This window comes from Suncus etruscus, chromosome 5, assembly GCF_024139225.1.
Source record: "Suncus etruscus isolate mSunEtr1 chromosome 5, mSunEtr1.pri.cur, whole genome shotgun sequence".
NCBI lineage: Eukaryota > Metazoa > Chordata > Mammalia > Eulipotyphla > Soricidae > Suncus > Suncus etruscus.
The window spans coordinates 101,266,902-101,338,990 of NC_064852.1; the positions used below are offsets into that span (position 1 = coordinate 101,266,902).

The window sequence follows — 72,089 nt, forward strand, 5'->3', positions numbered from 1 at the left end:
GGAAATATATAAATATCGAGAGTGAAGCTATTTTAAAATTTCTAGACCATGTACTGCAAACTGTGGCCTGATTTGTAAACGTAATCTCAATAGAACAATAGAATGCTATACATCTGCAATTGCTTTTTTTTTTTTTTTTTTGGATTTTGGGTCACACCTGGCAGCGCTCAGGGGTTATTCCTGGCTCTACACTCAGAAATTGCTCCTGGCAGGCTCGTGACCATCCTTCTGCATGCAAAGCAAACGCCCTACCTCCATGCTATCTCTCCGGCCTTTGCAACTGCTTTTGAGCCACCAAAATGGCATTGAGTGGTTGTAATGGAGATCTGCAAGTGAAAAGTTACTCTTTGACTCTTCACACAAAATTTGCTGACACTTTTTCTCAGTAGTAATAGGAGTTAAGAGATGGAGAATGAGTATTTGATTTGTTGTTGATAAACCTTTGTAAAGGTGAATGCAAAGTGGTAGTAATTGAACTAGCAACTGTATTCCCTTATCCTCCCTTCCCCCCAGTCCCTGTCTTCTAATGTTCTGCACCTTCAAAGCAAGAGTAAATAGGTAACCTACATGTCTACTAATCCAACTACATGAGAAGCCTAAGGACATTCCCTTCAGCTATCTAGCAAAACATTATTAATAGAGAGGGATGTTCTCACATCAGTGAAAATAATTCTGTGTGGTTATTCATCTTTTTCTTTGTGGGTCATTAGGCTGGATTCCTGATTGCTGTGCAAATTAAGGAACCCATAGTAGCAGAAATTAGCTAGCTGCACTTAAACACCAAAGACAAAGGGTAGATATATATAATGTAAGCAGATACCCAGATGTAATTTAATACCAGATGTAATTCAGATGGCATTGGCCTACAAATGCTTTTGGTAACTAAGTTAATGTTATTAGTAGATTTTGAGAAAAACGCTGTCTGATAATAAAAATATCTTAAAACTGCTCTAGGGAGTAGGCATTTAAGTTGTAAAAAAATGTAAGTTGATACTAGTTACCATATTTAATTTATAAACTCTGCCCTAATTTCCTAATTCAATATACAGACTCAGATTTGATTTAATCTTTTTATTCAGTGGGAGCTTAGGGACTGGAGAGACAGTACAGAGGTAAAGTGTATATTGTGCATGCCTGGTTCAATTCCCAGTACCACATAATTTCTGGAGCATAGCCAGAGAACATCTAGCACCATGCATATGGTCAAGGCAATCCCTGCCAGCTCAGATCCTAAGTAGCACCAAAGCCTTTGTCTCTTGAATTGAATCACAGACCTAGTTAGTAAAGAATCATTGGAAGGGTCCCTGGGCACCTTGAGCATAGTGTGGAAGTCCTTTCCTTTAAAAAAAAAAAGAAGTAAAGTGGGGGCCTGCTGATGCTATATATTCCATAAGCAATACAGCATAAATCTTTTATAAGCCTTCTTAGAGGGACTTCTAGACATAGTTCAGAAAGTTTTTGAAAATATTCCAGGGAATTTTGGAAAAAAGAACCTTATATACTTTTTTTTTGTGTGTGAACTAATGGGTACCAGAGTGGCATTGTGGTCCATGAATCAGAATGGTGACATATAGGAGTGAGGTGCTTCATAGAAGCTTAGCTTAAATCTGACTCAGTGGGCCTAGTGAGTCATCTGATTCAACATGTGCTTATTATTACCCCAATTTCTTAATGTATCATTGGAACTAGCTAATTGGATAAATGACAAGCTTCTTGTACTGACTCTCTAAATAATGGATTGGGGACCATTGTGAGAGTAGAGCTAAGTGGAAGACATGAACTTTTTTTCCTTCTAAGATAGTATATTAGAAGGAATGCTGTTATCCATGAGAAAAAAATACTGCGATTGATATCATCATTAGTAATTTAAATTAAGACTTGTGATTACTATTACTTCTTCATTTGCCTCTCTTATTTGAATAGTGCAGAAGTCTCATGGATCTTTTTAACTAAATTATTGGTTGGTCTCAAGATTAGTTGCTATGCCAGATATAATTTCTTTAAGATATATCACAGCCCCTCACATTTGGTGTATAGCTATTGACTTGGTTATATTCTTTATCTCCATGCCACAAAAGAAGCAATTTGCATCATTTAACAGGACCATCAGTGGACCTTCATAGTCTTCATTCATATCCACTCAACTGTCCTGTTTTGGAAATCTTAATCATCCCAATACAATACAGAACCTCAGCTTGATTCATTACATTGGTGATATTGTATTTTTCCCTACTGAGCAGAAAGAGGCAACTATTTTAGTAAAGGATCTAACCCTAAGTATTTAATCAGCTCATTCCAAAATCAGAGGCATTTCAGTAACAGTTTCAAGTGTTCATTGGTCACTGTACTCACTAAGCCTTTCTTAATTTTAGTGGTCTGTACACCATATTTGAATATATATTCCTTTAATGTGTACAGAGTAGCCTGTAAGCCTAATATTTTGAGTGGTGATCAGAGCATGAGAAGACTTTACAACACTTTGTACACTCTTGCACATGACCAAGCAGATCTAATGATTGTCTTAAGTGTCTGCAGGAAATAAAGATGATGTACAAAATGGTAGTCTGGCAAGCATCAGTAGCAGAATCGCAGTGTAGATGACTGGGATTTTAAAGTAAATCTCTAACTCAGATAACTACTCACTCTTTGTTTTGTGACTTGTTTTGTGACTAAGTAGACATTGAATGCATGGCCTTGAAATGTCAGATTACATTGTACACCAGACTTCTTAACACTGTAAGTGTTGTTTGACATTCTTAGCCACAAATTTAGAGTGTCTGGCAGTATTCCCATCAAGTGGAAATGATATATAAGATAAAGAACATGGGCATATTGAAAAGTAAAGTAAGTGCACACGCAACAGTTCAGACTCTCACTACCAGTTCCTTTAGTGCATTTTTCTTCAGTTTATGCCTTTTGCCTCTTTTGAGTTTCCTTCACTTAGTTGATGGAGGAATAAGACATCTTAGTGTTTTTTTTTTGTTTGTTTGTTTTACCTCTGTGTCAGCAGGATATTCTGTTAATATCTGGGAATAGACAACTGTAGTTCTTCTACCCAGGAATAATCCAAGCAAAATTGGAGGAAAATTATTCCAGCATTCAGCCAGGTACAGTTGTTTTACTTTGTGGGCCAATACCTGAAGTGAGTTCTATAGCTATCTGTGGACAGTTGTTAATAACTTGTAAGGAACAGCATTAGAACAATGATGAGAGAAACATTTGAGGAAGAAAGGAAGAATTCTGAGGATGGTTCTTTAAAGAAAGGGAGATCTTGAAGAAAGTCATACTCTATCTGAATTTCCACCATAAAATTATTTTCTCTTAAATGAAATGGAGAAACTGACAGATTTTGTGAAAATCAGTTTCTTTTTCTTGCCACTTTAGTATTTGTATAGTGGATTCATGAATCATAGACATGGTGGAGAGAGAGTGTATGCCTGAGGTAAACAAAGTGGTATTTTTTCTGCAGACAAATTTCTATCTGCAGAAAACAACAATGGGTAAATTATGGACTCCATTCAGCCAATGAGTGGCATGCTGATTATATGTAATATATTCCCTTGTTGAGGGAACAGAGATTTGTCATGATGAGAATAGAAGAACGTTTGGGATATGGATTTTCCTTTTTTGTGAGTGCCAAGATCTGGGGAATCACAGGATATCTAAATATGAGGTAGCTTATACAGAATTAGTAGAAGAATGAATCTATAGTTACAAATTATTGTCTTATGGTCTATTAGATAAATGAAGATTGTAGTATTTGCATGATTTTCTTTGGTCTTTATAAGTTTGTGTTTATTTGCATATGGTGATAGTTTCTCTTCCTTAACTTTATGGTTCTCTCTGTCTCCCCTATCACATTTCCTAAATAAGATATTTTACTTTTATAAAAGAATTTTAAAGTAAAGTAACATAAATATTGTTAAAGATTAAGTTTATAGTTTAGCTTTTGGACAATAATGTTAGGTGGAACTGAGAATTTGAGAAATGATTCACAGTCACCTAAATGAATCAGAGGTTACAAGAACACTACTTTTCTCTTTTAAGAGGGATGCTTGCATCTGATAAGGTAGGCCATAGGAATTTTATTTATTTATTTATTTTGGTTTTTGGGCCACACCTGGTGATGCTCAGGGGTTACTCCTGGCTATGTGCTAAGAAATTGCACCTTGCTTGGGGGACCATTTGGGACATAGGGGATCTAACCGTGGTCCATCCTAGGCTAGCACAGGCAAGGCAGATGGTCTACCGCTCTGCTATCACTTTGGCTCCAGGAATTTATTTTTGTATAGGAGTTCAGATGTATTGCACAGGAAAGTGTGTATTAAGCCTGAGTAGTCAAAAGGTGAGTCTATGTTCTTACCAATTGATTGTCTCTTAGCTCCTAATATCCTGTTCACCTTCTTTGAAATAATGGATCTGGGCCTTATATTTTTTCTTTATTAGACTTGGCACAATGTGAAACTCGCTAGTAGAGGTCACTGGAGACACAATGTAATGAAAGGACTGCCGACTTACTGGCTATGTCTTTACTGCAGACATGTTCTCCATTGCTTAGTACCCAGGTTATACTCTCCTGTGCTAGGAACTGTTTCTGTGCTTGGTACTGCTGCTTGTTGCACTTTGTTCATTATTTCGCTTGTGCAGCAATGGTCTGCTCAATAGCCACCAACAGTGCCATTTGTATATTTGTATAAGTATCCTTTTTTTTTCTTTTTTTCTTTTTTTTTTTTTTGGTTTTTGGGTCACACCGGTGCCTGGGTTACTCCTGGTTCTACGCTCAGAAATCACTCCTGGCAGGCTCGGGGGACCATATGGGTTGCCGGGATTCAAAACACCAACCTTCTGCATGAAAGGCAAACACCTTACCTCCATGCTATCTTTCCTGCCTCTGTATAAGTATCCTTGACTCCTGCAGATGGCAACTCTGCAGAGGCTGCCTGTAGAGTTAACTCCTATCCATTGCCTTCTCTCCCCCCCCACCCCCCCCCCTCTCTCTCTCTCTCTCTCTCTCTCTCTTCTCTCTCTTTTCTCTCCTCTCTTTTCTCTCTCTCTCTCTCTCTCTCTCTCTCTCTCTCTCTCATTTTTTTTGCATTTTAGTCCCTGTAAGGGGGAATACTTTACTTTAATCCTTATTATAGCCTTACGGTTACTGATCGTCCCTTTACAGATTCCTATATTCTCCTATATTTTTTTTTTATGAGGGTGAATTTCTATCAGGGCCTAGTTGTCCTAGGGTCACTTCCAGCGGAACTTAGCTAACTGGTCTAATGGTCCAGTATTAGGGTTTGGTAATATATAGTGCTGCTCATGCCTAGCAGTTCTGAGGTCACCTGGGTCACAAGGGTACTGGGGAGGTCTTGTGCTAGGGATCAAATGTGAGATCTCACACAAGCAAGACTTGCCTTTGACCTATGAGTGATTTCCCGAGTCCTACTCATATTCTTTATAATTATCTGTGACTTTCACTAACCAATTCCTTGTTACTTTTAATAATTAACTTTATATTTTTCAAAACAGTATGTATTTCGTTCACCTTACTAATTCAGAAACGACCAAAGTAGTTAGTTGGGAAATTCTTTATTTTTTTTTATTTTTTGGGGGGCACACTAGTGGTGGTCAGGGGTTATTCTTGGCTCTCTGCTCAAGGGTCATTCCTGCTGGTGTTTGGTGGACCAATAATGGATGCCAGGGATTCAACATCAGTTGAATCCTACCCTACCCACTGCACTATTTATTGCTCTGGACCAATGGGCAAAACTTTCACATGCACTGGTTTTGCTTGATAGAAATATCAGTTAAATGGTATCATAATACCACTTATCAAATTCCTTTAATCTCTAGTATGCTATAAGCAATGAATATCTTTCATGTATTGTATTATTTCATAAGTGCAAGATGGCAGGAAAGAACCATGTGCTACTCAATTGTCAGCTTAGTGAATCGAGAAGCTACATAATAACCATTTGTTCCAAATTGTTAAGATAGAGTTGTCCACAAGTCAAAAGCTTTTCCATGACTTTTCATCTTCAAAGATGAAATATATAAACAATAATATATATAATATAATATATATAATATAATATATATAATATATATAATAAATATATAAACAATGGAATTTGGATCTCTGACAGTATTCACCTTGATATTAAAATATTTGCCTCACAGTTGCTGGAGGTTAACCGTCCATTCATTTTTGCCTCGAAGTATTTTTCAGAAAGCCATTCTGCTGTATAACAAAATAAAACACAAAAAGGCCTATTTTGTGAGATTTACATCTATCTCCTGGGAGGGGTTTTCCAGCTCTTTGGAGCAATACTAGGGAATCTTGATCTAGGTTCTTGAAGGCTTGTCTGCTGCTGCCTTCTGTGAAAGAGCATATGCCTGTTTATCTCATTGCAGTGTGCTTTCCTGCTTGTCACTGTCATATATCTACAAGTCACTTCCTGTTCAGAAGAATTGCTGGTGAGAATGTAAAGGCAGACTTAGACAGAATCAAAATTAACAAGCCACAAAATTAACAATCACTCTGAAATTTGATTCCATCAATAACTATAGGCAGAAATTATCTTCTGTCCTTCACTGACTGTTACTTTTGCCAACTGATGAGGGGCCCCTACTAAAATTTCTGCCTAAGCATTTAAGGGCTGATTATCATGGCAAGGTTTAAAAAACATTTTTTTTTTTTTTTTACTCTTTACATTCAATGAGGAAATTAGGTGATAATGCATGGCAAAGATCCAGTAAGTATTAATTCACAATAGTGTACTTTGCTTAATCTCAGTGTAAATAAGGATTTAGGGATTAATTTTGTATTATCTTGCTTTGTGTGGTTACCTTTAATTCTTCATAGCATACTTTAACTCAGTAGCAGGAAGTTTCATATACGAATTAGGATTTTTGCCAGTTAAATTCAACTGGAACCGGACATTAAATCCCTGAAGCTGTAAAGGTTTATTACGTTAAGTACAGAAAGAAAAATGAGAGAAACACTATCTTCTTATTTTATTACATGTTGCTTTCTTTAACATGCAGTTAAAGTTTTACTTTTACTGCTGTAGAAGATTGCTTCAGTTTGACTGTTTAAGTCAAACTAACATGTTACACTGGGGGCTTTTTCTCTTGAAGAAATTGCTATGACTATAAAGATGGATCTTAACTTTATATTTTTGTCTCTGAATTTGTATTTAAACTGGGTAATTGTTAATGTTTGAGAGTATAGTCTCAAACTATAAAGTTTGAGATTATATATCAGTATTCCTCAACCAGAAACCAAATGGCTCACTGTAGGCCCCATTATATTCTAAGGGGGCCACAGATGAAAAACCATAAAATGTGGTGCTACATTATAAGGCAAGAGGACAACCAATAGATGGTAAGTAGAGAGGACAAAGGACTTTGGGGGCGAGACACAGGAAGCAAACAAGAAGTCATGAGAAGGCCATAGTTAGAAAAAGGTTGAGAAACACTCATCTAAATAACCAAAAGCCACAGCTTTGTAGTTGGATTATTTTTAGTTTGTTAGATTTCATTTCTTCCTGTTCAGATTGAAGCATATTTTACTTTTGATAATAGCCTATTAATTTTTTTTTTTTGGTTTTTGAGCCACACCCAGTGACGCTCAGGGGTTATTCTTGGCTATGTGCTTAGAAATTGCACCTGGCTTAGGGGACATATGGGGCGCCAGGGGATCTAACTGTGGTTCGTCCTAGGCTAGCGTGGGCAAGAGATGCCTTACTGCTTGCGACACCACTCCGGCCCCAAGCTATTGATTTTTAACCCAGTCTCACAGACTTTTAGAATTATGCTTATATTTTTGTAGATATTCAAATATTGAATATTGGTATTCACTATTAATATTGATATTCACTATATCTTTTGGCAATGTCTGCAAATATTATCAGCTTCTGAGTTTAATTTTCCTCTTATTTTAGATATTTATTAGTACTTGCAAGTTAGATGAGATTTATAATTTTTTAAGATACAAATACCATATTATCTTACTGTAGTTTTTGTGAATGTAATATTAATTAGCAAATGACCAGTTGAATAGGCTTGTTTAGAGCTTTAAAACAGGGCAAGAAGAAAAACCTTTCATTTACTAAGCAATTTTAATATGCATATATGGTGTCCTTAATATACTATTTTGTTGTAAGCATCTGGGATTTGTTTCTTGGACATATTTTTGTTTTGTTTTGTTTTATTGGTTCTTTTTTCATGATCTTCAGATTTGGCAAGTAGAAGATCTAGGAACATTATAGTATTCCTCAGATATAAGAATTAAGAACTTGGTTTAATTTGATGTCTTTGTTATTGCTTATCTTTTGGAGTGTGCATTTTATTGTCTCAAATTTTCTTCATTTCTATATGAAATATATCAGCAAATTCATTCTTAATCTGAAGCTTATTTAACCATAAAACTATCTATGAGGTGATAAGTTAATTCTAGTTTTTTCTTTTATTGCCTTAAACACGGGATACCACTTTTATGTATCATACCTGATATTAGACATATAGGTATTATGTTCTGAAACCACTGAATCATATTCACAGTCTTTGAGTAACATTTCTTAGGATCTTATTTCATGTATTTTCAGCCCAGAGTTTGAACACAATTGTGGAAATTCTTTACATGCACTAAAATGGGCATTAAGTTACTTGATTTCTTTGACTTTCAATGTCATGGAAATGGGAGCATTATAAACTTGGCAAGATTGTTGGAAGATTGCATGATAACTTATGTACTGAGTGAAAGTATTTTGAATTTATTCAACAATAAAACAAATTTACAATCATATAATAGTAAACAAAATATTCTTTTTTTCTTTTCTTTTCCTGCTAACATTTTGTTGGGTGCCTAGTAAGCGACTAACATGGTGGAACATGACAGAATGAACATTAAGAGTAGGAAGATGCACTGTTTTTTTTTCATGAACTTCTCGTCTTCCTTATTAGAAAATTCCTGAATAAGCATTTGAGTGGCTCTTTTCATAAATAAAAAAATCACAAATATGAAGAAATCCTATAGTTTATTATTTATTCCTGGTAAAGAAGTGTCTTTCAGGGCCAGAGAGATAGCATGGAGGCAGGGTGTTTGCCTTGCATGCAGAAGGATGGTGGTTCGAATCCCTTTTCCCTCCCACAAATACAATATCTAGCATAAAGTGTTTTTTGAAAACTATGACTATTGTAGGATAACCTTGTTCTGTTATCTCTGTCTTCTACCCTATGCTTTTTTTTGACTTTTATTTTGTGTTGAAACACCTTGCAGAGATCAGTTTATTTTGTCTCACATTTTAATCTTCCCATATTTTCCTTTGAAGAAAACTGCTTTCACTAATAGAACTAGAGAAGGTGATCTTTGGGGTTTTCATAGGGACAGAAAAGATGAATATTTGTTAATTCATGACTAATTGTCAGTTCCTGGCTAAGGTGATCAGATTTATTTTCTTTCCTTTCTAACAAGGCAATATAAGTTTTAATTTTATTTTAAAATGTACTTAAACACCATTGTTTACAAGGTTGTTCAAAATACAAAAACAGTATAATTTTTTATTAAACAAAATTTGCTTAGAAGATGTGAGAGAAGAGAGAGGAATAAGTGTTGAATGGAGAATATGGACTTCTACAGAGTGGAGATACAGTAACAGTGAAAAGCGAGACACGTTTAAGATAAAACACAGACTTGAGGCAAGCCTCTTTTTTTCCTCCCTCCCTCCCTCCCCCTCCCTGCCTCCCTGCCTCCCTGCCTCCCTGCCTCCCTGCCTCCCTGCCTCCCTGCCTCCCTGCCTCCCTCCCTCCCTCCTCCCTTCCTCCTTCCTTCCTTCCTTCCTTCCTTCCTTCCTTCCTTCCTTCCTTCCTTCCTTCCTTCCTTCCTTCCTTCCTTCCTTCCTTCCTTCCTTCCTTCCTTCCTTCCTTCCTTCCTTCCTTCCTTCCTTCTTCCCTTTCTTCCTCCTTCCCTTTCTTCCTTCTTTTCCCTTCTTTCTGTCTCCATTTTTTCTACTTTTTTTCCTGTTTTCATTTCTATTTTTCTTCCTACCTTTCCTTTCTATTTTTCTTTTTTCATTTTTCTGGTAGCATGTATTTAGGGCTTAGTAAAGTTGTTGCTCTTTGTTTTTATGATCAACTGCAAGTAGTATTTTTATTAAACCATAAACTGCTTTTATAACAGTGATCACTATTACCTTCTTAGAAACACCAAACAGAGCCTTATGCTTTTTCTATGCCATTAGATTTTATTTGTGTGCTATTAAAATTAACTGTTTTGTAGCAACATGCCAGGTGTTTTTAATTTTATAGTCTTTATTGGATCTGTCATTATTCACAGATGCTACCAGGTAGATCAGTTTAGAATAGGGGTCTCAAACTCAATTTACCTGGGGGCCGCAGGAGGCAAAGTCGGGGTGATCCTTGAGTGCAAAGTCAGTAGTAAGCCTTGAACATTGGGGGGTGTGACCCAAACAACTAAAACAAAACAAAACAAAAAAGTCCTCTAGGGCAGGGCCACAAAATGTTGTATGGAGGGCTGCAAACGGCCTGCAGGCCGCGAGTTTGAGACTCTTGGTTTAGAAGCATGCCAATTTCCTCATTGAAGATTATTAATTAATTGGTTAATTTGGTTTATTGGTTAACTTGGTTTATTTTTTTAATAAAGAGATTCAAAGATTCAGGGAAAACTTGATAAAATAAAATTTACCTATTTAGCGGTATAACTCTTAGAGCCTGTCAGTGTATCTCTGCTTTCATATAGTTTTCCCCTTTCTTTTAAAATCAGTTTTGTAAATCTCTTTACTTTGTGGAGATGATTAAATTAAGATATTCTTTTTCAGTTCATACTACTGATAAAATTAATTTTATGCATGCTATATAGAAGATATTAACCCAAATTAACATAGAATGTCTTTATTTCCCACTGGAGAGAAATCCAAATATTTTATAGCTCGAAATGATTATTTTAATTATACCAATTGAGTTCTTCTAAAATGGTCATTTTCTTGGTATCTTTTTGTTCTTATTAACTGAAAGAATATGTAGTTTGCATTCTTTTATAGGTAGAATGCATGAATGGAATTATGCCTTTAGCAATAAATAGCTAATAATGTCATCATTTCTGTTTATAGGTATTGCCACTTCAAGAACTTTCTGCCAGCAAATCTATGATAAAAAATATAAGTAACAAAGAAAACTGTAACTGTTATTTTTCAAGTGACAGCCTTTTAATGTCAGAATGGCTCACATAAAACGACTAATAAAATTACATCTTAAAAGATATTACCATAAAAAGTTTTGGAGACTTGGTGCAGTGATTTTTTTCTTTGTAATATTTTTGATTTTGATGCAAAGAGAAGTAAGTGTTCAATATTCCAAAGAGGAATCAAAGATGGAAAGTAACATAAAAAACAAAAACAAGATGTTTGACTTTATGCTAGAAGCTGTAAACAATATTAAAGATGCAATGCCAAAAATGCAAATAGGAGCACCTGATAGACAAAAGATAGACACTGCTGAGAGACCCTGTTTGCAAGGATATTATACAGCAGCAGAATTGAAACCCATTTTTGATCGCCCAGCTCAGGATTCAAATGCACCTGGGGCTTCAGGTAAAGCATTCAAGACGACCAATTTAAGTATTGAAGAGCAGAAAGAAAAAGAACGTGGAGAAGCAAAACATTGTTTTAATGCTTTTGCAAGTGACAGAATTTCTTTACACCGAGATCTTGGACCAGACACTCGACCTCCTGAGTATGTTAAAGAGTATTCACTGTTTATTGTTTATCACATAAATGGATATGCAGAATAGGCATTGTAACAAAGTATGGTAATTTTTATTTAGACAACTTGTGGCAAAAACTAGAAATTATTTAGTATGTTTTAATACTCCACAGAATTGTACTTGAGGAGGAAATGTGCTAGGCCATTTGAGCTATTTCCTGGCCTCATTTTTAAATTATATTTTGCTTATTATTATTTAGGCTCAATTTCCATAGCTGTGCTTGGTGATACATTCCAGATGTGAAAAGTTGTTGTAACTTTGAAAATTGAATTCTAGATACAATCTCTGAAAAACCACAAGAAATTAGTCCTAAATGCTATCATTTTCTCATTTGGTAAGGAAGTAATATTTGGCTATATTTATGGGAATAGTGGAAGAAAAGTAGGAGTTGTTTCTGTTTCTGTAGAATAGAAATATTGCTGTAGAAATGTTGAAAAATGTGCCAAGCTCCTGGAACAATTAGAAAACAGCATATTATGATCTAAATTACAGACTTTGTGGTTACTTCAGGTGTTTTAATTATTTTTCAGATACCCTGTTTTCTGTTTTTTTCTTTAACAATTAATTTTAGTTATAGTATTGCTATTATTATTATTATTATTATTATCATTATCATTATTATTTTGTTGGTTCTGGGCCTCACCTGCCATTGCTCTGCGGTTACTCCTGGCTCTGTGCTAAGGGATCACTCCCAGCAGGCCTGGAGAACCATATACCTGGGGGATCGAACCTAGGTTGGCTGCACACAAAATTTCCTACTAGCTGTACTATATAACTCCAGCCCAACCAACAGTATTATTTCAATTATTAATTTACCCAAGATTCTTAAATCTAGCATTTGTTTAATAGTTTTCATATAAAGAGTTGTTTCTCCCTATAGCTTCTTAGAGTCCAGCATTTTTCTTTATTAAATAATTGTGTTTACTTGTATTTTTCAATTTTACAGCAGTTTGATTACCATTTCCCCCATATTCTACTATGCTGTGTTTTTTTGTTCTTAGTGAGCCACTTTGCATCTTTGAAGTAGTGTTCAAATACTTTATTCACATTAAAATAGCTAAAAGAAATCCCATTTTGAGACATTTGTAGATTTATTAACAGTACAAAATAGACATACTCTATAAGTAAATAATGCCCTATGTATTTTCTTTTCTAGTTATAATAGAATCACATTTGGAAGTAAGCATTAATGAAGCTGTTTGTAGGTTTAGGTAATTTGTTTCACATATATATATATTTTGTTTGTTTGTTTGTTTGGTCTTGTTTGTTTTTGGGCCATACCTGCTGACGCTCAGGGGTTACTCCTGGCTATGCCCTCAGAAATTGCTTCTGGCTTGGGGAACCATATGTGATGCTGGGGAATTGAACCACTGTCTGTCCTAGGTCAGCCAAGTGCAAGGCAAACACCCTACCTCTGCGACACCGCTCAGGCCCCTGTTTCAATTATATTTTCCTCAATTTATGATTATAAAATCTTGCTCAGTCCCTCAGTATTAAAATGGTATACATTACATTTCTGTTGCTCTACATTAATCCAGATAATTTAAGGTTAAATTGTATATCATCATTAAATGAGTATGTAAAGAAAGGAATGAATGTCTGTAAATTATTTAATGTTAAATAAGATACAGTATGGCTAATTTTATTTTAATTGGTTATAAAGCAGCACACTTGTGTCACAAATCAAAAATCACAACTTTTATTTGTTTGTTTATTTTTGGTTTTTGGGCCACACCCAGTGATGCTCAGGGGTTACTCCTGGCTATGGCTCATAAATCGTTCCTGACTTAGGGGACCATATGGGACACTGGGGTATTGAACTGCGGTCTTTCCTAGGTCAGCCATGTGCATGGCAAACACCCTACTGCTCTACCACCATGCTAGTCCCTACTTTTATTTTTTTTTTAATTTGTTTCCGGTATACACCTAGTGCTCAGGGCTTAATAATGGCTGGTGCTCAGGAATCACTGTTGGTAGGCTCTGGTGACCATTAGGGGTTCTTAGTATTGAACCTAGTTCAGCAGTGTGCAAGGAAAATTCCTTATCCAACCCCTTACCATTTTATTATTGACCTGATAGTCAATGTCACTTTAAGACAAGCTTCCAATTGTTTGCTTTAATATAGAATTAAAAAGCTGCAATATTATTCAATAATATTAATAATTAAATGAAAAAGTAATTATTAAAAAAAACTTTTGGGGGGCCCGGAGAGATAGCACAGCGGCGTTTGCCTTGCAAGCAGCCGATCCAGGACCAAAGGTGGTTGGTTCGAATCACGGCATCCCATATGGTCCCCCGTGCCTGCCAGGAGTTATTTCTGAGCAGACAGCCGCCAGGAGTAACCCCTGAGCACCGCCAGGTGTGACCCAAAAAAAAAAAAAAAACTTTTAGGGGCTGGAGAGATAGCATGGAGGTAGGGCGTTTGCCTTGCATGCAGAGGATGATTGTTCGAATCCCGGCATCTTATATGGTCCCCTGAGTGCTGCCAGGTGTGACCCCCCCAAAAAAAACCCTCTTTTTTTCTTTAATAGAAGATGCTTATAACTATAAAGCATTGGTGAAAATTAAAGGTATTTTTACTTTAAATTTGACCTATGGCACAAAGAGGTGGTTTAGGTGCTATGGGATTATCCTTGAATATGGCTACTTTTTGATTCCTTAAACTGCATATGGTCCCTTGAGCATCACTACAAGTGAGCACAGGGCAAGAAGTAAACCTTGAACACTTCTAGGTATGGTCCCAAAACAAAAATTGAAATTAACCTAGTCTAGAAAAGCAAAGAAACTATTTTCTGAAAGATTAACTTTTAAGTTTTATATACCTAGATATCCAGTTTCTTCTCAAACCTGATGATAGCATGAATGGTAATATAAGCACTTTTCTATTTTCTAAACGCTAAAAATTTTAGTTTGAATGTGCAGTAATTTTAACAAGATATTTTATTTATACTATTTTGCCTGATATGTGGAACAGTTTTGAATATATGTTTTTTTGTTTTGTTTTGTTTTTGGGCCACACCTGGCATTGCTCAGGGGTTACTCCTGGCTGTCTGCTCAGAAATAGCTCCTGGCAGGCACGGGGGACCATTTGGGACACCGGGATTCGAACCAACCACCTTTGGTCCTGGATCAGCTGCTTGTAAGGCAAACGCTGCTGTGCTATCTCTCCAGGCACAGAATATATAAGTTCAATATTTTCATTGTTCTAATAGTTTATGAAATTATATTGTAAAATGTTATCACTTGCATTAATAACATAGAATGACATTTTTATTAGTCATTATCAGTTAAGCAAATAAATCCTTTTTTAAGAGAGGAAAAACCTTGCAAGCTTAAAGTAAGAGCATATTTTTATTTTATTAAATTTTTATTAAATTATTAAATTTTTATTAAATTTTTCACTTTAAATCTTTAAAAATTTTTGTAGTCTTTTTTAATGTATCAATTATGTGGGAAAAAATAGGAAATTCTTTTTTTTTTGGTTTTTGGGCCACACCAGGTGACGCTCAGGGGTTACTCATGGCCAATGCACTCATATGGGGGACCATATGGGACACCAGGTTAGTAAGTGCAGGCAAGCACCCTACCACTTGTGCCACCGCTCTGGCCCTGGAAAATCATTTTTATCTCTAAACTTTACCTTCAATATTTTTAAAAGGAAGGAAATAATTAGATTATATTTTTTAAAATAAGAAAATTATATAGTAGAGTATTTCTTTACTTTTTTTAAAACTGTTAATAATTTTTTTTTTTTTTTTTTTTGGTTTTTGGGCCACATCTGGTGACTATTTGAGTAACTGTCTATGTGCTCAGCAATTGCTCCTGCCTTGGGGGACCATATGGGACACACATATATTGACACATATGGGATCAAACCCATGCTCATCCTAGGTCAGCCACATGCAAGGCAAATGCCCTGCTGCTGTGCTATCACTCTGGTCCCTGTTTATAAATTTTTATTTCTCAAAATGTAAATTTATGGAGCCAGGGACATAGTACAGTGTGTGAAGGGCTCTTAGCTTGGAGATAGTTGGTTCCTTACACCTCATATATAATCTCATAGCAGGATTAAGCCTTTAGCAGGATTGTCCCCAAACCAAAATAATAATAAGAATAATGATAATGTTATGGTTAGTCATTTGGAGGTATAATTATGAATCAAGAATAGGTAACTTTTTTGGTAATTAATTTGAATTGATAGCCTTACCAAAATTAATTTAATTTGCTTTTATTTCCAATGAGAATGAATGTAGTTATATGCTTAGATCATGCATGCATTTTACTACACTTTGAAATCATGAAGTTACTACAGAGCAAAATTACTTTTATTTAGAGCCTATTTTTCTTTTTTTTCTATTAGCATGATTGATACCTTCATTTAACATCTTAGCCCTCATTTCCTTTTTTATCATTATAAATATGCCCTAAAGAGCTCTTCTCAAAATGTTTTGCAACATTCACATTGATGTATAACTTTAAAAATCATGAATGTGAGATGGTAAGATTTCTTTAGTTGTCTAAGGTCTTTGATACCCCACTGAGATCAGTGGTTTTCCTGTAGACTCTGGCAGTGTAACTGAAGTGTGCTGGGCTCTTTTCTCCTTGAGTAAATGATTTATTTTCTCATTTTGGATTTGAACAGCACTCTCTGCTTATTTATATACTGTTTTTATAGTGCCTTTTGACTCTGTGAGGATTTTTTATGCTGTGGTCTAAAATTATACAACTATTTATGGTCTTTAAATGAACTTAAAGATATAGTTATTTTATTATTTTTACCACAAACCACATATTTTACGTTCTAGACCTATTCTGTATGCTTTATAGTGTTTTGAAGTTCCCCTGTATATTTTATTTTATTTTATTCTTTCCCTAACTCATTGTGATCATTTCCAGTCTTAAGACTTGGAGATTTAGAGTCTACAGAGACTAACTCCCTGTAAGTTTCAATAACAATTAATTTTATAGTAGAGGATTTGTTATAAAAATAACAAAATTAATACTGATGCTTTTAGTTAATGGGTAAAAAGTGACTTGGTAGGTCTCATGTTTATTAATGTTTCAGAGGTGATAGGAACACAGAACCTTAAATATAGGTTTAGAACCTTCAATTTTCTGAATTTGATTTTGTAAAAAGGAGGAATTTAAAAATGCTATATCTTATGAAACAGTAGATTAAATTATTAGAGCAAAGATTTTTTTAACTGTGGTACAGCATATTAGATATACTGAAGTTTTGACTAAATAATAAGTGTCTTAAAATTATGCTTTAGAGTAAGTTATTTTTCTTTTTAGTTTAAGGATATAGTAATAAAATTAATTTTAAATGGAAATGTATAAATGGGAAATATTACATGCTCGGGAGAAGTAGCTAACAATCTATGAGTACAAATACACTTAATAAGGTTTTATTAAATTTACTATTATGCTTTTTAAAATTGCAAATCATAAAACAATTGAAAAGAAGAGAAATCTTGGGTTTATTTGAGCAGTTATAAGGTTTTGCCATCTTTATAAATTGCTTTTCATTTGTAGATTATATTTCTTCTTTAAAATGTACTTATATTTTGGGCCCAGAGAGATAGCACAGCGGCATTTGCCTTGCAAGCAGCCGATCCAGGACCAAAGGTGGTTGGTTCGAATCCCGGTGTCCCATATGGTCCCCCGTGCCTGCCAGGAGCTATTTCTGAGCAGACAGCCAGGAGAAACCCCTGAGCACCGCAGGGTGTGGCCCAAAACCCAAAAAACAACAAAAACAAAAAAACAAAAAAATTTACTTGTATTTAAATTTTATTCACCTTGTATAATACAATATTTACTTTTATAATATAATTGTGAAATAAAGTAATAGAATTAATCATTGTTCTCCTATTTCTTTGACTTCTAGATGTATTGAACAAAAATTTAAGCGCTGTCCTCCCCTGCCTACCACCAGTGTCATAATAGTTTTTCATAATGAAGCGTGGTCCACGCTTCTTAGAACTGTCCACAGTGTGCTCTATTCTTCACCTGCCATACTGCTGAAGGAAATCATTTTGGTGGATGATGCTAGTATAGATGGTAAGAAAGTACTTGCCAATTAGATTGTTATCTGAAGAAACCCAATATGGTACTTTTCAATTTTTTTTTTTTTTTTGGTTATATTGTGCTCTATGCATGTCATTCTATAATTTGAATCATTTAGATTTGGAGGTATGTATAAGAAGGATGAGAGTAGAGTCTAAGAATATTTGTATTTAAAAAGACATGAAACACTATTCATAACTTTTTATTCTTTACTATGAAACATTTTTAATAGGGTTATCAGTTAAACATAGACCTGAGTTTAGAGTCTGGTTGCATTGTCTGAGCCTAAACCTAACAATGTAACTCTGACTAGTTACTTAAACAGCCCACACCCCTTGTATCTTACCGTCTTTCTCTTTAAAATGGGATGACTTTGATGTTTTATACAAAATGTGTTGTGTAATCATTTATTTTTATGCCAGTGGAATAAAATCCCCTCACAATTAGAGTAGCATGTGATCATTGTGGTTATAAGATATTTTCAGTTATATAGTTAAAATGAAGAGATATATAACTACTATATTTTTTTTTGGAGAGGATTTCGGCCACACTCGGTGAAGTTCAGGGGTTACTTCTATCTGTGCACTCAGAAATCACTCGGGGGACCATATGGGACACTGAGGATCGAACCTTGGTCCCGTGTCCTGGGTCAGCCGTGTGCAAGGCAAATGCCCTACCACAGCGCTTTCACTCAGGCCCTTACTATATTTCTTTTTTTTAAAGTTTGGATGCGATTTGAGTGGTGAAATACATATATATTTATGAGTATTTGCAGATCATAAAAGATCCTTTTCATTCTTTTATTTTGGCTTTTTAAAATATTCAGGTTCTGGGGCCGGAACAATGATAGCACAGCGGATAGGGGGCATTTGCCTTTCACACAGCCAACCTGGGACCAAGCTGGTTCCCCGGCATCCCATAGTCCTTTGAGCCTGCTAGGTGCAATTCCTGAGTGTAGAGCCAGGAGTAACCTCTAAGCACTGCTGTGTGGCCCCAAAACAAACAAAAAAATATTCAGGTTATTATTTACAAAAATAGCAAAATTATTTAATGCATTTCATATTAAGTCTGGGTAAGTTAAATAATTCATACATTTTAAATTGGAACCACAAAGTCAAACTGACAATCTAATTAGCTAAATTTTTAAATATTTATAATAGGCGCTGGTGCAATAGCACAGCAGGTAGGACATTTACTTTACATGTGGCCGACCTAAACCCTGGCATCTCATCTGGTCCCCTGAGCCTGCCAGGAGTAATTTCTGAGTGCAGAACTAGGAGTAACCCCTGAGTACTTCCTCAAAAAAAAAAAAAAATCAAAGATTGCAAATATTTTAAATATCAAACAGATATACAGTATTTTAATGACTATAAAATTTATTCTTGAATGATCCCAAGTTTGGGGCCATATTCCACAAGGTCACATTCGAACTCTCTCACTAATTAGCTGTTCCCTAATCAGTGCAATAATACTCATCATCAAACCCGAGCACCATCTGTTGTAAAATAAAACATTACTTTATGTACCTTGAGAAGACAAAACAGTAACCACATCAATTAAAAGTCACATCAATTAAAAGATTTATATAGACTTTAAAATGGTAGTATGTGAAATAAACCTAAAACTAATAGTTTGATCTATTTAATTATTTCTACATAAAAGTAAAAGCATTCTGATGGTTTCAGAATAAAATATTCTGAATGAATTTATTTCATATTCTCAAGTTAAATTAATATCTGGGTAGAATAGCTTTTCTTATTAACAGATTTTTGACCTGGATATGAACTATATCCATTAATAGGCATTTTAATAATTAAAGTTCTCGGGATTCAAGTTACACACTTCATACACAACTTTGATTTGGATTTTTTTTTCTTTTCTTTTTTTTTTTGGTTTTTGGGCCACACCTGGCAGTGCTCATAGGTTACTCCTGACTAACTGCTCAGAAATAACTTCTGGCAGGCACAGGGGACCATATGGGACTTGGAGATTCGAACCAACCACCTTAGGTCCTGAGTTGGCTGCTTGCAAGGCAAACGCCGCTGTGCTATCTCTCTGGCTGAAGAGATCTTCATTTCTCTTATTCAAGTTACTTCATCACTTAATTATTATTAATGAATTTGCTCTTCAATGTGTTTAGAATATTTTTAAAAAAATATTTCTGTCTCATGGAACAGTCTAGAATTTTAAGTGATACATGATTAAGTTCTGTAAACTTAGCTTATCTTAAAAAATAACTAGACTTTATCGTAGAAATATTTTTCCTGTTTGACTTCTTAAATTCTACTTTAACATTATTTTAATTTTATTTAATCTTTTAAATAGTAGGACTCTAAGATGCATGATAAAGCCACTTTTTACTAAGCTTTCAGTTGAAAGTAGCTTATCTCATTACACAAAAGTTAAAGGAAATCAGATGAAGGGTGGTAGCCATAATCTTCTGCTTAAGTAAATTTTAAAATGCTTTTTCTCTTTTAATTAATGTCTAAATAAACATGTCGGAATTAAACATATTCATGATGCATCCAAAGTTAAAATATGACATTTTCACATAATGTTATTAGAGCCTCTTTTGATAATCTTCAAAATTTTATTTTTTAATGCCACTGATGGTTTGTTGAATTTTACTTAAACATTACCTATATTATCCTATAGTGTTGTGCATTATTATGCAATGAATAATCTTGTGCTTATTTAATTTTTCTTGTTTCTGTTTTTGGACTATATCCTGCAATGTTCAAGGTCTGTTTCTGGGCTTTGTGTTCAGTAGTCACCCCTAATGATGCGTGGGGACTATCTGTGATGTAGGGGATTCGAAATGGGGTTGGTTGAATACAAGGCTAGTATATTAACCCCTGTACTCCCTCTAGCTCTATTTTCCTGTTTTGAAGTCTGTCTTTGACTATGTTAGAAATAGTAATGTTTAGTAAATGGATCTGATTATATAATCAAATCAATAATAGATTTAAATTTTTACTGATGTGGGTTCTCTTTAAATATTAGTCTAATTTAAAAGTTGAATGAAAAATCTATCTACTAAGCACACACTGGGTACTCATAGATCTCACTACTTTTTTTTGATATGCCTCACTTATGGTTTGCAGGGTTTAATTCTGGCTCAGCACTTGGGGATCACTCCTGGTGAGCTTGGGGGACTAATGGGATGCCAGGGTCAGCCACATGCAAAGTGGATGCTCTATCCACTGTATTTTCTCCTCAACCCCAAACAATTTTCTTTTAGTTTTGTTTGTTTGGAGCTAAGCCTAGCAGTGCCCAGGGCTTGCTCCTGATTCTGTACTCAAGGATGACTCCTGATGGGCTTGAGAGACAATATGAGGATCTCAGGGATCAAGACAGCTAAGACAGCTGCATGCAAGGCAAATGCCATACCTGCTATGCTATTGCTCCAGCCCCTAAATCTCACATTTATCTTGCTATCATTTCCTCATAAAAGCAACTTATGTTATCTTCATTTCATAAAAAAAAAAACTTAGACCCACAAAGGGAGAATTAACTTGCCCCAAGTTGCACAGTTAAAGTAGTGGTAAATTAAACAGAGGCTGATCTCACACTTATACAATGAGGATATAGTTGGCTGTAAAATTAGGGTGCAGTTAGAATTTATAGGAAGTTAAAATGTCTAATAAAAGTAAGTGTGTATGTTATGATGATGCTGAGATCCAACTAGGACCTCATATTTACAAGGCAATTGTACATAACTTGCATTCCCAACCTTAATCAGAAATTTTTTAGGAAATTCAAATGATAGAATGTTCACTCAAGAAATGTGGTGACACATTTTTAAAGAATCTATTCTAAAACTACAAGTTTTATTTACCAACCTGATTAAAGAAAAGTTACCTGTTATTGGTTCTTTTTTTGGGGGTGGGGGGTTTGGGCCACACCCGATGTACTCAGAAATAGCTCTGGCTCGGGGGACCATATGGGACACCGGGGATTGAACCTTAGTCCATCCTGGGTGAGCTGTGTGCAAGGTAAACACTGTATCGCTGCGCCACCACTCTGTCCCTGTTGTTGTTGTTGTTGTTGTTTTGTGTGTGTGGTTTTTGGGTCACACCGGCAATGCTCAGGGGTGTTACTCCTGGCTCCATGCTCAGAAATTGCTCCTGGCAGGCACGAGGGACCATATGGGACACTGGGATTTGAACCGATGACCTTCTGCATGAAAGGCAAACGCCTTACCTCCATGATATCTCTCCGGCCCCTCTGTCCCTGTTTTTTAAAAAAACTTTATTTATTGATTAATTGCTTAGTTTTTGGGCCTTTCCTGGCAGTGTTCAGGGGCTACTCCTGGCCCTGTGCTCAGAAATTGGTCCTGGCAGGCTTGGGGAACTATATGGAGTGCTGGGAATCGAACCAGGTCCCTCCTGGGCTGGCTGCATGCAAGCAAATGCCCCACCGCTGTGCTATCTCTCTGACCCCTGTTATTATACTTGTAAGGCAAAATGCAATCTTATGTTTCTTTAAAAGAATAAATTGACATTGGTGGTGGGAATGTTGCACTGGTGAAGAGGGTTGTTCTTTTTATGACTGAAACCCAACTACTATCATGCTTCTAATCATGGTGCTTAAATAAAGATATTAAAAAAAAGAATTAATTGAGTGCTAGAAATTAGAAATAATCTGAAACTATGTTCAGATAGATTTATTTTTCCATATTATTCATTGCTGAACTTTTGCCTCTCTTCTGAACGTTTAAACTTTAAACAAACAATGTTTATATTTACACCACCGAAGAACTGAAAACGATTAGCCTCAATAAGTTATTTGCATTTTGAAAACTGGCAGTAACAAATATCTACCTAACGACCTAAATTGACATTTGGAGATAGTAGTGGGAAGGAGCTCCTAAACAGTGCACATGAGGACAACCTTCCCCAATGTTCCTGTCTTAGCTTGATGCTTATTTATTTTATTTTATTGACTTTTTATATTTTATGAAAGTAAATGTAGGAAGCTAATCTTATTTTTTTTCTTGCAGAGTACTTACATGATAAACTAGAGCAATATATAAAACAATTTTATATAATAAAAATAGTCAGACAAAAAGAGAGAAAAGGTCTGATCACAGCGCGGTTGCTAGGAGCTTCGGTAGCAACAGCTGAAACGCTCACATTTTTAGATGCTCACTGTAAGTATACATATATTAACACAGTTGTAACATTCTCTTCCCACCCCACCCAAAAAATATTCTAAAAAGTAAAAATGATAATTTCTTAAGTGCCTAGTTGTGTTTTCTTTAACATTTTCCAATTGATAGTCATAGCAGTGACAGGTTACCCAGAGGGCGTCTGCTTTCATATTGCTTGAGCAACATCTTTTCTGTTTAAGATTCCTTATTTTAGCATCCAGAGACAATCTCTGCCATTACCCCCAGCAAGTTATGCTTGCCTAGGATATTTTTTCAATTATTCATCCTGTCCATAAAATAAGTGTTTAATCTCATTTGACTCCTACACTTCATTTTTGTTTGGGGCCACATATGGTCAGTTCAGGGTCTTGGGCTCAGGAATGACGTGATGCTACCTGGAAAACCATATGCCATGCCAGGAAGGGATCAAATCCCAGCCTCCTGCATGCAAGCATGTTTCTAGCCCATTGAGCTATCTTTCTTACCCTACAGTTTAAAATGAAAATTTTGTTGCTGTGTAAACAACAAAAAGGGATCATTTAGTGCCAGGGATTGAAGTTGGAGGTGACTACATACAAAGCTGCACTTAGAGTTATCTAGTTTCTAATTATACTCATTTAGTAAAACTCCACTTAGCATGAGAGCTCTGATGTTTACCCTGTATTAACTGTGAATTTGCCAGCCTTTAGCTAATGTTTGACCTCAAAAAATGATTTTCAGAATATGCTGCTACAAGAGGCTTTTGAATTCGCTGTAGTATTGAAAGCTCTCACACCCATTACTCTCTTACTAAGCACTTAAAAAATTAGTTATCTAAAGCATTGTTTCTAAAGTGGGTATTGCTGCCCCTGTAGGGAAAGATGTGTGTGTGGTAGGATTTGGGAGGGTATGGGGAGGGATGAAATGTAGCTCAGATGAAAGGTAGTCTCAGATGAAATTGGGTGATAGTTTCTGGGGTTTTTTTTTTTTGCAGGAAAAAAAGAGGTAAATTTCTAGGAAGTCCCTGAGTGATTTCTATCCCACCTCAGCCCCAAGGGGCAGTAAGCCAAATAAATTTGGGAAGAAATAAAAAAAAAAAAAAAGAGGAAAAAGTAAAATGACTCACTCTATAGCATTCTCTCTTCTTCTAAAAAATTTCATTTCTATCTGACTAGGCCTTCTTACCTTCTAGATTCTTTTGTTCCTTGACTAAAACCTCCCTTTATGGGTAGCCAGAGTAGGACAGTGGGTGTCCTGTTGGTATTTTCTGAGCTGTGTATGTATTAGTGAGATAGTCCTTTTCACCTATAATCAGAGTCCATAGCTTTCATTTTTGTTGCTTCTTACCTCACTTTCCACTAGAGTCAGGGCAGTTTTTCATAGTTGACTCCAATTAGTTAAACCAGACCATTTGATCTTGGATTTATTTTCTCCTAAAACTTAGGAAATGATGATTTCAGTTTTTCTACCTTGATCTTGGATCCAACCTAAAATTAATCATAACATTTATGGGACTTTTTGGTTGGATTATGAAAAGTTATCTTTGACTTGTCTCTCTTAAAGGACATATCATCTACAGCTTTAATATACTGTTATTTTGCCTACTTTCTAGTTTAAAAAAATCATCACATGTATGAAACTTTTCTAACAGTGGTGAAATTTGCTTTATATTTTTTATCCTCCCTTATCACAGAAATGTATTCTGTTGGGGAACATGCATAGAAATGCTTAGAGTCCACTCCTGGCAAGGCTAGAGGGAATCATATGGTGTACCAGGGATTGAAAGCACACACTATGCTCCTGTACTATCTATTGCTCTAATATTAATATATTACTAGATTATAAAATCTAATAATAGATCATATAAAATAATTATATATTTATCTAATATTATTAGATTGTATAATCTAATAATAATAGAGATATATTATTTCTATGACAAGAAACTTTTTTTGTATCTATTCCTTTCTCTTTTTTTTTTTAAATCAAAGTGGATTACAAATCTTCCACAGGAATATTTTAGGTACATAGTGATATTGAATTAGGGGCATTCCCACCACCAGTGTTGTCCTCCCTCCAACCCTATTCCCAGCCTGTATCCCATATCCCCCTCTTTTGCCCCCAGGGTGATTCTGTTGTTGTTGGCTTTGGATTTGGTATTTAAGTTTGATCATTTTTTTACTTCTACTTACTTTTAATAAATCTTCCCTTTAAAAATATACAAAACACAAATGTTATTTTCATTTTTGTATAAAATCTCACCCAAGAAACCTTTATTGTTTTTATTTGATTAACTAGAAATTTTGTTCCTTTTAGGTGAGTGTTTCTATGGTTGGTTAGAACCTTTATTGGCCAGAATAGCTGAGAACTTCACTGCTGTCGTGAGTCCAGATATTGCATCCATAGATATGAACACGTTTGAATTCAATAAGCCTTCTCCTTACGGAAGTAACCATAACCGTGGAAATTTTGACTGGAGTCTTTCATTTGGCTGGGAATCACTTCCTGATCATGAGAAGCAAAGAAGAAAAGATGAAACCTACCCAATTAAGTAAGATGATTTTTTTAAAGTTGTATGTATAGTTCACTTATTTGACAATGCATGCAATCTTTTTTTTTTTGCAATTCTCTCCTTCAAAATACTTTGCATTTACAAAATAAACTTCACATGTATTCTATGAAGAGTAAGAATGTTATGTGTTTATATTCACTTATATGTGGTGTTATCAAGTAGGGAATAAAATGAACATTTTATTTTCTCTTTGATTGAATAAAATAGAAACTTTATTACATTTTACAAATCGTTTAAAATATGAAAAATAAGGTGAGAAAGTTTTAAAAACCAGGTTTACAGTTGTACATACTAACAATGTACTGAAATTCCATTTTGGATATGTATAATTTACTCTATGCAAAAATGATAGTGTTTTCATACATAAAGAAAATGAAAAGCGGGCTCAGAGAGATAGCACAGCGGCGTTTGCCTAGCAAGCAGCCGATCCAGGACCAAAGGTGGTTGGTTTGAATCCCAGTGTCCCATATGGTCCCCCGTGCCTGCCAGGAACAATTTCTGAGCAGACAGCCGGGAGTAACCCCTGAGCACCGCCGGGTATGGCCCAAAAACCAAAAAAAAAAAAAAAAAAAAAAAAAGAAAGAAAGAAAGAAAGAAAGAAAATGAAAAGCATTTAGAAATTTTATTGTTTTAATAGTACAAATGCATATACTTGGAAGAAAAAGTCTGATTTCTGGATTGACATTGTTGTAATACAAATGATTCCCATCATAATGCACCATTTAAATACAGATTACTAAAAAGTTCACCTTTACCATGTTACATTTAGTCTGGTTCTTGTTTGGTTTCAAAACTCTTTTATACTTCCAAATAGGTTATTTTAGAAGTAATTTCTTTTAAAAAGATGTTTACTTAATGGTTCACTTGAAGAGCTCTTAAGCCGAAGGATCAAGCAACACTGGGGGTCAGGGATCTTAGAAACCAAAGTTCTCCAAAGATGTTAATTAACATTACTCTTTTTTTTTTTTTTTTTTTTGGTTTTTGGGCCACACCCAGTGGCGCTCAGGGGTTATTTCTGGCTATCTACTCAGAAATAGCTCCTGGCAGGCACGGGGGACCATATGGGACACGGGGATTCGAACCAACCACCTTAGGTCCTGGATCGGCTGCTTGCAAGGCAAACACCGCTGTGCTATCTCTCCAGGCCCCTAACATTACTCTTATTTATAATTCTTCTCTATATGATCAGAGAAATTTCTCTAGTCACATACTATAGAATTGATCCCTGAAAGTATAGTCTTCACTCTTATTTTTTTTAACATAATTTTTATTTTGATCATAGTGGCTTACATATTGTTGACAATAATATTTTAGGTACATAATTACATAAAATCAGGGGGGATTCCTATCACCGGTTTGTCTTCCCTACTCCTCCGTTTTTGTCCTACCTTCCATATCCTCCTCCCTCACCCCCAGGGCTGCTAGACTATGTGGTCCCCTTTGTACCTATCCTATTTCTTCGTAGTCTTACACCTGTTTGGTCCTGATGCCTCCTTTATTTCCCTCTCTAATTTGGGGGCAGGACTAGCTAGTTCAAGTTATGTGGTTTTGTTTGAAGAGGAGAAAAATGATAAACTGGGGTAAAAGTCTAATACGCCAGGAATAAGCAGAATTCTTCTAGAGGCTCTCGCCATCGGTTTGAGAGACGAAGGAGAAAAAGAAGGTGAAACAGTCCACCCCTACGAAATGAAGTGTCAAATATCTATTAAGAGTTCCAACAATAACGCTAAGCACCCCAAAAACAGAACAAAACGAACAAACAAACAAACAAACAAACAAAAAATGCCGTGGTCTTGAGAAAGGCATCATGGCAGAGCCCATGAAGAGGGAAAAGAAGGGGCCTGAGAGATCACATGGAGGCAAGGCGTCTGCCTTTCATGCAGGAGGTCATCGGCTCTAATCTCTGCGCCCCACATGGTCCCTCGTGCCCGCCAGGAGCAATCTCTGAGCCCGGAGCCAGACATAATCCCTGAGCACTGCCGGGTGCCACCCAGAAATCTGAAAAGAAGAAAAAAAAAGGGGGGGGGAAGAAAGATAAGTGGGGGGCAATAACTTCAATAACCACACTAAAACAAAGAAATTGACCAAAAATAGGTAAATAAAAAATAGTAGTACCTGAAGATAAAAAGTAATATATGAAAAATAAACAATGTGTTTTTTGTTTTTTGTTTTTTGTTTCCCTCCTGCCCAGGCACAGTAAATATTGGGGTCACTCTTATTTTTAATTCTGAATGTGATTACATGATTCCCAAGAAGTAATTAGTAATGATTACCTAGAAATAAGATGTCAACTACAACTTTTTAAATGAACCAAATAAAAAAATTCACAATTCTTTTATATTTGTAAAATAATATGCCTAAAAATTAATTTGTTTTGTTTTGGGCTATACCCATTTTGTTCAAGGCTGACTCCTGGTTCCTTAATTAATGATCACTCCTGCTGGGCTTGGGGTACCATAGGGGATGCCAGGGATCAAACCCAGTTGACTGAGAGCAAGACAGGTATCCTATCCACTGTAATATCATGCTGGCTCCAAAATGTCTGAAAGTTTTATACCTTGAAATTAATTGAAAGGAAAGCTAGAGTTTCAAAGTTAATTCAATAGGGTTTAACAAACTTAAAATCCACAATATCAAATGACAACTTTAGTAAGTTTTACAAAGTAATCTTTTATTTGCTCCAAAATTTTTATATACTGTTAGCATTATTAAAAGCTAAATTATTTCATACTGTTTATTTAGGAAATTTTAATTAAAACACATTTTTTTTTGTTTTATTTTTGGGCCACATCTGGTGGCACTCAGGGGTTACTTTTGGCTCTGTGCTCAGAAATCACTCCTGGCAGGCTCAGGAAACCAAAAAGGATGTTGGGGATCCAGCCTGGGGTCTGTCCCAAGTTGGCTGTGTGGAAGACAAACACCCTACCATTTGCTTTTGCGCCAGCCTGAATTTTTACATTTTAAATGATACAATTTGCATAGATAATTCTATATAAACAAAGAATTATATGCTATTATGTTCTATTAAAAGTATGGAATACTTTTTATACTTTTTAATTCATGCTTTTAATACTTCTTTAAAAAAGGGTAATTACCTAAATATGCCATATAGATATATTACATTTCCTTCAAGGAAAACTACATTCTGCAAGGCAAACTGGTGTTTTGGAAGCAAATATATTATAAACCTCACTACTTTACAAATAAATTATATTTTGGAAATTAGGTAATCATTACTAGCAAAAAGGAACAAATGACTAATTTCAACAACTTGATGTAAGTTTCAAAGGCATTTAACTGTTCAATCTAAAAAAATTTATGTCTTCCTCAATAAAACTTGTATTCTTTTTTTAAGCAGACAATAAATCCAATGTTAACTGACTAGGCTAACACTAATTATAAATGACACTTCTTTTTAAGATATTGTAAGCACATTAAGACAATTACTTTATCTTCTTATTCATTAGTAGACAATCTTTATCCTTAGAAGATCTTTACTACTTTCGCTCTATAGAGAAAGGATTCTTAAAGCGTTAATTTTGCCTTCAAAAAACAAACAAAAAATATTTTAATTAAAATTTTTTGTTTTGCTGCCACATCAAGAAGTGCACAGGTCTTACTCCTGACTCTGTACTCAAATCATTTTGGATGGGGCTAGGAGGCTAGGAGGGTAGGGGGCTAGGATGGTGCTTGGGTAAGGCAAGCACTTTATTTGCTGTACCATCTCTAAAATTTTTAATTTTTATGATTTACATATACATATACTGTATTTTACAGTAGTATCTTTATTGTTTTAAGTTGCATGTCACCATTAGAGTGACATGTTGTTTTTATTATCCCAAGGTACTTTTCTCCCCAACACTCCTGCTTCCTCAGATCACTGTTCTATTGACTATATCTCAGGGTTGTTTCAAAAATGACTTTGAAGCTAACAGTTGCTGCTTTTATTACTATGTAAAATTTTGCAATTGCAATATCTTTAATTTGTGAATTTGATTCAGATGCCTGAACACATGCTCTTTTATGTTATTTAATTATTATAACACTTTGACAATGAATTGTTTTTCAGAACACCCACTTTTGCAGGAGGCCTTTTTTCTATATCAAAAAAATATTTTGAACACATTGGAACTTATGATGAAGAAATGGAAATTTGGGGAGGTGAAAATATAGAAATGTCTTTCAGAGTAAGTTTATTAAGATTAAATATAGTATGTACATTAAGCAATGAAATATATTGTGTTATAATTGTCATGTACATACAGATTATTGAGAATATGTAAAATCCATTTTAATACTTCTCAGCAAGGAGCCATATGGATTACCATGAGTTCTCAGATATTCCAGGTAAGAATCACATAAATAGAATGCCATAGTATGAGACAGTTAGGCCAACCCCTAGAACATGTGGAGGCTATGGAAGAATCAAGATTGGAAGTGAGAACACAAGGTTGAGAAATACTGATCTATATGGGAGATTTCTAAAATTTTATGCATGAATTTTTGTAATAATTTTAAAAATATTGTTCATAGTAATAATTTTTCAAATGTTATATATGTATAACAAGAAGAATCAATTAAATACTTTTATCCAGTTAATAACACAATTAATTAAGTTGTAATATTGAATTCTAAGCAAGGTAAGTGCAATGAATGCAATTAAATCTAGGGCACCAGGAAATGAGTAAATTATCAAAGGAGTCAGAAAGGAAAAACAATTATGTATAATTTTAAAGGGCTTAACACTTTGGACTAAATAAGCCTCTCCCCCCCATTAAAAGTTTGATAAGAAACAACAACAAAAAAAGACTTTTAGATAGTGACAGTGATGATATTGCCATTTTTTGAGAGGTTTAAGGAAAGAAATCTTTTTCTAATCCATAACACATGTCTCAATCTTATTTACTTAAAAGTAAAAATGTGAGAAAAGATCACTGGTTACCCTTATTTAGGACATGTTATTAAACTTAATTTTATTTTAGAATTTCTGCTTAGTAATTATTTGTGAAAAAAAAATGAGTGGATGGCTTATTTAAGTGAAAAAGTATTGATCTAATTATCATTTTAGTTAATGCATTATTTTATATTGAGGTATAGTTGACAGCATTGAATAAATTTTACATGTACTGTGTAATGATTTAATACTTATATAAATTATGAAGTCTGATTAATATGTATTTCCATATGTAACTACAAAATTTATTTGTTTTCTTGAAATGAGGACCCATACATTTTATATTTTGTCTTTCTAATATAGCTTTTTTTTGTTTTTTGGGCCACATCTGGAGACACTTAGGGGTTACTCCTGGCTATGTGCTCAGAAATCACTCCTGGCTTGGGGGACCATGTGGGACGCCGGGGATCTAACCGCAGTCTGTCCTAGGCTAGCATGTGCAAGTCAGATGCCTTACCGCTTGTGCCACCACTCTGGCCCCAGCTAGATATGTATTTTAATGTTAGCTCCACTGAAGAGAGACCCTATTGTTCAAGTGAAGTAGCCATGTAAATTATACAAAAAATTTGAAATGTTAAAAAAAAACCTTTTCTTCTTCTTAACTTGCATGATTGTTTATGCAAGAAGATATATTTTGTAGTTTGTTTTATGAAAGATTTGAAAGCAGTAGTTTGTTAAATTACTTTCTTACAAAGTTTTTAGTGTCTTTAGCATTTATACAATTTTAAAATACCATTATTTATTAAGAACTGGAATTGACAAGAGATAAGGTATTAAAGTTATAGTAGGTCTCTTTTCTTGATTACGTTTTAGTTATTATATTAAAAGTAGACTTAAAAGCAATACTTTGATTACCCTAAAATAAACAAATATCATTAATTATCAGGTATGGCAATGTGGTGGGCAGTTGGAGATTATGCCTTGCTCTGTTGTTGGACATGTTTTTCGCAGCAAAAGCCCCCATACCTTTCCAAAAGGCACTCAGGTGATTGCTCGCAACCAAGTTCGACTTGCGGAAGTCTGGATGGATGAATACAAGGAAATATTTTATAGGAGGAACACAGATGCATCAAAAATTGTTAAGCAAGTAAGTTGGAGCTGATAATTAAATTACAGGAGGAATTTGATTAAACAAAATACCTTCAAAATGTACTTCTGAAGCTGAGTGTTTTATTTTTAATTGATTTGCATGTATGATTAATATCGATATTTAAAAAATATTTAATTGCGACAACAGCCTTCACATTTTAAAGGAAACCGCTTTTAAAAATTCATGCATTCTTGAGGCTGGAGAGATAGCACAGCAGTAGGGCGTTTGCCTGGCATGCAGCTGATCCAGGACGGACAGGGGTTCGAATCCCAGTAGCCCACATGGTCCCCTGTGCCTGCCAGGAGCAATTTCTGAGAACAGAGCCAGGAGTAACCCCTGAGCATCACCAGTATGACTCAAAACAAAACAAAACAAAACAAAACGTATGCATTCTTATATAATTTGTTATTTTTAAGTATGGTAGATTTTGAAACTTGTTAACTCCATTTAGTATTGTGCTCAAAACATGTAAAGTTTTTATTGCTTTTATGCAATAAAATATCTTTAAATGCTGAATCACTATTTGAACTGAAGTATAGTGTAAGGATATAGCAGGAGAATGAATTAGAAGCAATCAGATTCTATCCCTCAACTTCTGGTTACATGTCAGTTGGAGGCAACATCAGGACACCACGAGGTTAGATCACTAATCATTTTAGTCATTGCCAAGATAAATTGGATAGATTGTGGTACTGTATTTGAGTATTTGGCTAAATACAGTTTATACTCATCACCTGCAGAGGTAAATTGACCAGATAATCCCACAAATGAATGTAATATTTCTATCCCTCTCCTTTTAACTTACTTTACTCAGCATGATACTCTCCATGTCTATTCATATATAAGCAAATTTTATGATTGTATTTTCCCTAAAGACTACAAAGATTCCATTGAGTTGATTTATCATAGTTTCTTTACCCACTCATCTGTTTTTGAATACGTGGGTAGTTTTCCAATTCTTGCTATTGTAAATAGTGTGGTGATGAACATAGCAGTGCAGATGCCTTTCTACATATGTTTTTGGACCCCTAGGGTAGAGTTCCAGGAGTAGGTCATATCATATTATCATTTTGATATATGTGCCTGGTGATTAGTGATATAGTGCATTTTTTCATGTACATTTTTGCCTTTTGTATTTGTCCTTTAAGGAACTTTCTATTCATATCTTTCCCTATTTTTTTTTTTTTTTTGGTTTTTGGGCCACACCCGTTTGACGCTCAGGGGTTACTCCTGGCTATGCGCTCAGAAATCGCCCCTGGCTTGGGGGGACCATATGGGATGCCGGGGGATCGAACCGTGGTCCGTCCTACACTAGTGCTTGCAAGGTAGACACCTTACCTCTAGCGCCACCTTCCCGGCCCAATCTTTCCCTATTTTTAATTGAGTTGGAACTTTTTTCCTTGTTAGGTTTTACCAGTGCCTTGTATATATATTGGATATTAATTCCTTCTCAGAGGCATTTTTGGGTCATTAATATCTCTCATTCCATGGGCAGTCTTTGTATCCTGGTATTGTTTTCCTTGAGGTATTTGTTAATTTTTGCTATTTTGCTTCCACTTTCTTGGTTAGTCTTTTATTCTTGAAGATTCCCTTAGATTTAGTCATAGAAAGTGCTTTTTTATATTTATTTATTTATTTATTTATTTATTTATTTATTTTGGTTTTTGGACCACACCTGGTGGCCCTCAGAGGTTACCTTTGACTCTGCGCTCAGAAATCGCTCCTGGCTTGGGGGACCTTATGGGATGCTGGGGGATTGAACTGCGGTTCTTTCTAGGTTAGCTCGGGCATAGCAGACGCCTTACTGCTTGTGCCACCACTCCGGCCCCTATTTTTTATTTATTTTTTAAATTAATATCTTTAGGCACCATAATTACAGACATGTCTGTATACAAAAGGACACCTCTCTTCACTAGTATAATTTTCTCACCACCAATGCCATCCATTTCCCTCCTCCCCTGGCCCCTGCCAGTATTTGAGACAAGCATTCTATTTCTCTCTCTCACTACAATTGTCATGATAGATGTCAGTGTAGTTATTTCTCTAACTGAACTCACCACTCTTTGTGGTAAGCTTCATACCATGGAGAGGTCCTTCCAGCCCCCATCTCTACTGTCTCTGGGTATTATTGCAATAATGTCTTTTATTTTTCTTAAATCCCATAGATGAGTGACACTATTCTGTGTCTCTCTTCTTCTGACTTATTTCACTCAGTGTAATAGTTTCCATGTCCATCCAGGTATAAGAAAATTTAATGACTTCAATTTTCCTGATAGCTGCATATTGTGTATATGTACCACAGTTTCTTTAGCTACTCATTTGTTGTCCGGCATCTGTGTTGTTTCCAGATTCTGGCTACTGTAACTATCTCTGCAATGAATATAGGTGTGCAGAAGGTATTTTTGTATTGTGTTTTATGTGCATGTGTTCCTAGGGTATATTCCTATGAGTAGTATGGCTGGATCATATGGGAGCTCAATTTTCAGACTTTTGAGGAGTCTCCATTTTCATCTATGTACCTAATAGGATTTCAAGTATAATATTAAATTCTTTAATCCATTTTGATTTGAGTTTTGTGCATGAGTTTAAAAAGAGTGTGAGGTTTTTTCATTGTTGTATAGTTGTTGTTTATGTAGTTGGCCAGGTTTCCCAGCACCATTTGTTAGAGAGGTTTTCCTTGCTTAATTTCACTTTTGCTTTTTTTTGGCTTTTTGGGCCACATCCGGTGACGCTCAGAAGTAAACTCCTAGCTATGCACTCAGAAATCACTCCTGGCTCGGGGGGCAGGGGGAGGACCATATGGGATGCCGGGGATCAAATCACTGTCTGTCCTAGGTTAGCCGCGTGCAAGACACATGCCCTAATGCTTGTGCCACGGCTCCAGCCCCTTTTTTTTTGCTTCTCTATTGAAAATTAACTGATCATATGCATTATTTGGGGGTCAATCTTTATTCCGATACTAAACTGTTCTAATTACTATTACTTTTAATAATTACAGTTTGTGGTTGTTTGGAAAAGGGATGCTTCCCATCTTTCCCTCCTGCACAAAGATTTCCTTAGTTATTCAGAGGGTTTATTCTTCCATATAAATATCAGGAGTTTTTTTTTATAATTATCTTTATTTAAACATGGTGATTACAAATATGATTATAGTTGTATTACAGTCATGTAAAGAACACCCCCCCTTCACCAGTGCAACATTCCCACCACCAATTTCCCAGATCTCCCTCCTCCCCACCCCCCACACCTGTACTCGAGACAGGCTTTCTACTTCCCTCATTTATTCACATTGTTATGATAGTTTTCAGTGTAGTCATCTCTCCAACTGCACTCATCACTCTATGTGTTGAGCTTCATATCATGAGCTCCATCTACCAGCCCTCATCTCTCTTGTCTCTGAGATACTGTTAAAAATGTCTTTCATTTTTCTTAAAACCCATAGATGAGTGAAACCAATCTGCGTCTTTCTCTCTCCCTCTGACTTACTTCACTCAGCATAATAGATTCCATGTACATCCATGTATAGGAAAATTTCATGACTTGATCTCTCCTGACGGCTGCATAGTATTCCATTGTGTATATGAACCACAGTTTCTTTAGCCACTCATCTGCTGAAGGGCATTTTGGTTCTTTCCAGAGTCTGGCTATTGTAAATAGTGCTGCAATGAATATAGGTGTAAGGAAGGAATTTTTGTATTGTATTTTTGTGTTCCTTGGGTATATTCCTCAGAGTGGTATAGCTGGATCATATGGAAGCTGAATTTCCAGTTTGTGAAGGAATCTCTATATCACTTTCCATAAAGGTTGTACTAGACGGCATTCCCACCAGCAGTGAAAGAGTTCCTTTCTCTCCACGTCCCTGCCAGCACTGCTTGTTTTCCAGTTTTGTGATGTGTGCCAATCTCAGTGGCTTGAGGTCGTACCTCATAGTAGTTTTGATTTGCATATCCCCCTGTCGATTAGTGATGTTGAGCATCTTTTCATGTGCCTTTTGGCCATTTGCCTTTCTTCTTTTACAAAGTGTCTGTTCATTTCTTCTCCCCATTTTTTGATGGGGTTAGATGTTTTTTTCTTGTATAGTTCTGTCAGTACCTTGTAAATTTTGGATATTAGTCCTTTATCTGATGAGTATTGGGTGAATAATTTCTCCCACTCAGTGGGTGGCCTTTGTATTCTGGGCACTATCTCCTTTGAGATGCAGAAGCTTCTCAGCTTAATATATTCCCATCTGTTAATCTCTGCTTCCACCTGTTTGGAGAGTGCTGTCTCCTCCTTAAAGATGCCTTTAGTCTCAATGTCCTGGAGTGTTTCACCTACATGTTGTTCTATGTACCTTATAGTTTCAGATTTGATATCGGGTCTTTAATCCATTTGGATTTTACCTTTGTACATGGTGTTAGCTGGGGGTCTGAGTTCGCTTTTTTGCAAGTGGCTAACCAGTTGTGCCAACACCACTTGTTGAATAGGCTTTTCTTGCCCCATTTAGGATTTCTTGCTCCTTTATCAAAAAATAGGTAGTTATATGTCTGAGGAACATTCTCTGAGTACTCAAGCCTATTCCACTGATCTGAGGGTCTGTCTTTATTCCAATACCATACTGTTTTGATAATTATTGCTTTGTAATACAGCTTAAAATTGGGGAAAGTAATGCATCCTATATTCCTATTCCCAAGGAGTGCTTTAGCTATTCAAGGTTGTTTATTGTTCCAAATGAATTTCAGAAGTGTTTGATCCACTTCTTTGAAAAATGTCATGGGTATCTTTAGAGGAACTGCGTTAAATCTGTACAATGCTTTTGAAGTATTGCCATTTTAATGATGTTGATCTTGCCAATCCATGAGCAGGGTATGTGTTTCCATTTCCGCGGGTCCTCTCTTATTTCTTGGAGCAGTGTTTTATAGTTTTCTTTGTATAGATCTTTCACATCTTTAGTCAGATTGTCTCCAAGATATTTGAGTTTGTGTGGCACTAATATGAATGGGATTGTTCTCTTAATGTCCATTTCTTCCCTATCATTATTAGTGTATAAAAAGGCCATTGATTTTTGTGTGCTGATTTTGTAGCCTGCCACTTTGCTATATGAATCTATTGTTTTAAAAGCTGTTTGGTTGAGTATTTAGGGTTTTCTAGGTAGAGTATCATGTCATCTGCAAACAGTGAGAGCTTGACTTCTTCCTTTCCTATCTGGATTCCTTTGATATCTTTTTCTTGGTTAATCGCTATAGCAAGTACTCCTAGTACTATGTTGAATAGGAGTGGTAAGAGAGGACAGCCTTGTCTTGTACCAGAATTTAGAGGGAAGGCTTTTAGTTTTTCTCCATTGAGGATAATATTTGCCACTGGGCTTGTGGTAGATGGCCTTAAGTATATTGAGAAAGATTCCTTATATTCCCATCTTGCTGAGAGTTTTCATCAAGAATGGGTGTTGAACCTTATCAAATGCTTTTTCTGCATCTATTGATATGACTATATGATTTTTATTTTTCTTGTTGTTGATGTTGTGTATTATGTTGATAGATTTACGGATGTTAAACCATCCTTGCAATCCTGGGATGAAACCTACTTGATCAAAGTGAATGATCTTTTTGATGAGGCACTGGATTCTGTTCACCAGGATTTTGTTGAGGATCTTTGCATCTGTGTTCATCAGGGATCTTGGTCTGTAATTTTCTTTTTTGGCAGCTTGTCTCTCTGGTTTTGGTATTAAGGTGATGTTGGCTTCATAAAAGCTATTTGGAAGTGTTCCTGTTTTTTCAATTTCATAAAATAGCCAGGATTGGTAGTAGTTCCTCTTGAAATGTTTGAAAGAATTCATTCGTGAATCCATCAGGGCCTAGGCTTTTCTTTTTGGGCAAATTTTTGATTACGGTTTTAATTTCCGCAATAGTGATGTGGGTGTTTAGATATGCTACATCTTCTTCATTCAACTGTGGAAGGTTATATGAGTTCAGAAATTTATCCATTTCGTCCAGGTTCTCATATTTAGTGGCATAGAGTTTCTCAAAGTATTCTCTGAATATCCTTTGAATCTCTGCAGTATCTGTAGTGATCTCCCCCTTTTCATTTCTAATATGCGTTATCAAGTTTCTCTCTTTTGCTTTGTGAGTTTTGCCAATGGTCTATCAATCTTATTTATTTTTTCAAAGAACAAACTGCTTTTGTTGATCTTTCAGATTGTTTTTTGGGTTTCCATTTCACTGATTTCTGCTCTCAGCTTTGTTATTTCATTCTGTCTCCCTATTTTTAGTTTCTTTTGTTGATCTTTTTCTAATTCTATAAGCTGCGTCATTAAGCTATTCATGTATGCTCCTTCTTCCTTCCTGATGTGTGCTTGCAAAGCTCTAAATTTTTCTCTCAGTACCGCTTTTGCTGTATTCCATAGGTTCTGATAGTTTGTGTTTTCATTGTTGTTTGTTTTCAAGAAATTTTTTATTTCCTCTTTGATTTCATCTCGGACCCACTGGTTGTTCAGTAGTAGACTGTTTAATTTCCAGGTGTTAAATTTTTTTCTTCTATGTCCCTTTGTAGTTCACATCTAACTTCAGAGCCTTGTGGTAAGCAAAGGTAGCCTGCAAAATTTCTATCTTCTTGTTTTTATGGAGGTATGTTTTATGTACTAGCATGTGGTCTATCCTGGAGAATGACCCATGTACATTGGAAAAGAATGTGTATCCAGGTTTCTGAGGAAGGAGTGTCCTATATATATCTACTAGGCCTCTTTCTCCCATTTCTCTTTTTGGGTCTAGTATATTTTTGTTGGGTTTCAATTTGGTTTCCCTATCAAGTGTTGACAAGCCTGTGTTGAGGTCTCCCACAATTATTGTGTTATTATTGATATCATTTTTCATATTTGTGAACAATTGTATTAAATACTTTGCTGGTCCCTCATTGGGTGCGTATATATTTAGGAGAGTGATTTCTTCCTGCTGTACATATCCCTTGATTAGTACATAATGTCCATCTTTGTCCCTTACAACTTTTCTGAGTATAAAATTTGTGTCATCTGATATTAGTATAGCCACCCCCGCTTTTTTAAGGGTGTTGTTTGCCTGAATGATTTTCCTCCAGCCTTTGATTTTGAGTCTATGTTTATTCTGACTATTCAGGTGTGTACAAGAAATAGGCAGCAGAAGGTTGCCTTCAGTTTTTTGATCCGTTTTGCCACTCTGTGCCTCTTAACGGGTGCATTTAGTCCATTGACATTGAGAGAAATAATTGTCATGGGATTTATTGCCATCTTTGTGTAGAAGTTTGGTGTGTTTTTTGTTCTGTCTTGTCTTTAGAATAGATCTTTTCAGTTTTTCTTTTAAGGCTGGTTTTGAGTCTGTAAAGTTTTTGAGCTGTTGTTTATCTGTGAAGCCATGTATACTTCCTTCAAACCTGAAAGTGAGTTTTTCTGGGTGCAGTATTCTTGGCAAAGCATTTATTTCATTGAGTTTTGTCACTATATCCCACCACTGCCTTCTGGACTTGAGTGTTTCTGGTGACAGGTCTGCTGTAAATTTCAAGGATGCTCCCTGGAATGTAATTTCCCTTTTTGATCTTGCTGCTTGCAGTATTCTATCTCTATCTGTGGGATTCCTCATTGTGACTAGGATGTGTCTTGGGGTATTTCTCCTGGTGTCTTTTTTAGCTGGTACTCTTCAGGCATGCAGGATTTGGTCACATGTTTTCTTTACCTCTGGTAGTTTCTCTTTAATGATGTTCTTGACTGTTGATTCTTCCTGGAGATTTTCTTCTTGGGTCTCTGGGACTCCAGTGATTCTAAAATTGTTTCTGTTGAGCTTATCAAAGACTTCTATTTTCATCTGCTCGTATTCTCTGAGTAATTTTTCCATTGTCTGATCATTTGATTTAAGGCTTTTTTCCAATCTCTTCTGCTGTGTAAAGTTGTTATGCATCGCATCTTCCAGCGCACTAATTATGTTCTCAGCTGCTTTTAACCTGTTGGAAAGCTCATCCATTATGGTCTTCAATTCGTCTACTGAGTTTTTCAGACCTGTTATTTGACCTGATATTTCAGTTTGGAGTTTTCTGATTTCTATCTTCAGATTCTCTTGATTTTTATTAGTGTTCTGATCTATACTTTCTTTGAGTTCTATGAGCATCCTCCATATTTATTCTCTAAACTTCATTTCTGAAAGACTGCTTAGGTGGTTGGCCATTGTTGGGTCATCAGAGTTTCCATCTTCATTCTCTTTGGCTGATATTGGTCTGCATAGTTTCCCCATTGTCACGCTTATGCTGTGGGTTTTTCTATGTGTTGTGGTAATATTCATTGGCTAGGTGGAGTGCGCTGCTGCGAAGCAAAGCGGCCGCGCTCCTCTGCTTCGACCCCTTATAGGTGGGCTTAAGGGAACCAGCAGAGTGAGCTTTATCCACAGCTCCGGCCTGGAAAGACTCACCTCAACCGAGGCAAGCCGTCAGGGGATGAATGCCAGAGAAGATCAAAGTTCCCAGGTTGAAGCAAGCCGGGGGAAGCTCCAAAATGTCTGCCGAGCTTAAGGGACCCAACAGAGTCTTTTTGATGTTTCTTTGAAAAATGTCATTGGCATTCCTATAGGGACTGCATTGAATCTATACATTGCTTTGCAGAGTAATGCCAATTTTAATGATGTTAATCCTCTCAATTCATTAGCAGGGGATTTGTTTCCAGCTCCTCTGTCTTTTATTTCTTGTTGTAGTGTTTTGTTTTATTTTATTTTACTTTTTTATTACAAATATCCCACAGTTACATTTAGGGTACAAAGTGACAATGAATTAGATTCATTCCTACCACTAGTATTGTCCTTCCTCCACCCTGTTCCCAGCATGCATCCCATACCTCCTCCCTTTGCTTCCTAGACTCCTAGTGTAGCAGATCCCTTTTGTATATATTTTGATATAGATCGGGTATCTTGATTCTGCTGTTGTTGACTTTGGGTTTGCTCTGGTTCCATCCACTTTGTGTCATCCCCCCCCCCCCCGTGGGTGGTTCTGTTGTAGAAAAAGGGGGGAAAAAAGGAATGCTGGGAGGGCTCTGTTTAGGACCTATCAGTATCCATTTAAAAGAAGAAAAGGGGGAAAGAAAGAGCAAAATAAAAAAAAGGGAGGGCCCGGAGAGATAGCACAGTGGTGTTTGCCTTGCAAGCAGACAATCTAGGACCAAAGGTGGTTGGTTCGAATCCCGGTGTCCCATATGGTCCCTCGTGCCTGCCAGGAGCTATTTCTGAGCAGACAGCCAGGAGTAACCCCTGAGCAACACCAGGTGTGGCCCAAAAACCAAACCAAACCAAACAAAACAACAACAAAAAAAAAAAAAAAGGAAAGAAAAAAAAGAAAACAACTGTGCACCAACAAGAAACATGACAGCAAAAATAAACACCAGCTAAAATGGCTACAACGTGAGAAAGGGAAAAAAAGAGAGAAATTTAAAAAAAGGAGGTGGCAAGGTTTTGTGTCTTTTTTTTTTAATTTCATAAACACAGTAAGTATTGGGGAAATTGATCAAGGGAATTCCCTTGACTTAGGAGATACCTGGTTTCTCCAAACTTTAAGTATATTGTCATGGCAACGACTACAGGCTTTGGACAGGCTCATTGACAAACCCCAAGGTCCTTTTCTGATGCCTGGAAACATTCTTTACAGTTGTGGCTGACAAAATCAGTGCTCTATAATTAGAGATCTTGGTATATCCATAGCTTATAGGACAAAGTCTGGGATCCAGTCTTTCTTTGGTTCTAGGAGCTCTATTCTGTCTTGAAGTAGTTCTTGAAGTAGTGTTTTATATGCTTGTTTTCTTTTTTAAAAGAGGTCTTTCATCTCTTTTTTTTTTTTTTTTTTGTTTTTGGGTCACACCCGGCGGTGTTCAGGGGTTACTCCTGGCTGTCTGTTCAGAAATAGCTCCTGGCAGGCACGAGGGACCATGTGGGACACCGGGATTTGAACCAACTACCTTTGGTCCTGGATCGGCTGCTTGCAAGGCAAATGCCACTGTGCTATCTCTCCGGGCCCGGTCTTTCATCTCTTTAGTAAATTTGAATACAAGGTACCTGTGTTTCTTTTTTTGTTTGTTTTGGGCAATAATTGATGATGCTCACTCAGGTATTACTCTTGGCAGACAATGAGGACCATGTGTGATGTTGGAGATTGAACCCATGTTAGCTGCATGCAAGGCACATGCCCTACCTGCTGTTCTTACCCTGGCAATTGAATTTCTGAGACAGAGTTGTGAATGGAATTGTTTTGTAATATTTTTTCTTCTCCTTTATTTTCTCTATATGGGAAAGCCTATGGATGTTTGCATATTAATTTTGTAGCCTGCTGCCATATACAAATCAATTGAATCTTGAAGCTTTTTTGTAGAATCTTTAGTAGGATTTTCTAATTATAGTATGTCATCCACAATACTTGGATGACTTTGATAGGTTTTTCTCTTGCCTAGTTGCTGTGGAAAATACTTTTCTTCTTTTAATGAACTAATATATACATAAATCTATATAAATTACTCTATTTGAAGACCACGTATACTTAGTCATAATTCCAAGTCATAGTTCTAAGACCAATTCTGTCACCAATGTAAAATTCCCTCTACCATTGTCCCCAGATTTCCACTCATTCCTAAGTTTACCCCCTTGTCAGGAATGCATGAAGCTTACCCCCTTGTCAGGCATGGGGTGTAGTTTTTGCTGATCTTCCAGAAATATGAGAAAGTGGGAGATGTACTCACTCCAAAAAAGTCCTGCACATGTCAGCCCAAACACTTGTATACTGAAGTTTTGGTCAGTTTGATATCTTTACAGAGCTCTGTGATTGAGTTGGGAAGCTAGGCCATTGGCTAAGTGGCAGTTCTGTGTGGCAAGAGCAGAGGGCATGGTTATGGCAGGATGGGATGTAGCCTGCCCTCTCCTCCTAAGATTCTATGGCAAATACTTCTAATCCTATATGAGTAGAGGTGAGTGGGCAAGCTTGTCTTGTGCCTGCTTTTTGAGGAAAGACTTAGTTTTTCCTCACTGAGTTTAATGTTTGCTATGGGCTTATAGTAAATATCTTTGATTATATTGAGGAAATTTCCTTCAACTCATTTTATCGAGAGTTTTTAAAATCATGAATGGTATTAGATCTTGTCAAATGCATTCTCAGCATCAATTGATATCATCATATGGTTTTTATTTTTCTTGTATTGACATATTTTTTTATTTATTTATTTTTGGGCGACACATGGTAGTACTCAGAGATTACTCCTGGCTCTGCACTCAGAAGTTGCTTTTGGCAGGCTGAGGGGACCATATGGGATGCTGGGGGTTGAACTTGGGTTGTATGCAGCGATCCAGGACATGGTGGTTCAAATCCTGGAATCCCATATGGTCCTCTGTGCCTGCTAGGAGCAATTTCTGAACGCAATGCCAGGAATAACCCCTGAGCACCACCAGGTATGACCTAAAAACTAAAAAAAAAAAAAAGAAAAAAAAAAGAAATGAGCCTCTCTGTCTCATAACTTTTTAAGCCTAATGTCTATGTATGTCTTCTAATATTAGTATGGGCACCATAGCCTTTTTGAGGAGGATGTTTGCTTGAATGATTGTGTTCTGTTCTGTGACTTTGAGTTTGTGTTTGCTCTGATTATTCAAATGTGTTTCTTATAGTCAGCAGAATATTGGGTTCAATTTTTAAGCCATTTTGCTACTTTGTGTCCCTTAATAGATTCATTTAGACCATTTACCTTCATAGAGATTATTGTCATAGTTTTATACCATCTTTTTTTAGAAATTTTTGCATGTTTGTGGAATTTGTCCTGTCTTAAAGTAACTCCTTTGTTTCTTATAAAATTGCTTTTGCATCTATGAAGTTCTTAAGCTATTATTTACTCATGAAGTCATGTTTTAATCTTTCAAATATAAATGAGAGACTGGCTGGGTAAAGTATTCCTGATAAAGCATTCGTTTTATTGAGTTATTTTACTATGTTACACCATAGGTGTTATCTAAATAGGTGTTAACTAATAGGTCATCTAATAGGTGTTATCTAAATCTTAGGGATGCTCCTTTTTATTTCCTTCCTTGATTTTGCTGCTTTCAGTTTTGTGTCTCTAGGTCTGGTTTCATCATTCAAAATAGGATATGTCTTGGAGTCTTTTTATTTGGATCTCTTTTAGCTGGTATTTTTTGGGCTTTCTGGATCTGGATGCCTGCTTGTACAGATCTAGGAACTTTTCGATAATAATAATCTTTGTTGTTATTTATTCATACAGGGTTTTTCCCTATCACTGGGACACTTATAATTTTTATGTTGTGCCTCTTGAATTCATCCTAAAGTTCTCTTGTCTGCTGTTCTTTTATTTTAAGGTTTCTTTTCCATCTGCTGTAGAGATTTTCTACATATCATCTTGACGCTCCCTGATTCTGTTTTCACCTGCTGTTATTCTACTGTTTAGCCCATACATTGAATATTTTATTTCACGTACAAAATTTTTTAATGTTGACATTTTTGCTTTTTTCTCATTTCAGCTATTTTATCCTCCTCTGCTTTATTGACTGTCCATTCCATTGTTCCTTTGAACTCATTAAGCATCCTCAGCATTTCTTCTCTGAAATTGAGAGATTATATAGCTATAAATTCCTGGTGGAGACTAAAGGCCTCATCTGTATCCAATGGTTTTGCACTGGTTCTGCAGTGTTTTCTTATGTGCCTGTGTAGGTTCTTTTAATTAAAATATGCTTTCAATCTTTTCCACTGCCAGGGAGAATTCTTGGGGAACTTGGTGGGTGGTGGTCTCTTCTTTCCCCTTCCAATTTGGTGTTCTTGTGTTATTGTGTGGAGCCTCTTACTCTGATTTAAGAAATAAATTCTTTGGCCTGAACTTACTGCTACTCTGTGATTAGAGTTCTGTTGTTTCTTGCTCACACAGCTACTTTTGTGATTTATTGAGGAAATGTTGAATGGAATTAGGGTTAATACACTGTTGGTCTAATGTGGCTGGTGTAGCTAGGCTGTCCTGGGTACTAAAAGTTCAGTACAGAGTCCAAATTAAGGTATATGGAGTTGATGATTATTTAGTGGTAGCATTAGTGGCTGCCCACTTGGGAGTGGTCTTCAGCTGTTGTGACCTTGGAAGGTTCAAAACACTTGCTCCTTAGGATCTTAGTTCACTCACAGTTCTCAGGGTCTCACTAGCTCCAATCAGGTCATTTGTTCAGGTTTTATAACCCAACAGGTCATGGTTGCACGAGAGAAATTCAGCCCCATGCAGTAATTGATAGAGTTTGGATGGGTACCCATGCCTGGTCTTCCGTTGTTCTCTTTCTAGTGCTTTTTAAGAATATTGTTTTTTTTTATTTTCTTTAATAAAGAAAAATAAAATGCATGATTAAGAAATTGATTTTTTTCTACTACATTGTTACTGTTAAGATAATGTTAGGAGTTAGCAACAGCTTTAGCTAAGCTGTAAATATATTTGCCAATATAATGGTGGTGGAGGTTAGGAGTATAGAGAGGATAAGGTGAGTGGGAGAGGGGTGTAACTTGATGGGGAGAAGAGATTGCGTGAAGTGTTGACGCTTTTATTTTTTTTTTAATTTTTCCTTAGATGCTGATTTACAAATAATAATTTGTAAATTGATAATAAATAGTAAAGTTGTTGGCACATCACATTTTCACCTCTGTGACTCCATCCTTATAAAAATGTTTCCTCAAATCCACCCACCCTCAAGTTGCACACTTGACAAATATTTTTTTTTTTTTTTTTTTTTTGGATTTTGGGCTACACCCGGCAGTGCTCAGAGGTTACTCCTGGCTGTCTGCTCAGAAATAGCTCCTAGCAGGCACAGGGGACCATATGGGACACCGGGATTCGAACCAACCACCTTTGGTCCTGGATCGGCTGCTTGCAAGGCAAACGCCACTGTGCTATCTCTCTGGGCCCAAATAAATTTTTTTAATTTAATGATTGTAGTTTGTGTTGCCACATTGCAATGATGTTTAGTCTGGAACATTAGGTATATAGTATGTAGCCTCTATATCACAGGCAAACCCAAGGCCCTTGAGCCTTGTCCTTTGTCACTTCTGAAACTCCTCTTGCATCCTCCTCTATTGCCTGTTTTATCAATATTTCACTTAAGAGATCCCTTTGGAATAGAAAATTGGAGCCCATTTTGGACTTTGTCATTTTCATTTTTACAACATTTTGCTCATGATCTTTTTCACATGGAAAAGTTTGTGCCCTAAGGAAGAATAAAATAGCCTTTGCCAGTACCACAGTTAGAACCTGAGTCTCTTTGAAACTAGAAATGTGTGGGCAGGCATACAGTTCCATGAAAGAATGGTGAATGCAGTTAAATTGTATATTGGATTTTGGTGCAGAATTTATTATTAAGACCTATGTGTTTATATAAACATAGCATTTGAAGTGTTTTATTGGTTCTGTTTTTACTAAGTATTCCTTTCACTTTTCATCTGTTACCAGAAGTCATTTGGTGATCTTTCAAAAAGATTTGAAATAAAGCATCGCCTTCAATGTAAAAATTTTACATGGTATCTAAAAAATATTTATCCAGAAGTGTATGTGCCAGACCTGAATCCTGTTATATCTGGATATGTGAGTATTTTCTTGTTACCTTTATTTGGTGTACTCCTTGCCATGAACATTTATATAATTAAGGAAAAATTGCTAAATACTTTTGGGTTGAATGCTTTTGGTATTTTATATTATCAATAATATTACTTCCTTAATTTAATAAAAGGACTCAATAACATTGACTCAATTTCTATTGCTTATTTTTTCTTTAGATTAAAAGTGTTGATCAGCCTCTATGTTTGGATGTTGGAGAAAATAATCAAGGAGGCAAACCCTTAATTTTGTATACATGTCATGGACTTGGAGGAAATCAGGTGAGCACTGCATCAAAAATCTCACTGATAGTTTATAAACACAAGTGTTTTGTTGTTCACTTTTTTAAAGTCTCAAATCAGTTTTATATATAGGTAAGCTGTGAATCGGATGTTTGAAGAAAAACGTGACGATTAATATTTAATTTTAATAGTCTTCATTGTGATTTTTCACTCTGGTCCTGAATTCAATTTGAAGTTGTTTACCCTATCAGTTGAATGTTCTATAAGAAAACAAAAGAATAGGGCCAGAGAGATAGCACAGCATAGGGCATTTGTGTTGCACGCAGGGTGGACAGTGGTTTGAATCCCAGCATCCAATATGGTCCCCTGAGACTGACAAGAATGATTTCTGAGTGCAGAGCCAAGAATAACCCCTGAGCGCTGCTGGGTGTGACTGAAAAACAACAACAACAACAAAAGAAAATAATAGAATAATGCTATTTAAAATTTTAAAATATTATTACTGTTAGTATGGTGAGTTTTCAACTTTAAAATAAAAGCTATATTTTTCTGGTTTTAAGAGTAAATTATAGGGGCTGGAGAGATAGCATGGATGTAAGGCTTTTGCCTTGCATGCAGAAGGTTGGTGGTTTGAATCCCGGCATTCCATATGGTCCCCTGAGCCTGCCAGGAGAGATTTCTGAGCATAGAGCCAGGAGTAACCCCTGAGTGCTGCTGAGTGTGACCCAAAAACCAAAAACCAAAAGCCAAAAAAAAAAAAAAGAGTAAATTATAGTAAGCATTGTATTTAGAGTATTTTTGTCAGCTTTTTTTTTTTTTTTTTTTTTTTTTTTTTTGGGTTTTTGGGCCACATCCGTTTGATGCTTAGGGGTTACTCCTGGCTAAGCGCTCAGAAATTGCCATTGGCTTGGGGGGACCATATGGGACGCCGGGGGATCGAACTGCGGTCCTTCCTTGGCTAGTGCTTGCAAGGCAGACACCTTACCTCCAGTGCCACCTCTCCGGCCCCTTTTTGTCAGTTTTGACGCTATTTTAAAATAGTCTTTCTTTATGGGGCCAGAGAGATAGCACAGAGGTAGGGCATTTGCCTTGCATGCAGCCGATCCAGGATGGACTATGGACAGTGTTTCAAATCCCAACATTCCATATGGTCCTCTGTGCCTGCCAGGAACAATTTCTGAGCACAGAGCCAGGAGTAAACCCTGAGCACCGCCAGATGTGACCCAAAACCCAAAAAAGATTTTAAAAATTTAAAAAATAAAAGTCTTTTAAAAAGTGTCTCTTTGAATTTCTTGTATCCAAGCTTTTTACCACTTTTTGTTTTACCAGTTTTTTGTTTTGTTTTGTTTCTGTTTTTGTTACCACTTTTTGTTTTACCAGTTAGGATTCATGTATATTGATGAAGTGGTATGAGATGTTTTTGGAGAACATCTTTGAGAATGTATCCTTAGGGGTAACCTGAAGGGATTAGACAAGAATCGTTTTTTCAGGAGGAGAGCTCAACAGACAAGAGGCAAGGTCAGAAATCCAGGGCCAGGTACATGGATATCATGTAAAAGAATGTGGCTGGTGCAGATTAGACCAGGAAAAAGAGAGGTGGAAAATGGAGTCAGACTTACCTAGTCTTGTGAAGTTTTCAGGAACTTATATAAAATCCTGAAGGTGAAAAAGCCATATAAGGATGGAGGGGAGAGATATTATTATTATTATTATTATTATTATTATTATTATTATTATTATTATTATTTTCATATTGTTATGAAAATAATAGTTTTCTGACCTTTGTTTTAATTTGGTGTGGGGCAGCTACTGGCAGTCCTCAGGATTTATTCCTGGTTTATGTGCTCAGGGGTTGCCATTAGCAATGTTCAGGCATCATGCAGTGCCAGGAATTGAGTTTGGACCTTCCAAAGCATATGCTTCCATTACTTTGGGTTATCTCTGTTACTGTTTTTGGAGTCACAGCTATCAGTGCTTAAGATTTTAGCTTGGCTTGGAGTTCACATCTAACTAACCTAGGGAATGTATTTGGTGCCCATAATCACAACCAGGCTCCCTGCATGCAGAGCATGTTCTAGCCTGTAAACCTATCCTTGGATTCAATGGCTTATATTTTAAGATAATTCTGTCTTCCATTTCATTGACATAGCCCTTGATTTTTCTCCTTTAAATTTAATTTCAATTAATAATTTGACTCATTATATCTTGCAATGTTTATTTCCTTCCTCAAGTGCAAATTTTGTTGAGATGTCATCCAGCTTCATCATTTTCCCACCTTTCAATATCAAAATATTTTCAATATCAAAATATAAACCTCCCCTTGTGACAGGAATTTTATATACCCAGTTTACAAGAATTTTGATGATCTGATGATATTGACTGATAAACAAGTGCATCGCAGTTCAAGTCATATGTCTTAGAGACAGTGCTTTACATTTTAAAATTTTCTTCCAGATATTTGTTCTGGTTATAAGTTTTAATTCTTCAGTGTTCCCAGCTGTTTAATTATATTTTCTTTAAAATTTATTAATGCCATTAATTGCAACCAAATGCCATTTCAAGTGGCTGTTGCCTGACATTTGGCTGTAGCTTTTGGTATCAACCCCACCCAGAAGTGTCTGCTGAATATGTGATCAGAGGTGAGCAAGCACCACCAAGAAGGGTGGAGCCTGAGGAGCCTAGGCACGCCACTTTACTCCTCAGCCACACACATCTAATCAATGAACTCTAGAAAAACATGCAGAAAACATATACAGGTGTGACAATGGGGAAAAAACGCAGGCCAGTACCATGCATAGAGAGTGAAGATGACAGACAGCTCTGATGACCCGAAAAGTGCCAACCTCCTCTTTAACTTCTTAGTTAAGGAGTTTAGAGAAGAAATATGTAGGATGTTCGTAAAACTCAAAGAAAGCATAGATCCTGCTGAATGGACCACATATAAGAATCAAGAAGGTATCAAAATAGAAATCAAAAAACTACAAACTGAAATAATAGGACTGAAAAACGTGGCAGGTGAAATGAAAACGTCACTGGAAATCCTCTCAAAAGAGTAATAGCAGCTGAGAAACAAATCATTGAGCTGGAAGATGAGATGCATAACAACTCCATACATCAAAATAGAATGGAAAAGAGTCTTAAAACAAATTATCAGACAATGGGAAAAAATCCTCAAAGAATATGAACAGATGAAAATAAAGTTCTTTGATAAACTCAACAGAAACAACGTAAGAGTCATTGGAGTCCTAAAGAACCAAGAAGGAAATTTCCAGGAAGAATCAACAGTCAATATCATCATGGCAGAGAAACTCCCAGAGCTAAAGAGTGCATGCAAACAAATCCTGCATGAATGAAGAGAACCAGCAAAAAGATAACTGAAAAAAAAGCAACCCAAGACACATCCTAGTCACAATGACAAATCCCATAGATAGGGATAGAATACTGAAAGCAGCAAGATTAAAAAGAGAAATTACATTCAAACAAGTGTCCTTAAGATTTATAGCAGATCTGTCACAAAAAAAACCTCAAGGTGTGACAGCAGTGGTGGGACATAGTGGCAAAACTCAAATTAAATAAATGCCTATAATACTGCACCAAGCCAGACTCACTTTCAGGTTTACATAGCTTCATGAAAACATACATACATATAGCTTCATGGAAAAAATAGCTCAGAAACTTTACAGACTCAAAACCATCCTTAAAAAAAAAACCTGAAAGGTCTGCTTTTAGATAAGACAAACCACAGACACACCAAACTCTTACATAAAGATGATACTAAATTCGATAACAATGATCTCTCTCAACATCTATGCACTAAATGCACCAGTTATGAGACATAGAGTGGCAAAATGGATCAAAGCACTGAATCCAACATTCTGCTGCCTATGAGAAACACATCTGAATAGTCAGAACAAACATAGACTTAAAATCAAAGGTTGAAGGACAAGCATCCAAACAAACAACTTTCTTAAAAAACCTAGAGTGGCCATATTAATATCAGATGACACAAACTTTAGACAGAAAAGTTATAAGGGACAAGATGGACATTTTGTGATAATCAGTGAATATGTACAACAGGAAGAAATCACACTTCCAAATACATACGTACCCAATGAGGGACCAGCAAAATATTTAATACAATTGTTGACAAATCTGAAAAAAAAAACATCAATAGCAACACAGTAATAGAGGGAGTCCTCAATACTGCCCTGTCATCTCTTGATAGGTCAACCAGGCTGAAACTCAACAAGATAATACTAGCTCTGAAAAGAGAAATGGAAGGAAGTGGACTAGCATAGATATATGGTGAACTCCATCTCCAGAATACTGGATAAATGTTCTTCTCCAATGCACAGGGGTTATTCTCCAGGATAGACCACATGCTGCCCATGATACGTATCTCCATAAAATCAAGAGGATAGAAATTGTACAGAATACCTTCTAAGATCACAATGCACTGAAATTAGAAGTGAACTACAAAGGGACACAGAAGAAAAACTTTAAAACCTAGAAATTAAACATCTCACTACTGAACAACCTAGTGGGTCAGAGAAGATATCAAAGAGGAAATCAAACATTCCTGGAAACAAATGCCAAATTATCAGAATTTATGGGACACAGCAAAAGCAGTACTAAGAGAAAAATTTATCGCTTTGCAAACACATCAGGAAGGAAGAAGGGCCTACATAAATAATGACACAGCCATGTAAACTTCTAGCAAAATTCACAAAAAGGAGAGAAACTTAATAAACTAGATTAGAAGTGAAAAGGGGAGATCACTATAGATACTAAAAGAATTCAAAGGGTAATCAGAGACTACTTTGAGAAACTCTATGCCACAAAACATGAAAACCTTGAAGAAATTAATAATTCTTAGATGCTTAATATCTTCCACAGTTGAATCAGGATTATCTGCATATCTAAACAGACACATAACTATTGAGGAAATTAAAGTGGTAATCAGTAGTCTTGCCAAAAAAAAAAAAAAGCCCTGGCTCAGATGGATTCACTATTGAATTCTTTCAAACCTTTCAAACCTACCAATCCTTTTCAGACTCTTTCAGGAAATTGAAGAAACAGAAACACTCCTAAATAGCTTTTATGAAGCTAAGATCACCCTGATATTCAAATCAGACAGAAATGCTGCAAAAAAAGAAAACTACAGACCAATATCCCTGATGAACACAAATGCAAAGATCCTCAACAAAATCCTGGCAAATAGGATCCAATGCCTCATCAAAAAGGTCATACAACATGACCTATTAGATTTTATTTCAGGAATGCAAGGATGGTTTAATACATGTAAATCAATCAATATAATACTCTATATCAACAAAAGGAAAAATAAAAATAATATATAATTATAAAATTATAAAAATAATATACAGAGAAAGCATTAGATAAGGTCCAACACTAATTCATGATAATAACTCAACAAGATGGGAATGGAAGGAACTTTTCTCAATATAGACAAGGCCATTTACAACAAGCCAATGGGCATTATTATTCTCAATGAGATAAACTGAAAGCCTTTTCTCTGAAATATGGTACAAGACAAGGCTGTCCTCTCTAATCACTCCTATTCAACATAGTACTGGAAGTATTTGCTGTAGGCCATAGCAATTAGGCAAGAAAAATGTATCAGTGACATCCAGGTAAAAAAGGAAGAAGTTAAGCTCTCACTGTTTGCAGATGACATGATACTATACTTAGAAAACCCTAAAGACTCTTCCAAAAAGCTTCTAGAAACAATAGATTTATAAAGCAAAGTGGCAGGCTACAAAATTAACACGCAAAACTCAATGTCCTTATATACAAATAATGATAGAGAACAAATGAACATTAAAAAATTCCATTCACATTAATTCCACACAAACTCAAATAACTTGGAGTCAACTTACCTAAAGAGGTGAAGTAACTATACAAAGAAAATTACAAAGTGCTGCTTCAAGAAATAAAGGAGGACACAAGAAAATGGAGACACATTGTTCATGGATTGGGAGAATTAACATAATTAAAATGACAATACTCCCCAAATCATTGTACAGAATTAATGTAATCCCTCTAAGGATACCCTTGACATTCTTCAAAGAAGTGGATCAAACACTGCTGAAGTTCATTTGGAACAATAAACACCCAGGAATAGCTAAAGCATCCTACGAGAAAAGATGGGAGGTATCACTTTCCCCAACTTAAAATTGTACTACAAAACAATAGTCATTAAAACAGCAAGGTATTGGAATAAAGACAGACTGTCAGATCAGTGGACTAGACTTGAGTATTCAAAGAATGTTCACCAGACATACAATCAATTAATCTTTGACAAAGGGGCAAGAAATGCAAAATGGAGCAAGGAAAGCCTCTTTAACAAGTGTTTCTGGAACAACTGGTCAGCCACATGGAAAAAAGGAAACTCAGACTCCATCTAACACCATGCACAAAGTTCAAATCCAAATGGATTAAAGACCTTGTTATGAGACCCAGAACTATAAAGTATATAGAAGAATATGTAGGTAAAACACTCCATGACATTGATACTAAAGGCGTCTTCAAGGAGGAAACAGCACAATCCAAACAGATGAGACTATATTAAGATGAGAAGTTTCTGCACCTCAAAGGAAATAGTGATGAGGATACAAAGGGCACCCACAGAATGGGAGACACTATTCACTCAGTATTCATTAGATAAAGGCCTAATATTTAAGATTACAATGTACTGACAGAAATTAACAAGAAAAAAGTCTAACCCTTTCAAAATATGAGAAGAAGGGGCTGGAGCAATAACACAGTGGTAGGGCATTTGCCAACCTAGGATGTACCACAGTTGGATTCCTGGTATCCCATGTGGTCCCCCAATCTGCCAGGAGTGATTTCTTATCACAGAGTCAGGAGTAACCCCCGAGTGCCACCGGGTGTGACACAAAAAACAAAACACAAAAATAGGGAGGAGAAATGTACAGACAGCTCCTTAAAGAAGAAATACAAATATCCAAAAGACACATGAAAAAATGTTCCACATTACGAATCATCAGGGAGATGCAAATCAAAACAACAATGAGATACCATCTCATACCACAGACAAAAAAAAAATATCACAAAAAATAAGAAAGCTGGCAGGGATGTCAGAGAAAGGACTCTCACTGCTGGTGGGAATGCCATCTAATTCAACCTTTATGGAAAACAATATGGAGAGTCCTCAAAAAACTGGAAATTGAGTTCCCATATGATCCAGCTATATGACTCCTAAGGATATGCCCTAGGAATACAAAAACACAACACAAAAATACCTTCTGCACACTTATATTCATTGCAGCACTATTTACAATAGCGAATCTGGAAACATCCCAGATGCCCAACAACAGATGAATGGCTAAAGAAACTTTGGTACATATACACAATGAAATACTATTCAACTGTCAGGAAATATGAAGTCATGAAATTATCCTATACTTGGATGGACATGGAAACTATTATGCTGAGTGAAATAAGTCAGAAGGAGAGAGATAGGCACAAAAAAGTCTCACTTAACTATGAGTTTTAAGAAAAATAAAAAACACTATAATAATATCCAGTGACAATAGAAATGAAAGCTGGAAGGACCAGCCCATGGTATGAAGCTTACCACAAAGAGTGGTGAGTTCAGACAGAAAAATAACTACCCTAAAGTAAAGAAAAAAGAAAAATAACTGCACTGACAACTATGATGACAATCAGTTGTAGTGAGTGAGAGAAATAGAATGCCTGTCTTGAATGCAGGCATGGGTTGGGAGAGGAGGGAAATGGGTGGCTTTGGTGGTAGGAATGTTGTACTCGTGAAGGAGGGTATCCTTTTTTTAAAAAAACTGAAACTCAACAACAAACATGTTTGTAATCATGGTCCTTTAATAAAGATATTAATTATAGATAAAATAAAAATTATTATTGCCTAAAAGGAGCTGGAGCAATAGTGCAATGGTAGGGCGTTTGCTTTGCATGCAGCTGATCCAGGACAGACCTCGGTTTGATCCCCAGTGTCCCATATGGTCCCCAAAGCCAGAAGCGATTTCTGAGCACATAGCCAGGAGTTACCTCTGAGTCTCCAGGTGTGGCCCAAAACCAAAAAAAATTATTGCCTAAGATATGCCATTATTTCCATTCTTTTAATTTTAATGATTTTTAAATTTAATAATCTGTGAGTTAAAATTGAAATAGGTTTGCTTTTCAAACTCGTGTTGTCCTTGTCCACATACTTACTTGCTTATCTCTGTTTCTTTGCTTTTTTTCACCTTTCACTCTGGAGGAGCCATATTCTCTTTGGAACACCTACTTTCTTTTTCTCTTTTAAGTAACTTTACTTTCTTTTTTTTGGGGGGGGGGGTTGGGTCACACCCAGCGTTCCTCAGGGGTTACTCCTGGCTGTCTGCTCAGAAATAGCTCCTGGCAGGCACGGGGGACCATATGGAACACCGGGATTTGAACCAACCACCTTTGGTCCTGGATCGCTGCTTGCAAGGCCAACGCTGCTGTGCTATCTCTCCAGGCCCGTAACTTTACTTTCTAAGTAAGTTTTATTCAATAAAATCTTCCTTGTATTATAAATAAATACATAAATAAATTAATTAAATGTGAGATGATGTGTAAATAAAAATGCTATTCTAGGGGCTGGAGAGATAGCATGGAGGTAACGTGTTTGCCTTGCATGTAGAAGGTCAGTTCAAATCCCAGCATCCCATATGGTCCCCTGAGCCTGCCAGGAGCAATTTCTGAGCATAGAGCCAGGAGTAACCCCTGATTACTGCCAGGTGTGACACCACCACCACCACCACCACCCCCCCCCCCCCGCAAAAGTGCCATTCTTTCACATCCTGAGATTTATTATTATTAGAGAGGTCGAGATAGAGTGCTATTTTTATTCCACTGTCACAGGTATAAAAATGATACATTTATGGATGGATACATACATGAGACTAACAACAGAGAAGTCTAAATCCTGGCTATTAATTGAGCTAATAAAGTTTATGGCATATTTAATCTAATGTATTAGAACAGTTTTGCCTAACACATAAGAGCTCACTAAATATTAGTGCTGACTGTTTTATTATTAAAAATTAACTATATTGGGGCCAGTGCAGTAGTGCAGCGGTAGGGCACTTGCCTAGCACGTGCTAATCTAGGACGGACCATGGTCCGAGCCTCCTGCTTCCCATATGGTCCCACAAGCCAGGAGCGATTTCTGAGTGCATAACCAGGAGTAACCCCTGTGCATCACCAGGTGTGGCCCCCCCCAAAAAAAACTCAACTATATAAATGTATTGTATTTGAGGAATACTAGCACTATGAAATCATTTATTTTTAAATATATTTTTACTATACAGCCCTTCAGTGGGGAAAACTCAATTCTAATGGGGTGCTATAAAAGTTTTCCCGTATATAGGCAAAAGAAATAGAAGAGTGGGTGGGTTGCTTTCCACATGTTTGATGTTTGATTAAACAAATATGCTGATCAAACATGTTTAATCAGTTCTTAGTACGATATGAGCACAAGACAAAAGTAAACCCTGAGAACAGACAGGTGTAGCCTCCAAAACAAAAAAGATTTTCCTGATGCATCAACGAATCCTAACGAGACTATAATTTTCTGCAATAGAGGAGCTTCAAGAAAAAATAAAGAAGGAAATCCAAATTGAGTTGACTTTTTGTTTGATTTGAGGGTGATGTTCAGGGGTTACTCTGGAATTACTCTTGGCAGTGATTGGGGTTAAATCTGGTCTGTTGCATGGAAGGGAAGAAACCTACCTCTCTACTCAGACTTTTGAAATATGAAAAGGACTGTGCTAGGCACAGAAGGATGAAAAAAATATCCTTTGGTGTTGGGGAGTCAACCTGGAGCCACTCTTAGGCTCAACCAACTGTGTGTCCCTGGGCTCCGCTATAAAGTAGTACTAGGATTCACAAGAACAACATTGGGCAGTGCTGAGGATCCAACTCATGACCCCAGCTCATGTTTACCAGCCATTTGAAATTCTTCCCATCACCAGAAAAACATTTGAAGTAGAATACAGGCACATTCTTCAAGTTATGTGTGCACATATTCTACCTTTTGTTAGTGTTAGGTGAAAAGAGCACAGCATGTAATTGTGGCAGTGGTTGATGTAAGATTGAAAATGGAGATTTCAGGCTGAAGTTAATCACTTCAGTGAGTATGTGTCTTGCATATAGCTAACTCATTTATTTCCTGGCACACACATCATGCACTGAACTGCATCAGTGTAATTCCTGAAGACAGAACTAGTAGTAATTCCTGAGTAAGCCCCAACACTTCCAGGTATGAGCCAAACAAAAAAACATGTAAGTTTTTATGTACTTTATTGAGTAATCGACTTTGAGTTAACAACCACAATGACTTACTTAAGCGAGGGGTGTAGAGTATCAAAACAGTATTACAAGAGACTACTTGGTGACCGAAGATAGTTAATTTTTTTTAAATTGAAACATTTTGCAACTAAGAAAGAAGAGTGCTTTTGTCAATAACGACGTTCTTTCTTTCATAGTACTTTGAATACTCTGCTCAACATGAAATTCGACATAACATCCAGAAGGAACTATGTCTTCATGCTGCTCCAGGTTTTGTTCAGCTAAAGGCATGTTCCTACAAAGGTCACAAGACAGTTGCCACTGGAGAACAGATATGGACTATCCAGAAGGTAATTCAGACAACTAATTTACTCCTTTGTGTAATTATTTTGATTCATTTTAGTTGCTTATCTGAGAAAGGAATAAAGCATTAATTTTCCTATTTAGTTTTTCAACCTTTGCTAATTTTGTATGTCTGTCCATATGATAATAGAGACTATATATTAATATATATTTTATTTAAATACTATTGGGACAAAATAATTATAAAATTATTTTGGTTTAAGCATGAGATTAAGCATGTTTGTTTTAAGCATGTTCTATAGACCTCACTTTATGAAATAACGCCATCTATAAATTTTTGAACAGTAGTTGTATAATTGTGTTGTTTACAACAAGAAATCAAAAGGTTTTTACAAATAAAAGTTAGGAATGGTGTTAATTTGTTATCCAAATGTTCCTTTACATCCAATGAGAGCATAAAACAATTTTATATTTCTTAGTTATAAGTCTTTATTACAACTTTATTATATAATAAAGTCTTTATTGTATACAATAAGTATTATATTTATATAGAATATAAATATATATTATAAGTCTTCATTATATATAATATATATATGACTGACTGTTGTTTCTTTTTATTCTAGGATCAACTTCTATATAATCCATTCTTTAAAATGTGCCTTTCAGCAGCTGGAGAGCATCCAAGCTTAGTGTCATGCAATCCATCAGATCCACTTCAAAAATGGAATTTTAACCAAAATGATTAAGTGTTCCTTAAAATTAAGGAGTTAAAAAATGAGATATTTTTTCTCATAAAACTGTGACTAGGCATACACTGTAGTTTTTGAAAATTATGCAAAAGCAGCTAATTATAACTTATTCCAAGTGCATTTTTCTTATTTATACCTTAAAATGTCTCCGTAGCACTGCTACAAAAAAAGTCCCTAAAGCCTCCATTTCAAAGCACAATAACTAGTCGTACCAAAGACTATTTGAAATGTACAGATATAGGATATGTTTACAGTATGACAAAAAGAATTTTTTAAGTAAAGTGATATTTGTGTGATATTTGTATACTTAAGCATATATAGCTATATCTCCACACTCAAACTTAAAAATATTTTCTTGTAGTTTTGGGGGGGAGGGATATTTGATACTGTATTTTTTTAACTACATAGATATGAATCAATGGAGGTCTAATTTGACCTTTGTGTCCAAACCAGAAAAAATTTTTAAATCTACAATTTATTACATAAGGTACAAGTAAACAAGTTTTTTGCTTTTTGTCTACTTGTCGAATGTTTTCTTAAAAATATAGCTAAGTAAATAATATAAATATTTTTAAATTCAATTTCTTAGCAAATATTAAGACTTTTTTGTCTGAAGGCCACTTGACTTGAAATACTTAAGTCTTCCTCAGATGACTTTCCTAATAACTATGCTGTGTATGCTTCCAAAGCAATTAAAAAAAAAACAATATATATTACTCTTGTTGAAAGGTATCTTTCTCCTTTCTGCTAGACTTTTTATCTTACCAAAATTTACTAATCTTGAATGTTTGTGAAATTGAATTTCAAATGCAGAATACTGGACTCATTTAAAATTCATTTGTTCTTGAATCAATTATACATTGTTTCTGTAATAGATTATTTCCATTTAAAAAGCTTATTTATATCTATGTGTACATACAATAAAATAAATCCTTATTATTGTAATTATTTTTATTTTGGGGTAAAATACATAATTGATAATTAGATGGGTAAATATGAATTTTGTATATTAAATTTCTTAACAGTAGAACTATCTAAAGCATTTGGTGTCTATGTTATAAGACAAATGGAGATTTTGTTTTACATATTTAGAAAATATTATACTTCTGATAATTTCCTTGAGCATATGATAAAATAATCCCATTTTATTTTTCATTTTGATGCATTTGTTGTGAGAACATGCATCACTGGTTTTGGAACAGGGGTAGTGATGGGGTTTGCAGCATCCAGGAGTCAAACAAGGGCCAAACATGATGTAAGCATGTGCTCTCCCTCTTGTTCCACATCCCACATCCTTGTCTGCAACAGAGTAATTTTTAAGACTGATGATTAGTAGGAGATTTAATACTTTCTTCTTTTGATCATTTTATATTGATACTTTCTTTATTCTTATTTAAGGTGCAAGGTATACTTTGCCTCATATCTTGCAGATTTATATTTTAAACCTTTGTTTACCAAAGGAGATATTTTCATATTCTGCACCCCATTTTCTCATTGTTTATAAGTTCAAATGAACTTGCATTAAAAAAAACTGGGCTTTTTTAATCTACTCTGCTAACTCTTATTCCATTTTACCAGTTCAGTTGTGTGTTTACCTTTGTGCCATAAATTAGGGTACTAAGATTTATATTGCTGAACTAAAAGTCTTATAGAGCAGAGAGAGACAAATAATTTTGAGATTGTATGGTGGCAATATGATATATTTCATAAAGCAGATGAAAGCTCACTTCATAATATGTATTTTTGTAAATATATTTTATGAGTATGATATACTGAGTATGTATGTAGATAAAGTATGTAAGTACTAGTGCCTACTTATATATTCAATTTTTGTTTCTCAAATTATTATTCTAAAGCAGAGGTTCCCAAACTTATAGGACCTGCTTACTCTTTCCAGGAAAAAAAAAACCTGTTTCATTACTCCCCTTCCTAAATCTACCTTCTTTCTGCATGCAAACTAAAGAACCCTACAAATCCAATTTACTTGAGGCTGCTATTACCCTCCCTGGATCATTCCAGTGCCTTCCAGAGAGTGATATAGACCAGTTTGGGAACCACTGCCCTAGAGTGAAGCTACAGAAACATAATATTGCTCTTGAACTTCCTGTATTTCACAACACACATACATACACAAAACCCTCAATATACTTGATAAATGAATATTTACAACAAAATACAAAATCTTGAATGTCTTCCCTTGTGTTAATTATGTGTTGCCATATCAAGCTTCAACCAAAAATCTGCCTAGCTCAGGTTTGTTTGCTATGGCTGCATTAAATGCTTTCAAAGGGAGAATTTTACCTGTCTTACCTCAGACTCTTACTCATGTGTAGGAAATTATTTCATTAGGGATTTACCCCATGGGGTTTATAAGGTATATTAGAGGGTTTTTTTTTTAAACTTTTTGTTGTCTTTTTCCTTTTAATGTATTTATTTTTTAGTTTCTGAGTTTTGAGACATTGTTTACAGAAATGTATTTGTCTGGGTTGTCACCTATGAGAAATGTACAATTCAATGTGAAATTGTGGAGTTCTTGTTCAATTTGAAGATTCAGTGGTAAAATGTCTAGTTTCTACAGAAGGTCTGATAACTTTCCTTAATTTTAGAGGACTAAGTTTCAAGAAATATAAATTGTAAACTGCCATAACTACTATTGTCTACCTGAGGTGGCTTCATTGAAACACAATTATTATTTAAAATTAGTAGTTAATACTCAGAGAAGTAGCATAAGGCTTAGGTTACCTGCCTTGCAAGCATCTAGTCATGAGATCAGGTTAGTTCATCTGTCCTATATATATGCTATGTGTGACCATGGCCTCTCTGCTATGATCAATAGCATATGTGATTTCTGACTACAACAGCCAGGAGTGTGGAAGTACCATGAAAACAGGTGCAACAATAACAAGATTTGACGACTGGAGCAATAGTACTTAGCAGGTAGGGCATTTGCTTTGTATTCGTCCCTCCCTGGTTCTATCCTGAGCATCCACTATGGTCCCCTGAGACCAGCAGGAGTGATCCCTGAGTAGAGAGTCATGAGTAATCCCTGGGACCACTGGATGTAGCCAAAAAAAAAAAAAAAAGTTGCAAGTGACATTGCCAAGTGCTCCCTGGCCAAGCACATCTGTATATGACTTAGTTTATGTGCCTCAATAAGTATGACCATGGTAAGCACAAACCAACCTAATATGCCATCCCCAGGTGCTCATTACAGCCACAAATGTGCAAGAGCTACATCTTGTTATGTGTCCATGTGTCCAACCCTAGTCAGTACAACAGCAATGTGAAGGGAAGAGAGATAAAGAATGAAAATAAAGTAAACAGTACACTAAATTTGTGATATATTTTATGCTACTTTATTTCCAGAGAATTGGCTTTGTTCTCGATAAGCAATTTCAGGATATGCTATCTAAGTCACCAAAATATAGTTGGAAAAATATAGGGATCTGCTGTTTCTTTTGGTGTGTTTGGTTTTAGGATCACATCCAGTAGCTTAGTTAGAGGCAAGTCCTAGATCAGTGTTCAGGGTTGCTCTCTGCTGCACTTAGGACTTTAGGCAGCTACAGGATTGAACTGAATCCCTTGAATACAAAGCTCAGACTTTTACCTGTTTCACTCTTTAACTTGAGATCAGTTATCCTTAAGTGAATAAGTTTGAGTATTCTGAGAAAACTGAAAAAAAGTTCAAATCTCTTACAGTTGCTAAGTATAAGAGCTTTTTTACCTTGTTCTTTTATAATAAAAGTAGAGCATTAACTATTTAAGCATTCAAACATTATATCAACCGTGAATATTTGTTGTATTACATTGTAAGTTCAACAGCATTGTGGAGGGCAATATAAAGATTGGATGAGTTAGATGTGAATTCAAATTTTAGTTGCACATGAGAGTTATGTGACCTTGGACACATTACAGGACTTTTGAACCTCAGATTGTTCTTTTTTGGATCTGGCATTGCACCTTGTGGTACTAGGAGCTGCTCCAAGCCTGTTGCTTAGTGAGCTTTTCAAAGAGGAAAAAAAAAAGTTATAATGTAGAGCCTCAATATAATTTATGGAGACAATTTGAAAATATTTAACAAAAGTACTAGAACTATATGACCCATCCTTAAAAGAAAAAGTCAGCATAGATCAACCTTGATTTGTGAAAATGCTGAATCGCAGGGAAGAAATAGCCAACTCTGACTATTACTAAAGTCAGCGTTGGAATCAAAAATATTAATCACAAATGCCTACATCAATTTTAAGAAAAGGAAGATATATAAGGAGAACTAAATGAAAATACTAGAACTGAAAAGTACATTATTTGAAATTTAAACATTTAGACAAAATATAGGTTAAAAAGTAGTTTGAAAATAAGTGTATTTACTATTTATAGTTTATGTTCTTAGATATTTTACTACTGCCAAATAGGGTTTCTGTTGTTTGTATAGTAAGAAGCCCCTCAATACTATTGTTCACCAAACAATTAAAATTTGTTTTTTAAAAAATATTGTTTGTGAAAAAGACTTTTTATTTCTCCAATTTTACAAATCAAATTGAGTTGAGTAATCCTGTGTATAGGACCTTTAATCCTATGAAGTTTCTATGGAGAAAACTGATAGTGTGTGGCACTCTTTTCTGTGGTGTGTGTAGGTGCATATGCACTTTGATTTTATTGTTTTCTCTGTTATGGGGTTTTGTTTTTTTCATGTTTTAAATGGATTATTCAAGGGCCTTTTTTTGTTTCATGATATAAATCTATATTGCTACGGAATTCCCTTTTAGTACTGATGTTTCTGTGTCCCTTATGTTTCAAAAGCTCATTTCTTCATTTTTGTTCTTTTCCAGGAACATATTTTGAATTTGATATTTATTTAAAATTAAAAGAATATTTTATTGTGGGGCTGGGGAGATATCACACTGCTGTGTGACCACCAAAAATATATATTATATTGAAATAACATTGCATTATGTAAGTTTCATATATATTAGTAATTCAGAGTCCTAGAAGAATTTGTGGAAAATTTAAAATAATTTGACACCAGGTCAAATATTCTTAGTAAAAACTAGAGGAAATGACTTTCTTAACTGCATAGGGACATATAATAGCACTGTTTACAGAAATAAAAAATTTCCTTTTTGGAGCTGGAGTGAAGGTATAGAGCAGGGGTCCTCAAACTTTTTAAACAGGGTCAGTTGACTGTCCCTCAGACCATTGGAAGGAGGACCAGACTGTGATTTAAAAATAAAAATAAAAAACACTAAACCAATGCCAATGCACACTGCACATATCCTATTTTGAAGTAAAAAATAATGGGGCAAGTACAATATTTAAAATGAAGAACAAGTAAAGTTAAATCAATAAACTTGCCAGTATTTCAAAGTGAACTATGGGCCTGCTTTTGGTGGGCTGTAGTTTGAGAACCATTGCCGGAGACTAAGAAGAGTTACTGAGAGGGGCCAGTGAGGTGGCGCTAGAGGTAAGGTGTCTGCCTTGCAAGCGCTAGCCAAGGAAGGACCACGGTTCGATCCCCCGCTGTCCCATATGAGCCCCCCAAGCCAGGGGCAATTTCTGAGCACTTAGCCAGGAGTAACCCCTGAGCATCAAACGGGTGTGGCACAAAAAAACCAAAAAAAAAAAAAAAAGAAAGTTACCGAGAGACAGGAGGAGGAGGAGATCCAGAGAATGTGGCACCTATTCTACACATGTGCACTGCAGGCCTGGGATGAGTTGGCAGTTAAGCAGGACAGGCAGCGATGGCAAAAAAAAAAAAAAAAAAAAAAAACCTGGGGGGGGGGGAGCTGGATAAATGTCTTTAGCGGGCTTCATGTGGCTTGTGAACTGTAGTTTGAGGACCCCCGGGTGTTGCCTTTCAACACAGCTGACCCCAGTTTAATCCCTGGTACTACGTATGATTCCCCTCCTCTCCAACACCACCAGTGGTTCCCTGAGAAAAGAGCTGAGACTAAGCCTTGTGCATAACCGGTGTGGGTTTTCTAAGAAACAGAAATTTCCGTATTGACATTTATTATTCAACAGCATGCTAATTCATTTCTAAATGTTAAGTTACTTTTCCAGCTTTCTCTTGTTAGTTGAATTCTAGTATCATTCCATTGTGATTCAAGAACTTTACTGGTATTTGTTTTGTGTCCCAGTGAGTTGTCTCTCCTTATAAATGTTCCATCTGCATTAGACAAGAATGTGAATTTGGTCTTCTGGATGCGCAAATCCTGTAAATAGATGTTTGCTTCTATTCAGCTCTTCCACCTCTGCATTGAAGACTTGTTTCCCAGTAGGTTTTTTATCTACTTAATCTGGTGCATTAAGTACTGACAGTGGGTGGTATTAAGGTTTCCTACTAAAGTTATGTTGCTGTTGTCTTTCTTTAGGCCTGTTAGTAATTAATTTATATATTTTAAAACCTTAGTTTAGTTCACCTATCAGTGGTCAGCAACCTGTGGCTTGTGAGCCACATGTGGCTCTTTACACTTTTAATTTGGCTCTTCTGTATGCCTGGTGGCCGCTCCAGGAGTCAGGACTCTGCTCCTACTCTTTGTCAGTGCATACCCTGTGTGGCTCTCAAAATAAATTTTAATCGAGGTTTTGGTGAGATTTGGCTCAGTTGAATAAAAAGGTTGCAGATCACTGATGTTCATGATTATTAAATCCAATTGATGAAGTGATCCCATAGTCATTATATACAACCTCTGTGCTCCACATGGGGACCTGGTCTGGCTGATGATCTGTGCTCCAGTGGGTTTGTTTGATGATTGGAATTTTAAGATCATCAGTATTTAGTATTCATGTGTCGACAGTTCCATAAGCCTATATATATGCTTGGATATTAGTGTTGCAGTGAGTTTAACAGTAATCTGTGCTTCAGACCTTTTTTTTTTTTTTTCCTGGCAGAGTATATTTGCGAAATCTATAAGGCAATGGGCAGACTCCTAGCAAACTGGCTATCTGAGAGTTCAGGGGTGCTTTCTCTCTGTTTCGGGATGTGACTTGCTCATAGTCAAGTGTGGACTGGCAGTGGAAGGGTCTATTTCCCTGAGAAAGAAAGTTCTTAACAATTATCTTTCAGTCCCCAGCAAGGCTAGCTACCTGTTAGGGAGTGGTGAAAATCTTTTTAGGATGTTGCCCTTGAATATTTTAAGCTCTAGTTTTAGCTCTAGTGTTTTAAGCTCTGGTGTTCACTTAACAAAATTAAGAGAGATTCCCAAGATTTATAGGTGGTTAAGCTTGGCAGCAACTCAGAACTATTTATGCCTATAGCTTTTTGTTTTTCATCTTAGTGGTGTAAGGATAGTATCTTTAAATTGGAGTGTTAGGTATTTAGTGTAACCTCCTCTCCCCTGCACCCATAATTAAAGTTCTATGCCTTAGAAGTCCCTTTCTGATTGTAGTCATTGCTCTGTAAAGAGAGGGCGTTCTTTCTTAAAGAGGGTGTTTCTCTATCTCCAGTATTTCTGGATGTTCTTCTAGCCATTGCACCCTCCTCTTGTTGGGGTCTTGTGTCAGTGTCTATTTAGATCAGTGTTTCTCAAATAGTGGGGTGCACCCCCCAAGGGGGGCTCGAAGCTGAGTAAAGGGTGGCGCTTTTGACCTCGGCAAACACTGTCATAAGCTGAGCCCGTGTTGATATCTCTGTATGTCTCTGGAGCTGAGAGTTGTGTCCTGCTCAAACCCCGCTTCTAAAAGCTCTGCATTGCAAAATGTGCTCATTGTAGCCATTAATTCAGACATCACCTCTGATTAAAAAATCAGCTCAAATTATTTTATATATTTTTGTTTTGCAGGTTAAAGTTTAAATGTTTTCTTCTTCCTATGGGGGCATAACAGAAAATAATTGAGAAGCACTGATTTAGATTAATACAAACTTTGATGTAGACTTGTTGTAATCACAGAAGGAGGTAAAGATAAATTCTCCCTAGAGTTATCTTGGCCCCACCTCACACAACCTATTTTTTTTATAACAGATTGTTTGTTTAGTTTTATTTCAAATGTTCAAAAAATTGAGAAATATCTTGAGCTAGTGCTTATTTCTTGAACAATAATGTCTCTTAAGTGCTGCTGTGGTTAGACTACTTTTGGCTAATGCCTTTCTTGAATATATCATTTACCTACATTAAAACCCATAATGGCTCCTCTATCAGACAATATCTAGCAACACAATAAAGAGCATAAAGATTTTCATTATTTGACTTTCAAATTACATTTCCTTTATCTTTCTCTTCACTGTCTTCTAGTCATGTAGATTCAATATACTGACCTTAGTTTTTACAAATACCATTTCCTTCAATATTAGTATATTTTCCTTTTATCAGTTCACTTTGTTTAAAATCTACATTGACCTTTTAGACCTTAGTATTAATAGTCTAAATTTTGATTAAATTTTTGAATGAAACTTCTTTCTTAGACATTATTTTATTCCTAATTATACCATAAAATGAGTGATTATAGCATTTAAAAGATAAAGGTTCCCCAATTTTAGTGACAGTGATTGGCATTTCTAAAATTATTATTGCACAAAAATGTATAAATTTTCCTTAGTTGTTCTGAGATTGAGTTGCAGACAAGATGTCCCCATCCCTAAGTACTCCATAGTATATATCACAGAGAATATCCCATATAATATGAATTCAATAAGCTAATAAACATTTGTCTAACATTACTATCTAATCTATCAAAAAACCTCATTCAAATTGTCCTAACAGTTCCAATAATATCTATTTCTTGACCCAGGACCCAAACCCAGATCATGCCTTGCATTTAGTTTTTGTTTTGTTTTGTTTGAGGGAGGGGTTCTCTTTGCAGTGTTTAGAAATAACTTTTGGGAATGCCCTACCTACTCTTTTACATCTCTGGCTCCAGGCCATACAGTCTTATCAGAAATAATACAGAAGTGCTATTGTATGAGGAAGTTTCTATATTGGCCAATTCTACTACTAGAAATACTAACTTGACAATTGTATAGTTAGTGCCTATCAGATTTATCTACCAGATTTCTGCAATTTCCCATTAGCAGGTAATTAATATTTTACTGAAAGATATTCAACACAAAACATACTTTTTCATCAAACCTTTACTCACTAACTTTAGCATTCACTAATAGGTGTTATCTTTTGGGTTTTTTTGTTTGTTTGTTTTTGTTTTTGTTTGGTTTTGGGGCCACACCCGGCGTTACTCAGGGGTTACTCCTGGCTGTCTGCTCAGAAATAGCTCCTAGCAGGCACGGGGACCATATGGGACACCAGGATTCGAACCAACCACCTTTGGTCCTGGATCGGCTGCTTGCAAGGCAAACGCCGCTGTGCTATCTCTCCGGGCCCTGTTTGTTTGTTTTTCTGCGCTATACCCAGCTTTATTTTTTTTTTTAGTAATGTTCTTGGCACCAGTGTGATAGTACAGGAAGTAGGGCGTTCTATGCAGATCCTAATGCAAACCTTGATTCAATTCTCTGCATCTCATTTGGTCCCTTGAGCACCATCAGGAGTAATTTCTGAGCACAGAGCTGGTAGTAAATCTTGAGCATTTCCAGGTGTGGTTCAAAATTAAAAAAAAAAAGTTTTGGCACTGTGGTTTACAGTATTGTTACTGTAGAGTTCTGTGAATTGCACTTTTACCAATATTAGCCCAAACCCTCTCTTACGTTGCCACTTCCCTCCACAATTTTTAATTGATTTTTTTATTAAATATATCTTTTATTTAAGTAATATGATCATATTTGGGTTACAGTCATAATCAGAACACCCCCCTTCACCAGTGCAACATTATCCCATCCCTCCTTCCCATCTCCTGCCTGTATTCGAGACAGGCATTCTACTACAGTAATTTGTTTTTATGTTCAGTAAGTTGTATTTTTTTCCTTAAAGGATAAGAGTAAAAAAAATATAGTAAAGGTGTGATAGTGGCAATCGCCAATGTTTGCATAGGTCCAGAAAAATGGAGAAAAAGGAAAAAAAAAAATCCTTGACCTGATTACAAAAAGGCCTTACCCTAGAAGTTTATTGGCGTAAGACAGACTCTGGGTTCCAGGCATACCAGTCTATCCAACTCCAGTCATTCTCAAGGTCCCGGTGAAACTTTTTCACACTTTAGCTATAGTTGGTATCAGACTTTTATATTTAAAGACTCTGGATTCTGTGCATTTCTTTCGTCGATGTCAGGCTGATGTGGAGCATCCTCTAGTTTCAGCATATCATTAAATGCAGAGCGATCTGCCCTGCATGCAGATTGTTGCTGAGTCGCCTGGGTGTTGGGAGTACTCTTTGGAGTAAGTCAATGCCAAAGCAGCGGTAGGTCTTCTCTGGTAGAGGCTTGGATCCAGCAAAAAAGAGGGACGGCTTTCCTGACATGTGCGCTCTGCTGGGTCCAACTGCGAGCTCCCTCTCCAGTTTGAAAAGTGAAAGGGAGGGATTTCCCTCCTCGTCCGCCCCCCAGGGCCTGAGTTGCCAGGGCCGGCCATAAAGACCCGCCTGGTGTTCCCTCCACAATTTTTGTAGTGTTCTCTGTCCTATTTCTCTTCCTGCCCTGCACCTCTCTGTGTCAAGCTTCCTATTGCCTCACTACTTACCTATACACTTTACCTATTTCCAGATTATAATCTAATATTCTAGCCTTATTAAATCTTTCTCTGATAGCAAACAGTCTTATCCATATTATTTTGTAGTAACATTCTTCCAATAATTTTATTTAAGTTGCACTAAATAGTTAAATAGTTTCAAAGCAGCATTTGTTCCCAGTATGGCATGGCATTCCTTTTCAAGGAGGGGTATTTAGATGTAAGGAAAATATACCTGAAAGGTATACCATGAGCTGTACTTTTGAAGGAAAGCCTGTTATCTAAGTTGACTGCTTTTCAAAATTTTATCAATAATAAGGATTATATGTTTTGAATAAGGTCAAAGAAAATGTTCTTTCATGTAGACTTGTTAACTGAAGGTGGGACATGGTAAATTTCAAAAGCAGAGAAAGGAGAACTAGCAAATCTCTTGACCCAATAGCAGCCAGAATATGTAGTGGCAGACTTCTGGCACACAGCCCTATCAGTTTGCTCCCCCATCTGTTCTCCCTTGCTTTCCTCTGAACTCCTAGGAAAATGAGTCTCTAAACTCCTAGGAAAATGAGAATCTCATTGTGATGAAGAGCGTTGTCAGCATATTTGTTCACAGATGTCCTTGCTCAGTGACAATTATGATTTTCCTCTTATATAGAGAGGTTTGTGATTACTAGTGTGATCTTATAGGGGACCAGTGAGGTAGGCCAAAGGGCTAGAATACATGTTTTGCATACTGAAACTCAAGCACCAGAAACTCTGGAGTGAAGCCTGTATGTTGAACTGGAAATAACCCTGAAACACTGCTGGATTTGTCCCCAAAACCCAACATCCATTCCCTAAATTAGTAAATCACAATTAAAATATAAATTGTACTTACCAGAGGGAAATGTAAAGGGATGCATGTAAATAAATTCGACAGAATTGATTAGTTTTATGAAGAATGAAAACAGTATATAAAGATTTAAAAAGAGGTATACCTGAAACCTCTATAATGCTATCATTGTTAATCCCTATTTTTATAGTATTAAAATAAAGCCTTAGGCTGAAGAGATAATATTTTCTTCATATGCACTTGACTCTCTTTCCATCCCCAGCACCACCCTGAGCATTGAATGTGCTCAAGAGTAAACTTTAGCACTGTCAGGTATGTTCAAAAACTAAACCAAAACAAACAGAAAACCAAATTCTCTAAATCATAACAAATTTTGTATTTACAGAAGTCAACAGTCAATGCAAAAGAACAATACTTTGAAACATGAAGAATAAGCATATGACATAATCAGCACTGTCAAATATAGTTTACTTCTTATAATCAGCATGATTAGCTCTCTAGCCCTATTGTCTACCCTGGAAAAATTTTGCACCATCTAGAGAGTGAAGAATGTAAATATAAAGAAATGTTAAACCATTTCTTAAAATTGATCCAACAAATTTAGTTTATCTCTTTCATAAAAATAGATTTTTGTCGGGGCCGGAGAGATACATGGAGGTAAGGCATGCAGAAGGTCAGTGGTTCAAATTCCAGCATCCCATGTGGTCCCCCAAGCCTGCCAGGAGTGATTTCTGAGCATAGAGCCAGGAGTAACCCCTGAGCGCTGCTGGGTGTGACCCAAAAACAAAATAAAAAAAATAAATTTTTGTCAAGGATTTATTTCATTATTATCATATATATTATTATCTTACTATATATTATTGTTATTATTATATAATATTATGTTATTATTCCTAAAAATAATGATTTGTCTTTTACATAGTTTTCTGTCTATTTCATAGACTATTTTATAGCCTATTTCATAGACATTACATAGTGGAAAGTTAAAGGAAATAGAAGAGTACAAAGTATTAAGCACTGGTCATGCAGTTCTAATCCCTGGCATCATTTATGGTCCCTTGAGCACTGCCAGAGTTCACCCCTGAACCAGAAATAGTCCCTAAGCACTGCCAAGTGTGACATAAAATACCTCCATGCTCCCATAGAAATTAGTACACTTTGTCAGAATGATAACAAGAAGTGAATATGAAGGCCGCATGCACCTCACCAAGATTACTTTCTTTACTAATATTTTATTTTTACTTTATCTAAAATGACCCTATTGTCTCTGACTTGTCACAAGGCACTAATGATAAACATTTATTTATCCATACAGCAGATTTTGATAAGCAAAATGCTTGATAAATTAGATGTGAAACTTTAACTCAGAAGAACCTTTGTGAGCATTGAACAAATGCAGCTTGGGAGGATCTATGTTATTTCAATCAGAGGACAAGTGCATTTAATGGAGTTAGAAGAGAACCAAGGGAATTGTTCAAATGGAGTTCAAAGAGAGTTGCCACTGTTTTAGTTAAGAAAGGCTTTGTGGAGCAGGATTACTAGAGCAACTGAAAGAAGCAGGAAAATTGGAACTAGAGGGAGGAAAATGTTTCGGGCTTTGAATTATTTGTGGTCTTGTTGCTATTTTGACTCTTACTGAGCAGGAGCTGCCTGAATGGTGATCTCCCCAAGCCTGCCATGGATCGTCCAGGAATGCTAAACTGTGGCTTCCACCTCCTCTCAGGCAGATCTTTCCCCAAACCACAAAACCCAAATGAATGTGTTTTTCTTCTAAATGGTCATAGCTTTGAATATGAAACCAACATCTTTGGTTTGAACAAAGTCAACATTTTGATGGCATTTATATTTCTGGTCTTTGTTTTTCAAGTGTAGCAGCAAATATAAAGGTTCTCCATTTTTGCTGACAACTTTCTCCGTTGAATCCAAAAGTGCACATCATGGTGTGACTCACCATGTTTATCAACCATTCTCTGTATTTTAGTGATGGGAAAGGAGAAAAAAAATAACCATTAGGGGCCAGCGAGGTGGCGCTAAGCTAAGGAAGGACCAAGGTTCTATCCCCGGTGTCCCATATGGTCCCCCCAAGCCAGGGGCAATTTCTGAGCGCTTAGCCAGGAGTAACCCCTGAGCATCAAACGGGTGTGGTCCGCAAAACCAAAAAAGAAAAAAAAAAGCAAAAAACCTAACCATAGGCTTTCTGATTCAGCACTCAGGGATGATGATTTCTGTATCTTGATTCCTAATTCTAAATTCTGTAGCTTTTTTTTGATGCTCTTTACCTTTTATTTCTCTTCCTTTTTTCTCAAATACTAAGGTGATCTTTTTCTCCCATCACTGTAGCAAAGTACAGTTGGAGAGACTAGAGATGCTTTCTCTAAAGGAAGACTTGATATGAATAGTACTCCCACCCTCTGGTCTATCATAGGGAAATTTTGTGCCATATAAAGTGAAGGGCAAATCTGAAAGAAGTTTAAACCATTTATTAAAATAGATCCTAAAAATGTAATTGATCTATCTTTCTAGGAATAGTTTTAAACTGTCAGGAAAAAAATGGAATGCAAGTAAAACTACAAGAAATATAGACACTTTATCTAACAAGACTATTATTTTTTGTTTTGAAACACATTCTTCAAATTTTCAAAAATTGCTCTTTTGTTGAAATTAAAGTTCTCATTGGCATGTTCTTTGTATTATGTTAATAATTTTCTGTCTTATATTAATAATAAGAAACACCCTTTCCCCAACTGTAAAATACTTTATCTTCCACAACATGGATCAGCCCTTGATACTCAAGAGAATGAATCTGGATTTATGAAAGATTAGCAACAACGAAGAAGACTTATTTCTATATCTATATAGGAAGATGAAGTGTAGCTTCTCATAAAGTTTTGACTCTGCTTTTTCAGCCCATC

The 72,089-nt window shown here is 36.0% G+C and overlaps 1 protein-coding gene and 1 pseudogene across 1 annotated transcript; one reads left to right on the plus strand and one right to left on the minus strand.

Annotated features, from left to right (window-relative positions):
* Positions 1-11,213: 11,213 nt before the first annotated feature.
* On the plus strand, positions 11,214-58,100 carry GALNT3 (polypeptide N-acetylgalactosaminyltransferase 3). Its single transcript, XM_049773419.1, has 10 exons — positions 11,214-11,745; positions 17,664-17,836; positions 22,845-22,994; positions 25,290-25,524; positions 29,615-29,732; positions 31,386-31,586; positions 46,030-46,161; positions 46,353-46,454; positions 56,945-57,097; positions 57,677-58,100. Exons 1-10 carry the CDS (start codon positions 11,231-11,233, stop codon positions 57,797-57,799), a joined length of 1,902 nt encoding a protein of 633 aa, XP_049629376.1. The 5' UTR covers positions 11,214-11,230; the 3' UTR covers positions 57,800-58,100.
* Positions 26,626-26,786, minus strand: LOC126010395 (uncharacterized; annotated as a pseudogene).
* Positions 58,101-72,089: the final 13,989 nt, after the last annotated feature.

Excerpts from the sequence above, each read along its gene's own strand:
- GALNT3 (XM_049773419.1), top strand. The coding sequence starts at position 11,231 with ATGGCTCACATAAAACGACTAATAAAATTACATCTTAAAAGATATTAC. Across the intron at positions 11,746-17,663 it reads CCAGACACTCGACCTCCTGA|ATGTATTGAACAAAAATTTA; the intron begins GTATGTTAAAGA and ends TTTGACTTCTAG. Across the intron at positions 17,837-22,844 it reads GGATGATGCTAGTATAGATG|AGTACTTACATGATAAACTA; the intron begins GTAAGAAAGTAC and ends TTTTTCTTGCAG.